A 71,441-nucleotide genomic window follows, 5' to 3' on the forward strand; every position below is an offset into this window, starting at 1 on the left:
AAAAATTAGCCAGGCATGGTATTGCGCACTTGTAATCCTAGCTACTTGGGAGGCTGAAGCAGGAGAATCACTTGAACCCAGGAAGCAGAAGTTGCAGTGAGCTGAGATCCTGCCATTGCACTCTAGCTTGGGCAACAGGAGTGAAACTCCATCTCAACAACAAAAAAAGGAAGTGTAGATTCCTGGGGAGCGCAGGTACCAGAGCTCTTGCATCCGCCCCCAAATCCTCCCCTGAGTATCTCAGAGCCCAGCCTGTCCCCACTTCTTCCCCACCCAGCCTTCTTTCTGCCTCAGAGGGAGCTGGCTTTCCTCCTGGAATACTCTCCTCCCCTCTTGCCACTGAAAGGTGGTCTGATTTTATTTTTCAAGACATCAAGGAGGTTTACATATGAGCTCCCTGAAAATGCCCCACCCTCAGCATCCGCTGGATATTACGTACCTCTCACGTTTTCTCTTTTTTTTTTTTTTTTATTCCTAAAATGTCAAGTTGCTCTTCTTTTAGAAGTATCGCATGGAGATGAAGGGGATTGGAGTGTAATTTTATCCTGTTTAAAGGTAACCGGGAGCGGGAGTGAATGGGAGTAAACAGATCCACGTGGAATCCGTGGCTTATCTCCCTTCCCTTTCCTGGCTCTGCCCACCTGTTCTTCCTTCCCATTCCCCTCAAAGGCAGTCCTGGGAGCCCCTAAGTAGGGGGAGGATTAATCAGCTAGGGCCCTTGCCGGTGCCTGCCTTCCAGAAATCCTGTGGGCTGGTGAATCTAGCACGGCAGGGGAAGTGGTCCAACCCTGTGAGCCCTCAGTTTGCAGGACGGACAGAGAGAAGAATTCACACCTCTCCTGCCAGACCCAGGACTAGAAGGGCCTGAGGGATCATCTCGTACCACCTGTACACTGTCTAGGCAGAACACTGAGGCCAAAAAGGAGAGGGACTTTCCTGGGGTCACTCAGCCAGTTGGTAGCAGAGTAAACTCTGGTCTTCTCCCCTGGACAACACTACTTCCATTCTCACACTTTGAGGGCTCATGGGAGGGCTCCAGGAATCTGAGGTCTAAAAAGAGCCCTCTGTGGTCAATATTGTATTTCTTCAATTCTGGGACATATATTTTAAATGTTCTAAAAGAAGACACATCCTTCAGTGGACAGACATTTCATTTTCGATGTCTTTTTTTGTTTTCTTCCCTCTAAAAGCTGTTAGTAAATTGATGGTGTATCTTCTGATAGATGTCATCTTAGAGTAAAGCGAACAGGTTAACACTGAAAAATACTACTAGTATTAATCACTATTATTTTAGTTGATTTCTGTCTTTCTAGCACCGTGTTAAATACCCAATGTGCTTTTACTCAGCTAACCCCCCCATAACCCTATGAGGTGCGTACGAGCATAACCCCATCTCACAACTGAGGAAACTGAGTCACGGAGAGGTCCAGTTACTTGCCTGTTGTCACACAGTAAGTGGTGGAGTTGTGATTGTACTTAAACTTGCTGTGTGGCCTTAGAATAAGTCACCTTTCCCACTACGTGTGTAGGGCCATTATGCCCATGAGAAACTGTTGCTATTTAAGGACGGTGTTTTCATTCTCTGCACCTAGGCCTTCCCCTGCTGCCTCCTTAGCCACTGACACTGGGCAGAGTGTCCAAGGACAGGAGCACTAAGTCCCCCTCATGCAAGTAACTCAGTGCCAACTCACTGCCAGAGGCCAGGGCCCCCCTAACAGGGAGCTTGCCCACAACTGGGAATGTCTTCAACACCTATTGACAGCTTTTCCCCTCATCGCTCTGTGCCAAAGTTGAAACAGTAAAAGGCATCGATTTCCCAGGACTGAGCTGGGAGGCCAAGGTCAAAGCAGGGAAGAGGTGGGTTCCGGGGTACCACGCAAGACGTCCGGTTTTACATGAAATTATGGTTCTCACTTTCCCGGTGGCATCTCTTCTGTGCCACCACGACAGACGGCTTGCTGAGAAACGACAGATTTGTATTTCATGAGGACACTTTAGTCAAAAGATCGATGATGCTTCTTGGAACCTCTCTGCTCATCCATGGGGGCGGGTGAGCCTGGTGAGAAGCCTGCAAAGACCCAGCTAAAATTAGGCAGTTGCCGACAGACACCCAGTTCACGATCACAGAGCATCGATTACAAAAGTGATGCTGGGCTGACAGGCTTTAATCGGCCTCCGTGTTCTGTCTTTGTAGAGAGTGACCTTTGTAATGAAGTGGCTCCCTCTCTGGGGAAATGGAGCTATTTGGGGGCAGGCTCGGGATTTGCCCGTGTGGGCTGGGGAAAGCCTGCTCTGTCACTCACTAGCTGCGTGGCCTTTGGCATATTATGCAGTTTCCAAGTTCCTGTGAGCAACTTGGAGCAATGACAGCTACAGAGTTCTTTCCGAGATATTTATATACGTGATTTATCTATATGCATATATATACAAGTTTAAATGATATAAAGCCTTTAGGTATCTGGCATATAGTAAGTAATCAATATGTTTCTGAGTTATTCTTATTCATAAGCCACAGAACCCCAGAGTGAAAGGGAACACAATGCCAGCTCTTCTTTTCACAGAGAAGAAAACGGAAGCCCAGAGAGGTTAAGTGACTTGACATGGTTGCTCAGCAAATTCTTGGCTGACTTGTGCCTAGAACTGAACTGTCCTGAAGCCCAGCCAAGTTCTTGTCCTGCCACAGGCCTTTTTTTTTCTTTCTTTTCTTTTTTTTAAAGACAGTCTTGCTTTGCTGCTCAAGCTGCAGTGCAGAGGCACAATCTCAGCCCACTGCAACCTTCACCTCCTGGGTTCAAGCCGTTCTCCTGCCTCAGCCTCTGGAGTAGCTGGGATTAGACATGCCCGCCACCATGCCCAGCTAATTTTTGTATTTTTAGTGGAGACGGGGTTTCACCATGTTGGCTAGGTGGTCCGCCCGCCTCAGCCTTCCAAAGTTCTGGGAATACAGGTGTGAGCCACTGCGCCTGGCCATGCCACATGGCATCTTTAGATGTGGACCCTGGCCTAGCACCCCAGACCCTCCTGGCCCTCTCAGCTCTGGGGCAGGCTGAGCTGTGGGCGGGCAGAGAGACCTGTTGGGTTGTTTCTGCTGGGGCGCTTTATCAAGCAGTCCCTGTGCATGAGGCCCACTTGTCCCCCACTTGCCAGACCTGCTGGTGAGCAAGGATGGAAAGCTTTCAGGAAGTCATCTCGGAGACCAAAGGCCCCCTGCTCTAGGCAAGCCCAGGTGGGCAGAGCCCTTGCAAGCTGGCTCTGGGGGTAACTTCTGCCTTCCTCCTCTTCTTTCTTTCCCCCGACTTCTTCCTTCCTCTAATCCCTCTCCGCCTCATCCTACCCCATCCCTTTCTCTACCCTCTATGACAGTTGCTTCCTCCTTGATTTTGTTTCTTTTCCTTCCCTCCCCCGTTTTCTGCAACCATCTCTGCCCCTGGCCCCCTCCTCTCTACTCCCCCTTGCTCTCTCTGCTGTCCCCTCCTGCCCACTCCCCTGCCTCTATAATCCCTTCTTCCACCCCTGCCTTTGCCCTCCCTTCTCCTCTCCGCCCTCCTTCTTACTGTACTGTCTTCCTCCCTTCTTCTCCCATCGCCTCTGCTTGTCCTATTTCTTTCTTTCTTTCTTTCTTTCTTTCTTTCTTTATTTATTTATTTATTTATTTTGAGACGGAGCCTCACTCTGTTGCCCAGGCTAGAGTGCAGTGGCACGATCTCGGTTCACTGCAACCTCCACCTCCAGGATTCAAGCAATTCTCTTGCCTCAGCCTCTCGAATAGCTGGGATTACAGGTGCGTGCCACCATGCCCAGCTAATTTTTATATTTTTTAGTAGAGACAGTTTTACCCTATTGGCTAGGCTAGTCTCAAACTCCTGACCTCAAGTGATCTGCCTGCCTCAGCCTCCCAAAATGCTGGTATTACAGGCATGAGCTACCACGCCAGGCCCCTGCTTGTCCTTTTATGCCTCTCTTCTTTTTCCCTCCCTACCCTCTCACCCTGCATCTTCTCCTTCACTAATTTCTTCCTCTTCTCTCTTCCCTGTTTCTCCTCTTTCTCTTCTCCTCCTCTTCCTTCCACCACTTCCCAGTCTTCCCTCTTCTCCTCTTTCCCCTTTCTTTCCTCTCCATGGATGTTCTCTCACCACTGTGGGGAGGGTTCACATCCCCACATGAGCGCTTAACACTGGGCCTGCAAAGTGCTAGGGCATTGGTCTGCCAGCCTGGTGGGGCCATGAGATGCACGTGGTAGTGGAGACAGCATCTTCACTAAATGGTGTATCCATGCACCCACTGGGTCCTGCGGGTTAGGAAGAGCCAGACAAGCTCCCTCTCCAGCCCTGGGTTTCTCCAGCAGAGGCACAGGGAGTCTGAGAGTCACAGGCTATGTGATGAAGAAGAGACGTCTGAGTATCCAGAAGAGATGGGAGTTCATGGTGAGATGTGGAACACAAACTGGGGAGTGGTCTTGGCAAAAGCAGGTGCAGGGCAGAAGTGAAAAACCACACAGTAGGGTTATTGGGACACATATCATAGACAGGAAAATTGGGCATAGAGAGGTCAAGTGTCCTGCCCAAGTGTCCAGAGTAATTCACTAGAGCCAGAATGAACTTGATCTTCTGGTCAGCATCTTTCCCACCGCAGCTGGCTCTATGGGTGACAAATATCAAGATGCAGATAGGGTCGGGAGAGCAGGGCCATCTGCTCACCATAGGTGCTCAGTGTGCATTAGTAAGTGAAGGCATGAATGAGTGGGAGCTTAGGGCTCTGACGTCCCAGAAATAGATGTGCAGGATGGGTCAAGATTCTGTTCTCAGCAGGAATGCGGCATGGGGAGCAGGTAGGCAGCCAACCGCCAGCACCAGAGGAGGCCAAGCAGGGACACAGGCTCCCAGGAAGCAGGATCCTCAGCCACCATCACTTAGCCTCAGCCAGCAGAGTTCACAGAGACAACAGCACAGGGAGAGCAGGTGTCAGCCTTGTGAGGATACAGCTGCTCACAAGCACGCTCATACACTGCTCAGTCACTGCTGTTTTCAGTTGTCTTGCTGTGTAGTAGCTGAGAAGCACGTTCTGAGGACAGAGCTTGTGTTCTAATCTTTCTGCTGTACCCTAACCATCCTCCATGTGGTCTATGCCATTCTCCTCTTCACCTTCATATGTGCCAACCTTGTCGCCTGACACGATGGCCACAGCCCTGTCCAGTGTGTTTGTTACATTATTGAAAAATCTCTTCCTACTGATTGAGGAATTCCCAGCTTAGAAGACAGAGCCTGAAAAAGAGGTTCTTTCCCGGTCTCCTTCACAGCTTGAGTGAAGTCATATGATGAGGCTCCTGCAATCAGGTCTCCCCATCTCCCAGTCTAGACTTCAGGCCAGAAGCCCAACGGCAAGCATTCTCCTTGCTGAGCCTATTCTGGTGATGGTGGCAAGGGTGGCAGCAGAGGCTGGAGGCTCCATGGGAAAAGAGACAGCAGGGGTTCAGCTGTCGCCTGCAATGTCAGGTGGTGATAGTGGAGGTGGTGCAAGCTGTAGGTTCCAGGGCTTGGTGGAGGAGGCTGAGATGCTGTCATCCATCGGTTGATGTGCGGCACTTTTCCTGATGTCACAGCCCCTAAGCCTGGCTTTCTAACTGTCCCAGTGATTCTTGAAATAACCACTTGTTGGCTTAATAACATCTTCTTTTGCTTTCATCATCCACAATCATTTTCTGTTGCTTGCAATAACCACCCTAACTGACATGCCACTACTCTGTTCAAAGACTCCCTACCCTAAGGACCAAGTTAAAATGATGCCTCCTCCTGGGAGTCTTCTCTGATTCCCACAGCTAGAGGTGATGGCCCACTTCACTCGGTTTGCCTGTGGTTCCATCTGTGGCACTGGAGCTCCTGAGGGCAGGAGCACAGCAGCACAGCAGAGTCGTCTCCTACAGCCCGGGCAGGATCACAGTTAAGAGCATGGACTCGGGGGCCACTTCCTGGGTTCAAGCCCCAGATTTGCTGCTAATTAGCTGTGTGACCTTAGGCAAGTTACTAAACCTTTCTGTATAAGAGGTTGCTCATCTATAAAATAGGGGTGACAGCAGCACCTACCTTGCAGGATTGCTGGGAGGATTATTACATGTGTTCATATAATAATGTCCTGTCCCAAACCCACATTGTGTGACTTAATCCTCTGCAGGATGGCCCTCTAGGGTGTCTGTCATTCCGGCTGGTGGCCCACAGAATATCCAGTGTTACCCACTCTTCCACCAGGCCTGAGTCCACTGACCGTAATCCACACTGTGCTCCTCACCAGCCCGAGTCCTCTCTTTCTCTCCGAGGCTGCTCCCATGCCCTTATTTATTGCTGTCCCCATATAGCTGCCTTACCCTTTTCTATCACCTGCACCATCGATGGCCTCTTAGCTGATCTCTTTGCTGCCAGAGCCTCTGTCCCTGTTCACCTGTACCCAAGTTCCTTCCTCACACATGGCAGCCTGAGTACATCCTCCTGCGGAAATGGAATGGACTGATGAGTCCCTGTGACCCACAGGTTAAATGCAAACCCTACAACCGGCATTTAAGGCCTCTCCTGCCCTGATTCCTGTGGCTCCTGGCCGCCTGAACAGCTTCCTCCTCCCCGCGGCCACACAGCCATCCTGAATGCCTCCAGCTCCATGACCACGCGGCTCTCTCTCCTCAGCACCTGGGCCTCTGCAGGACCCCTCAGGCCTCAGCGTCCTCTCCGTTCTCTGCCCGGTGAGTTGCACTTATCCTTTAGGACTCAGCTTAGAGGTGACCTTGAGAGCTGACCTTGACCCCTGCCCCACACCCCCATCAGGGTAGGAGTGTCCCCTCTCCTCAACAACAACCTTTACCTGTGATGGTTCGTGGGTCCCCCCATGTGTGAGCCCCTGAGAGCAGTGCTGGACTGTCCTCTGGATCCCCTCAGGGCCTCTCCACCAGGGGTCTGCAGAGTAAGATTCAGCCCCCAACTATGCATGCGATGCAGAGTCTCAAAAGCATTGCAAACCCAACACGTGCAAGTCCAAGATCATAAACTCTCTGCACCCCCCACACCCAGCTCTTCTCCAGTCTCCTCACCCCGTGAATAACACCTCCATCTGTCTGTGCAGTGGCCCCAGCCAGGAGCCTAGGTGCTATCCTGGGCACCTCCTCTCCTCCCTCACTGAACCTGGCAGCCAGGCCTCTGAGCCCATCCTCTCCTCTCCATCTTTGCAGTAGGATCCTTTGTTACAGACACTCCTAGGACCCCACTCTCCCCTTCAGAGCTGATTGTGAGTGATTCACACTCAGTCCTTTGATCCAGACTCTAAGATGTTTGAGGACAAAGCATCCAGCTTTTCTTCACCACCAAATTCTCACTCTCCTGAGCAGGGTCTGGCACTCAGCAGGTACTCACTAAACATCTGCTTACTGAATGTGCAAATAAGAGCTGCTGTTCAGTGAGCACCTACTACATGCCAGACATTGTGCTGAACACTTAATTGCATCAACTGGTTTGTTCCTCCCAAATCCGAACATAATCTTCATTACATAGATTAGAAAACTGATCAGATCACTTGAACTGAGGCTCAGATCACTTGGGAGGTGGAGGCTGCAGTGAGCCGAGATCACAGCACTGCACTCCAGCCTGGGAGATAGAGCAAAACCCCGTCTGGAAAAAAAAAAGAAAAAAGAAAAGAAAAGAAAAGAAAGGAAATGAAAATAAAAGAAAAGAAAGAAAACTGAGGCTCAGCACGATAAGTGTCTTACCCAGACTCCCACAGCCAGTCAGTGGCACAGCCAGGTCTCAGAACCCAAGAGCCTCTGACATTTAACTGCGTCACTTCAATGCTGCCCAAATACAAACCCACCACAGAGCATAATGGTCTGCATCATGCTTGTCCTTCCCCATCAGGCTGAAGCCTCTGAGGGTAGGCACCCTGATTTGTAAGCCCATATGCCCCAGTTCCCGGCCTCAGGACTTCCTATCCATCCTTGATTAATAAGGGAGGGGAGAAGGGGAACGTGCCTGGAGTCCCAGCTCATCAGTGCTTGGCTGGTCCGGGATCCCGATGGTGTCTAGGCTATTGCTGCAGGAAGGGCCCTGGGAGATGTCAGGAAGACGGAGAGCTTCCCTCTGCCCTCAGCTTTTTTTGATGAGCCAGTGTTGTCACAGGGTAAGCTGGACTCTGGGGGGCATCTACACCAGCAAAGCTAGCCAGCTAGGGGTCTTCAGACCCTGATGCTCAGTGGCACCAGCATTCTCACCACTAGACGCCCCTAAAGACCCAGCAACAGGCAGAAGAGCCACACCGGCTGCACCATCCTCGGACCCTCCAAAACCAATCTATTTGCTCTTTAATGAGGAGCCCAGGGAATGTACACACGGGACTCAGGCTGGGACCCAAATCACACTGGTTATGAATTTCTAATCCCCTTCCAAGGCTCCAGTGTCTTCAACAAACACAGCGCCACAGATCAGAGCCTCCTGCATCCCCCACAGGCTCCTTTCTAAATCAATAGATGAGAAATCAGGGGAGCCAATCAGGGTGGGCCAGAGAGCAGGGCGGGCCTGCAGGAGGTGGATGGAGGGTGGATGGTCTCGGGGATGAGGCCGCTCACTGTGGCACTCAGGTCAATAAGTGCTCTTTGCTGGGCAAATTTTACCACCATGAGCACCATGTGGCCATGGGTGACTCAGATATGGGGAAGAAGCATCTTCCCCAGCTGTTAAGAGGCCCACTGGGTGGGCACCCATTGCCAGGGCTGGCCAAGCCCCAGGAATGGATCCTGACAGGTCTGGGTTTGAGTTTGGCTCTGCCATCCCCAGATGGAGCGGACTCGGGTGGGTCTCATCACCTCTCAGAGCCTCAGTTGCCACACCTGGATTGGTGTGCGTGGGGTAGGAGGGAGTAGGGCAGGAGCTGGGACTTGCATGTCTGGGTCTTTGCTTTAACAGCAGGGGGAGTCTCTGAAGGGCTTTAAATAGCGGGAGGACAGGAGGAGTTTGCATCTCAAACAGATCGCCCAGGACCTTTATATCAGCCCCACTGTGGGTTGTAGGGACAAAAGAGTAAAATGCTGCTGAAAAGCTTAGACCAGTGATGGCTCCAGGCAGCTTCCAGGAAATGGCAGCAAATGTTTTCTGGGTGGAGGTGGGTGGAGTAAGAAGTGGGCCAGAGACTCCGGACAGATGCCCCGCAGCCCTGCCCATCAGAGCAATGGCCTCACCCATCATAGCAGCAGCCCCTCCCATCATAGCAGTGGTCCCGCCCATCATAGCAGCAGCCCCACCCACATAGCTACAGCCCCTCCCATCATAGCAGTGGTCCCGCCCATCATGGCAGCAGTCCTGTCCATCATAGCAGCAGCCCCACCCACATAGCTGCAGCCCCTCCCATCATAGCAGCAGCCCTGCCCATCATAGCAGTAGTGCCTCTTGAGTGCAGGCACTGAGCTAGGCATATCACATTTATCTCTGTACTGTCTCCCCACAGCCCCCCTTTGAGGTGGGTGTTGGCTGTTATTACCACCCCATTTTATAGGAAAAGAAACAGATCAAGAAAAGAGCAGAAACTTACCCGGAGTGAACTGTCCGTTAACGAAACAGTTCATGAGAGCCAAGCCATCATCAGGGACTGGGGACACAGAAGTGAATCAGACACAACCCCTAACCTAAAGCAGCTCCCAGTCTCATGGGGGGAGAAGGGTTCTAATATAAATTATTCTTTGATATCTACCATGAAATGAGCAAGAAGGAAAGTGTGTAGAAGGTGCAGACACAATGCAGAGGAGGAAAGGATGAAGTCTCTGTAGGTGGGGATGACCAAGGGAGGCTTCTGGGAGGAGGAGGCAGTGTCAGGAAGGAGGTCACATCCCCTGCCTGCTCTTCCAGGGTTCTTTCTGCTGAGAGTATTGGTAAAAGTACTGGTGCTTTTTCCTGAGTGAAGGGATAGGGTTTGTCCATCTGGGCTGAAGAGGGTAGCAATCGCCCCATCCTTGTCCCTATCCTTGGCCAGCTCTGCTTTTGTCACCACTCTAGGCATTGCTGCATGGGTGTTGCAGTGCTGTAGGGACATTATTCATTCATTCACTCAGTTATTCATTCCATGTGTGGGTGTTGACAGGCACCATGCTCAGCACAGGGATGGGGCAGTGAGGAAAGTCAGTTCCTGCATTCATGTTGCCTACAGCTAAGCAAAGGAAACAAGCCTTACAGAGCTGCACTACCATTTGTGCAGTTTCAATACAACATGTAATACTCAGGAGAATTCTGGGAAGCCATAAGACACCTCCCTCCATAGATGTGGGAAGATGAGATAGACAAAAAATCAGGAAGAGCTCCCTGAGGGATGACATGATGGGAAGAAGACCTGCAGGATGAGTAGGTTCTGACTAACACAGGGCTGAGAAGGAACATCTGGAGCCAAGAGGCGGCATGTGCAAAGGTTCTGGGGAAGCAGATCAGGGAAAAGAGAGAGATGGAAACCAGCCAAAGGGGCTGGAGCCCAGAGTCAGGGGAAGCCTGGTGAGGGTGGGAAGGGCCAGGGCTTGCAACCACAGCCAAGCTGGCTGCGTTTATCCCCAGAGCAATCAGGAATGATAAGGTTTTCAGCAGAATTCGGTGTGGTCAAATCTGCCCTTCAAATAGATCATGTAAGAAGTGGGTATCCCAAATCTGTCACCTGCCCTCCATACCAGGGAACACAGCAGGAAACAAGGCTAACTGAGCCCCAGTGAATGCACATTTTGGGGTGTCTGTAGGGCTGACAAACAATATCCAAATAAAAGATAGGGACTGTGTCAGGTGGTAAGTGGCATGAAGGAAAATGAAACAAGGTAAGAGGGACAGAGAGTGATTCGGGGCTGCTAGGTTAGATGTAGGTTTGGGAAAAGATCCCACCGGTAAGGCGGCATTTGAGCAGAAACCTGGAGGAGTAAGGAATGAGCCAGGTCATTTAGAGTTGGTTCAATGAACTCGGAAACATTTAGAGAAGAGAAGACTGAAGACAGAGACCAGGGGACCCAGAGGGAACTTCAAGGAACAGCCATTAGTGGGTCCCGGGCCTGGCCAGCTCAGCAGCCTCACAGGAGGAACGGAATCACTATCTAAGAGCCTTCAGGTAACAACAAGCCGGTAACAACAATCCAGTAACAACACTGGCTTGCCTCATGTGGAGACTCAGAGGGAAAGCCGTGCTGGTGAGGCAGGGCAGGCAAGCTCTAAAGTGGGGCTTAGCCCGCTGGGTTCTTGGCTTTGCCCAGGAAAGAATTCAAGGGCAAACCAGAGGTAGAGGGAAACAGCTTTGTTGAGGAGGCAGTGTCACAGCTCCGTGACTGCTCCGGCAGGGCAGAGCTACCCCGTAGGCAGAGAGTAGCAGCTCTGGGCAGTTTTGCAGTCACACTGATACCCGCTTTTAATGACAGGCAGATTAAGGGGAGGTTTATGCAGGGAAGGGGTAGTAACTTTTGGGTCATTCTGTCATTAACATGGAAAGGGGCAGTAACTCACAGGTGTTACCATGGCAATGGTAAACTGACACGGCACATGGTTGGGCATGTCTGATTGAAAGCTGCTTCGCCCTGGCTCTGCTTTAGCTAGTCCTCAATTTGGTTTGGTGTCTGAGCCCTGCCTCTGGAGTTGAGTCCTGTCTCCTGCCTCATTCCCCTCTCAGAGATTAGATCCTCCTCCTTAATCTTAAGGGGGCTGCAGAAAGGTGGAAGTCCGTTTTCTGTACCTGTTTCCCACTGAGTTTATGGGCATAGGCCCTGCCTAGCACTGGAGGAGTAAAAATCGCTGGATACCTGATCTAAGGGGTCTAGAGGCAGGATGCTTTCGTTCTCTGGGTTGGTAGGTGAGATGAGTTGGAAGCCCGGTGCCAGCTTTGCCTTTACCTGAAACTGTTGTAATCTAGACGACTCAAACTTTAGGAAAAGGTTAAACAATCAAGGGCCAAAGAGTAGCAGCAAGATGACATCTGTCAAATGTCCTTGGAGAGATGAAAACCAGGTGAGACTTCAGAAGGCACTTTTGATAGTTGACCAGATATAGCTGGGGTCTGTGCCCTGGTTATATGTATGTAACAAGGTAGCTTGCTCGTAGATCTTTTGAATGTTAATCCCAGCTTGTCTAGAGTTGTTAATATGTGTGCAGCAGGTTTTATTAATAACTTCACACACTCCACCTTGTTCAGTTAATAAACAATCCAATGCTTGTCTGTTATGGAAAACGACGTTTGCCTAAGAGTCTAAGACTCTTGAATTCCCTTTAATGCCTGACCTGTGTTGGTGGCTAAGGGTTTGAACAAGTTCCTTAGGGTTGACTCATGGTAAGTAAAGCCACCCCAGGGTGCTGCTAGTCCCATCACTATCCCTAATCCTGCCAGAATTAATTCTATTACTCACCAATCCTGGTGTCCTTGGGTCTTATGGGGTTAGAAACAGTGACCCCTGGAGGGTCAAGAATGGGCAACGTATATTCACCCCTATTCCAAGTTTTGGATATACAAGGGAAAACTGCCCCTAAAGAAACAAGTGACTCCCTAAGGAGTTGGGAGCAGTTATGGGGTGTGACTTTTTCCTGTTTACGGCCACAAACAAAAATGAGCCCAGCTGGGGCACAGATAGAGGCTACAGGGTGTGATATTTCATCCTTTGCTGCCAAGTTGGGTCTACAGAGATATTCTCTCCCCTCACCGCACTCTGGTTCCAATGAAGGTGGTCAGACAATCTTTGTTTTCCAGAAGGGGGCAGCACTCGCACCTTCCCAGGCTAGGCAGTTACCTTTCCCTTGTATGTTCTGATCCGTGATATGGCACTGTATATGCTCTCCTTGCTTACACGTGGAATCCCAGTTACCTCACTGTGACCTTGGGAACTTGGCAACTAGACTTGGATCAGACAGGGAAGCATCCGCTTTACTGTCATTAACACAACAGTGGGTGCAAAAGACAGAATCAGAAGTGCACTGAAGATGGAGAGAACCAACTTCCCAGGCCCAGATAATAGCGGTGGGGGAGTTCTGGGGGAAGCCGTTAAGAGGGGGTAGAGTTCCACTTAGCTAGTAGGGATTGGAGTATTTCAGGAGCACTGTGGTTAGTTAGGAGGTCTGGGGGAATAGTGGTGAGGTTTTCCAGATAAGCCAGAAGATAGAAATCTCTGTCCTGGGGATGTTGATGACAAATCCAGCAACCACGAACATGATTCCTCAATGCTATAGTTGTTGAAATATTTACTACAGAGTTATATTTCCACCCGCACTGGATCAGGGTCATTGGGAGAGCAAACAGGATTGACAGTGACAACATGGTTTCTGGTCAGGACTTAGAGTGGCCTCTACACTCAACAAGGACAAAAGAGGCGCTTCCTGAGAGGTTGGCTAAAGTGACAGAAATGAAGTATTACAATCAGGAAGAAAAGAAAAATTAAAGCTCCTATTCCGACCCACAGCATCATGTTGCCACCTCTGGCTGAGTCTTGATTCTTTTTTTTTTTTTTTTTAAATACTTTAAGTTCTAGGGTACATGTGCAGAATGTGCAAGTTTGTTACATAGGTATACATGTGCCGTGGTGATTTGCTACACCCATTAACCCGTCACCTACATTAGGTATTTCTCCTAATGCTATCCCTCCCCTACCCCCCAACCCCCTGACAGGCCCCAGTGTGTGATGTTCCCCTCCCTGTGTCCATATATTCTCATTGTTCAACTCCTACTTATGAGTGAGAACATGTGGTGTTTGGTTTTCTGTTCCTATGTTAATTTGCTGAGAATGATGGTTTCCAGCTTCATCCATGTTCCTGCAAAGGACATGAATTCATCCTTTTTTATGGCTGCATAGTATTCCATGGCATATATGTGCCACTTTTTTTTTTACCCAGTCTATCATTGAGGGGCATTTGGGTTGGTTCCAAGTCTTTGCTATTGTGAACAGTGCCGCAATAAACATATGTGTGCATATGTCTTTATAGTAGAATGATTTATAATTCTTTGGGTATATACTCAGTAATGGAATTGTTGGGTCAAATGGTATTTCTAGTTCTAGATCCTTGAGGAATCACCACGCTTCTTTTAAACAGGCAGCAGAGGTCCTCCAAAGGTTCACAGATGTAGGTTGTGGTGTCCTCCTTTTGTGCCTGTGACTCATAAGAAACAGGTTTAATCCTGCACAAGTGTACCCAAATAGTTATTCCCTGAAGTTGAACAGCAGTGGGGGTACTCAATAACACCCGATATGGGCCTTTTCATTCTGGTTGTAATTTGTCTTCAGGGGATCCTTCTTTCCAAGTTTTTAGCAAGGCCAAATCTCCTGATGGAATAGGGGGGCTAACCATTTCCCTTGTGGGATGCCCTTTTTAATTTCTTCCAGTGGCCTTCTTGCTTACAGATGGCACACTGATTTTGGCCTAGAGGCTGGTGAGTGGAATACTCTCAACGGAGCACCCCAGATGCCAGTCTCAGCACATTTCCTTGAGGTGGGTAACCTGAGGCAGCTGGGGGCCTAATTTAGCAGCTAACAATTGCTTTTTGGCCAATTCTTTTGGTTTTTGCCTCGTGTTCTGCCCTGTCCCTATTACTGTAAATCCCAAAAGCAATGTCTAAGCCAGAAGATAGAACTCTCTATCTTGGGGATGTTGATGACAAATCCAGCAACCACGAAGATGATTCCTCGATGCTATAATTGTTGAAATATTTACTACAGAGTTATATTTCCACCCACACTGGATCAGTGTAAGTGGGAGAGCAAACAGGATTGACAGTGACAGCATGGGGTCTGCTCAGGCCTTAGAGTGGCCTCCACACCTAACAAGGACAAAAGAGGCGCTTCCCGAGAGGCCCCATTGTTACTTTTTGTAACTTTCTCCTAATGTCAGGGGCAGACTGCGTAATAAAATGCGCACCAAGGAGAACTTTTCCTTCTGGGAGGTCGGGGTCTGTATTAGATTACTTCCTGAGTGCCTCAACTAAACAACGCTGAATTAGAATGGGATTTTCATCTTCCTCCTGAGTTATTTTTCTTACTTTAACTGGCTTAGTCACATACTGTTTCATGCTGTCTATTAAACAAGTTAGCATATGAGTTCTGCATTCAAGATCTTGAGATCCTCTCTGGTCATTCGACTGAGGGTCTAGAACTGCATCTCCTCCCACATGATAAACAGCATGGACTGGCTTACATGTAGCCATCCCATCTGCATGTTCCCTAGCAGTACCTAGAATTTGTGTTTTGCCTCTCTAGTACGAGTGTATAATAATATCTGCATGTCATGCCAAAGGAAATCAAAAGACAAAGTCAACTTAACAAACTCCTCTACAAACTTCCTTGGATCCCCTGAAAATGGACCAAATTTCTCCTTGCATAAAGTCAAATCAGATATGGAAAAAGACACATACACTTTTATTGTTCCTCCATGCCTGTCACCTACCTCCCTGGACACAGGTTTGATTTGGGGGGCTGACAAGGGGCCTGACTCCTGGTGGTACTGGTTGGGCTTACTTCCTCAGGCAGTGGGGGATGTGGGCCAGGGCTTATTGGATAAGGAGGAGGGGTGCCTGATGACCTTGGGGTGAACTCCTGCACTGGAGAAATGGTAGGGCCCACCTCAGAACAAGGGCTCTAAGAAGACTCCAGAGGAGGGGACACAGGCCTCCTAAGGAGAGCAGCTAGAAGGGGGTCATCCAGGATATCCGGTGTGGCTTCTGGGTGCCTGGGAGTATCACAAGCTAGACTCCACCGCTAACCCTTAAGTTAGGATCCTGGGAGAGGGCCACAAAAGCCTGCACGTAGGGAACTTCTTGCCATTTTCTTTCCTTTTTACAAAACAAGTCTAATTGTATAATATCATTATAATGTAAAGAATCATGTTTGCCAATTTGTATGGAACTCAAACATTATTGAAATAGTAAATGAGTTTTTTTTTTTTTCCTTTTTCAACTTGTCTAATAATTTGAACTTACTCCAATGATCTAAAAGTCACCCCCATGGTGAGTCTTTCGGGATGCTTGCTGTTGTCTTCATTTTTGTAAGGATCGCTACAGGGGATTTCAGTTAGCCTAAGCTTAGCTAACTAAGCTAACTAAGTGCCTAGGCACTTTTCCCTTTTAATTTCCCATTTTCTACAAAATATAGAGAGCAGGATGTTACCAAAGCAGATTACGAGCTACAAATGGGCAGTTGGAGTTGAGCCTAAATTTCACAGAGAGTGAGGTTTGGACAGAGAGGTGGGCCAAACAAGTGCTGACTGGGGAAGGGAGGATGAGAAGGGGTAAAGAGCATTGCCCAAAGGAAGACCTCAGAGGCCCTGACCTGTTGGAGTACCTACCCATAGTGGAAACATCGAAAAAAATAGTTGGGTGGCCACTTGTCTCCTGCCATGGGGGGCTGTCCATAAGGCCGGGGGCCTGGGAGGTCCCAATTATTTTGGCCAAGAAGGGCTTGTGAAAAGCAGTTGTAAGACAGCACACAGGAAGGAACTAACAACTGGCTACTATGAAAATATAGATTGCTACAAAAATAATTGTAGTTTTTGCCATTGAAAGTAATGGCAAAACCTGCAAGTACTTTTGCACCAACCTAATAATATTTCTAACCTTAGGGCAGAAAAAGGAAAGACCCTAAGGGGAGAGCTCTAAGCCACAATCCTAGAGGGACTGTCAATGCTAAAGACCCCAGGGCATCCAGGGGTAGCCAAAAGACCAAGGCTGAAAACTTGGAACACTTGAGCTTCAGCCAACAAGGGTCCCCTCACCAAGGCTGAAAATCCTGGGGTACCCAGGAGGCAGCTAGCAGTGAACAGAAGACCAAGTTGGGGGTCACAGAACAACATGACTCTGGTGTCCCAGCATCAACACAACAGGGGACTTCTCACAACCAAGTGTCCTGCCTTAAACAACTGCCCACACACAACTAACAGAAAGTTAAAAGCAAACATAATATTGCACACGTTTTAGGACTGAAAATGAAATAACTGATGGAACAATACAATGGAGTCAGGAGAGAAAAGGGCTGGAGGAAAGGGGTGACAGGGTGTGCTTTGGGGCTCTCAAACAATGAGGGACTTCTAACCAGTCACCTAGCCAAAGGCTTTTATTTTATTCCCTAGTTCTTCACACATCCACCAGAGCAGGAATGTTGCCAACTGATCTTCCATATGTGACCTGGGTGAAAATCTCTCCAGGATCCCTCAGCATGGGTGGGCTCAGCTGCCACTGATGGAAAGGGCCTGCACAGGGTTGGTAACCCACCAGCCGGTGGGGCAGAGCAGCAGGTGTCAAGCAAGGCATTCGCACTATGGCCGCTTACCCATCGGCTCGGCTCTGCTGCCTACCAGGGAAAATGATGGCTATGAAAAGAGCTTTGGTTAGTGCTAGAGCTCAGGTGCTAGAGCTCTGTTTCGCCACCTCTTGGCTCATCATCCTGCTGGCTGCTGCCTTGCCAACCGCCTTGCCATCTCTCATGCCATCTTTCTTTGCCCCACACTGGGCACCAAGCTGATGCAGGGCAGGTGAGCCCCAACATGCGGCTTAGCCTGCAAGTGTTCTTGGCTTTGCCCAGGGAAGAATTCAAGGGCAAGCCAGAGATAGAAGAAAACAGCTTTCTTGAAGAGGCAGTGTCACAACTCCAATGACTACTCCTGCAGAGCAGAGCTACCCTGTAGGCGAAGAGTAGCAGCTCAGGGCAGTTTTATGCCCACTCTTAATTGTGTGCAGATTAAGGGATGGTTTATGCAGAAATTTCTAGGAAAGGGGTAGTAAATTTTGGGTCATTGTATCATTGCCATGGAAACAGGCAGTAACGCCCGGGTGTTGCCATGGCAACGGTAAAGTGACATGGCACACTGATGGGCATGTCTGATGGAAAGCTGCTTCCATCATGGCCTTGTTTTAGCTAGTCATCAGTTTGGTCCGGTGTCCAAGTCCCACCTCTGGAATCTAGTTCCGCCTCCTACCTCACTGGGACAGCTGGTGGAGAGGACCTTCTATGTTGGAAGCAGACTGTTTGCTCCCTGGGCTCCAAGCAGGGGGACGGTGTAGAGTAGGAGCCCACTTCTGCTTCCAGGGAGGTATGCGTTTGAATCCTGGCCCTGGGGCTTACTAACTGTGTGACCTTCAGTAAGTTACTTAATTTCTCTGTGCCTTGCTTATGAGCTGTGGACCTGAACAGGGTTCTTAGAAGCTCCCAGCTGCTCCATCTGGGTCCTCTCTTGCTGTCGCTCCATTGGGTCCACTACTCTGACCCTTGGTTCAGCTGCCAACCCCAGTGGCCTCAGCCACCAGCTCCTGGCTGTTCTGACACCCTACTCAGCAGATAAAGCCTTTGATCTATAGTGTCCCAGTCTAGGGTCCTGGTCCCTGCCTCTGCTGATCTTTCCAGTCAAGCATGGTGGGTTGCAGTGTCCATTTCACCTCTGGACCTATAAACCAGGTCATGGTACAGATGAGGTGGACTGAGGTTATGTGCAGACCCTCAACCAGCTGCAACTTCCCTCTGCCCCACTAAAGAATGTGAGGGAGAAAGTGAGGGGTGCTGAGTGTCTGTTCTGCCCTGGAAGAACCCTTCCCCAGACTTTCCCAGAAGCTGAAAGGGTTGGGGAGCAGCAGATGCCCAACGGAGAAAACACTTCTGACTCTATGTCCTCAAAGAGTTGATCTTTCTTATTTTTGAAGTCAAGGTTCAGAGGGCTAAGTTTAATCCAGAGGTTTTACATTTGGTTCTTAGACAAAGAGTGAGGTCAGCAAGGGTTAATGGGGACTGTGTTCCATCTCCTGAAAGTATTCAGCAGGTGCCCAGAGCAAGCCTTTGACAGTGAAGCCCGTAGGTGCTCCAGGTCTCCATGCAGACGGATAGATGTGAAATCTCCGATGCAACTCCTGCCCTGCTCTGGTTTCTTCTCCACACCCCACAGGCTGCTCTGAATCTGCCACAGCCTCCCTAAAGTCAAGCATTCAGACAAAAGATGGCCCAGAAGCCAAAGCCACATGGGACACAGGCACCTCTTCAATGGGGTCTTGGCTCTGTCTACATTTGGAGGAGAATCCAAGGAGACCTGTTTGACTGTGGAAACCAAGCTTCCCTACTCGAATCTCTTAAAATAATCCTGGGCTCTTACTGGAGATGTGGAACTTTCAGCCTGGCCTACAAGGCCCTTCCCTTCCCAGTTACAGCCTCTGCCCCAGGCTTACTTCACTCCACTGCTCACCTGTCATCCTATCCACCCACAGGTGCCTCCTGATCGTGCTGACCTCCTACCCCAGGGCCTTTGCACACACAGTTCCCTATACCTGGAATGCTCTCCCCTCTCCCTTTTCACCAGGAAAACTCCTGTTTATCTTTCAGTAGTCAACTTAAATATCACCTTTTTGGTGAAGCTTTCTCCAACCTCCCTACCACCTCTAATCTGTAGCACTAAGATGCAGTTTCACATATACTTGTATGAATTTTTTGTGGAAGAATGCCTCTCTTCCATTGTAGTCTAGCCTTTGGGAGGAAAGGAGCACATCTGTTTTTACTCACTGTTGTACCCCCAGCACTTGGCACAGTGTCAGCACAAAGTAGATACCCAGTAAAAATGGATGACTTCATGAATGCATCATGAGTTTCAACAGTGGTCACTGGAAATGGATAAGGCTGCTTTGGGGGAATGTGTCACCCTTGTTAACATGCTTTCTGGTAGTCTCACCAGCTCAGGGAATCCCAGAGCTGCAATGTGCTTTAGAGGGTACTTTGGGAAATCCAAATTAAGGCAAGAAAAGAACCACACATGAGTGTCAAGATCAAGAAAGCACAGAGGAGTCTCCAAGGGGGCGGGAAGATGGAGATGTCAGAATGGACACATCTCCTTCTCCCTCCCACTGCCAGCCCACCCCAGTCCACAGAAGCATTCCTCCAATGCACATTCGGCACTGCGCAGAGTCCACCGGACATTCTTCCACACTTCTTTTGCTAATAGAACCTTTGGTTCAAGTGTTTATATGTCTGCCCAGAACAATTACTGATACTACAATTTCCCAGCATCCCCTGCAACAAGATGTGGTCATGTGGCCGTAAACCAAAAAGTATCTGAGACAGTTCCCAATCAATTTAGGCTTTTATTTTGCCAAAGTTAAGGGTGCCTGCCCAAAAGGCAAGTCTGTACCTTTGTCCAATGATGATTTTGAGGGCTTCAATATTTAAAGGGGGAAAGGGTGAATATTGCGGAAAGAGGAAAATTTTTTAAAAGATGTTGGTAAGCCGGGCACGGTGGCTCATGCCTGTAATCCCAGCACTTTGGGAGGCCAAGGCAGGTGGGTCACTTAAGGTCAGGAATTTGAGACCAGCCTGGCCAACATGATGAAACTCCATCTCTACTAAAAATGCAAAAATTAGCCAGGTGCGGTTGCGGGCACCTGTAATCTTAGCTACTTGGGAGGTTGAGGCAGGCGAATCACTTGAACCCAGGAGGTGGAGGCTGCAATGAGCTGAGACCATGCCACTGCACTCCAGCCTGGGCAACAGAGCAAGCCCCCATCTCAAAAAACTAAAATAAAAAACAAATAAAAGTTGTTGGTAGATAAGACATAAATGTTGCATTCTTTCGAGTCTTTGATTAACTGAATACACAATTTACATTGGGAGGTGGGTAGAGGAATAGTCACTTATGCCTTTGTCTGCTCAGTGAATCTGCATTTTTCCATCAGAGGGAGCAATCAGATATGCATTTGTCTCAGGTGAGCAGAGGAATGACTTAGAGTTCTGTTCTTTGTCCCGCACCTGTGAAGACGAGCTAGCAATTTACATTGTCAGGATGAAATGCAACAGAATAAAATGGGAGACAGGTTTGCACCTGCACAGTTCCCAGCTTGATTTTTCCCTTTGGCTTAGTGATTTTTGGGTCCTGAGATTTGTTTTCCTTTCACATGGCCCAGTTCTGCCAATTATGCTGGAGCAGAAGTTGCGCGTGTGTGTGTGTGTGTATGTATACACGTGTGTGTCTTTGTGTACATGGATGCACACATGTGCAACCTCTGGATTGTGCCTTTAAAGTAAAAGACTATGCCTTCCACAGCTTGGGTTTTCCACTCACTGGCCGAGTGACCCTCTATCAGTTCCTTCACCTCTCTGAGCCTCAGTGCCCTTGTTCATAAAAGCGGGAAGACAGTAAGACTCTCTCTCTTGTGAATTCAACATTTCAGGCAACCTCTGAGCAGCCCAGAATAGACAGAGCCAGACTCTCACCTCCCACATTCTAGATATCAGCCCTTCATTAATTCAGCCTAAGGGTTTATTGGTGCATAATACTGTTGATGTGTGCTAAATTTACATCTGCCAGAACCTTTTAGGCTCAATCTCAGCTTAAACATCACTCTTTTGAGAGGCCTTTCATAATGTAACTTAATCCTTCTGTTATGCTTGGACAGCTCCTTGGACAGCCCCTCTGGGGACAACTTTATATTTGCCATCATTGCTTCTTCAGAGTCATGACTTTCTTTCTGCCTTCATGAAGGCAGAACTCTTGTTTTCTTATGCTTAGTCTCTCCAGATATTTGCCCACAGAGCTAGACTTATAATAGGCACTCAAGAGAAGCTTGCGAATGAATGAACAAATGGAAGAGGTGCCCGGCCACACCTTCCCCACTGTGGACATAAATAATGGGCTTCATGGATTGACGCTCAGAAACTTCCTCTCACACATGTATTCTTCCACTGTCCTGCATGCGTTTATTAAACTCCTGCTATGCACCAGCCCCTCTGTTAGAAACAGTGGGGGAGGATGGGGTGTGGTCCCTCATACAGGATGCACACTGGCAGCTGAGGACATGGCCTGCAACACTGCCATCCAGTTAACCAGCCACAGCCACAGTGAGTCCACGAAGGGTCAGATGACGCTTGTGGGGACTGGAGACCATGGATTGGCATTTGACAAAGGTGTGTGGAGTCCCCCCTGCCTGAGCTGGAACTCCAGTGAGGCTACTTCCTGTCTGTGACCACTGCTCTGTGCCCCACTCTCTGGACTGCAAAATGGGCTATCATAAGGAGTGAGTGTGGAGAGGGGTGAAGTGCCTGGCACTGGACCTGGGATGAGGGAGCGCCATCCCCTTTCATTTTCGTTGGTGTCACAAGGACACAGCACCCACATGTCCTCTGCCAACCAGGAGTCCTCACTGGGCAGATGGGAAACTGTCACCCCTCAGGGGACTAGGGTTTCCTTTGTAGACACCCCTCCCAGAAACATCCCAAAGACTTCCCCATCTCAGGGGTTCCCAGCTGCCTCACGTTAGGGCAGGCCCAGTCCACAGAGCAGGGGAAGGGGGAGGGAAGGGACATCTACGAGGCCACTGACGGGGAGGACAGTGGAGGCTATGGGGACCCCACCCACACACCCTCTGAGAGAAGCCTCTGGGCAGCGGGGACCAAGCGGCCGAGTCCTCCTCACCACAGGGCACGCCCTGGCCCTTCTCTCTAGTGGAGTCATCAAATAAATCCAACATTTAGAAAGCGGCCTGCAGAGGACACGAAATTCAACAATAATAAAAGAGAAAAATGGACCGGCTCGCTCCAGACAACCACTGCCAGATAGGTAATTACACCACTCCTGTCCTGAGCTGGGAGGCTGGTGGCACAACACATGCCCAGGTAATTCATCAGCGTAGATTTATGGACTCCTCGAGAGCTGCCTGCACGTGGTCTCTGTCTGCGTTACTCTCGGCACACCTCTATTTAGATCTTGTCAAGATCACTGCTCTTCATGGCATCCCCGAGCGGGGAGGCGGGCACCACACTGGTGGCACAGCTGAGTATTGATTTGCTGGCAATGCCCAGAGAAAAACAGTCCATTCAAATGAACCGGTTCTTTCTGACTGACCAAAACAGCCCCAGGACTTTGCTGTCCCTTGTAACTTGCTGAGCTGCTGGGTCCATGCCTGGTTGGTGGGGGACCAAGGTTCTGGAAAAGCACCACCTGCCTCATTGGTCTTCTCTGGGCATAAACTAGGCTTGAATTCACACACTTCCCCCAACTTCTTTTTATCATAGCTTCAGAGACCATTTTGTCAACACATAACCTAAAAAATTGTTCATAAGATGCCCCTTTAGTGGAATATGCACAATGATGGTGGGAAGGGAGGCAGAGGAGCTGTGTCTCCATCCCCAGACACCCCTGTCCCTGCAGTTGCAACTCTCTGGACACCCCCATTAGGAGTCTGTGAGAGCAGAGTTGCCTTTTTAATCTGAGCTTCTGGGTGGATTTAGAAAATCAGGAGGGTCTTGCTAAATTGCCCCTGGCCACAGCTTTTGAGCAGCTCATCTTTAAAAGGCTCCTCTGTGAGAGTTGGCAGTGCCAGCTCCCTTCGAACACAGACCTTGTCTTCACTTTTGTTCCCCCACTGTGCCAAGCCCAGTGCCAGTGCTTGGTGGGAACTTGGAGCAATGCTAGTTGAACTGCACAGACCTTGAAACAGAAATTGAACACGCCCTCAAAGTTTGCATCTGAGCATGGAAGAAAACTGTAAATCAAAATCCTTTTCTGTGGTCTCTGGAGAGCACAGCATTGAAAGAAAGCCTTTGGCAAATCCTTTGGTAAAGTGTAAAATTTCTTTCTACTGTCAATAGCCCTTAATCCAAAGCTGGGTCCACCTCTCTCTCTCTCTCTCTCTGTCTGTGTGTGTTGGGGGGGGTGGGGGTATGACGGGGGTGTGTGTGAGTGAGTGTGTGTTATGTTATGAGTCAATCTCACTATTCAGTGTTGTATTTCAAAACTTACCTGATCGCTAAAATTTATTGTAACCTCAAAATCAACATTTGCAGCACTTTTACTGTCATTTCCAACAGGTGAAAAACAGTGAAAAATCTGAGTCATCAGATGTACGTGTTCCCAGGTAAGGACAAACAAAGTGACACTCTGCCTTCTTGCCTCAGCTCTCATGCTATAAACAAACACCATTCCCAGGTATAGTTAGTGCCATGCACGTTGCATTTCTGTGCTTTTTGCTGGTGATGTCGCTGTTTAAAACGGTCCCAAATAGTGCTGATGTGCTGTCTAGTGTTCCAGAGCACAAGAAGGCTATGATGTGCCTCACTGAGAAAATACTTGAGTTGAAGAAGCATTGTTCAGGCCTCACTTAAGATGCTGTTGTTGGTGAGTTCAAGGTTAATAAATCAACAATACTGAGACAGGATAGTTCCCTGATCCTTTCACAGGCCGGAACTGGAGTACAGTGGCTCTGGGTCCAGCCAGCTACTTTGGTGCCAGCAGGGACAAACTTCACTCGCTCCAACCCACTGGGCTCAACCCCTCAGGGGAAGGAGTACACAAGGCGAGAGGGTGCTGAGGGCGGGGCCAGCACTTTCGGGCTCCAGCCCCACAGCAGCATCTAGGGGTGTGTTAAAGTTACTACCCTTTTAGCTTTGCCATCCACAGATGGCTTAAATGTTAAACAGCTCAGTGAAGAGTCAGTGTGACAGCCTTTTTGGGCTCCTGAACCCACGGCATCCGGCATCCAGGAGAAATCAGGTTACATGAACAGTTTGAAGGGTGATGGAGGTGAAGAATTTTGTTAAGAGGTAGAAGTGGCTCTCAGCAGAAGGGGAGCTGGAAAAGGTATGGTGCGGGAAGGAGGTGATCTTTCCCTGAGCTCACCGTCTCTGGCCGGGCTCCTCTCTGAAGTCGTGCCTCCTGAAGTTAAGCAGTATCTATTCACAGTCTCCAAAGCTCCGTTGCTTCTTTTCTGCTCGATGTTCAGCTGCTTGTCTCTCTGCCAGCTGAGGTCTGGGGTTCATATGGGCACAGGATAGGGTGCTGGTGCAGGCCAAAAAGGTAACATTTGGGCAGGAAAACAGGGATAACTGTCCTCATTTAGGATCTCAGTTTCCATGCTTGAGGGTGGGGCCTTTGCCAAGGAACCGCCCTCTTCCACCCAGTATTTCACCACCTCCTGTCCATACCAATACTGTATAATATTAAGTAAGCAGTGTTTCAACAGAAATAACCATATAACAAGATTATGCATTGTTCCGTTTACTTTTGTGAGAAACTGCCAGAGGGACTCTATTTTACAGACAGAGTAACTGTATCATTTTACAGACAGAGTGACTATATCATTTTACAAACTTTTCCAGACCGTATCACTTTAAATGCAATGAATGAAGTAATCCATTTCTTCACATCCTCACTAACATTTCCTATTGTCACTATTTTTTTTATTTTAGCTATTCTGATAGATGTGGAGTAATATCTCACTGTGGTTTTAGTTTATATTTTCTTAATGGCTGATGACGTTGAACTTCTTTTCATGTGCTTATTTTTCATCTGGAGTGCATCAGCTCTGATATTCTCTTCAGTGAAATGTCTCTTCATGTTGTGAAAATAAACAAAGATCAACAAATGAGAAAAGAAAAGGCTATTTATTCTGAGCTTGCTAGGGCAACGGAGTCAGCCACCATCACTTGCATTTTGGCAGAGACTCAAAGGCAGGCAGGGGAGTGGAGAGGCTTATAGTGGAAAATGGGAAGGCTTCAGGTTTACCCTGATTGGAGGCTCCTGGCATGGGAAAGCTGTAGACAGGCAAACTAGGAACAAGGAATCCTATGTGATTGGTTAGGAGAGCACATTTGAGTCACTCTGGTAGGTTCTATGATCATGGAGGCAGGAACAAAAATTAGGGAAGCTGTCAGTTTCTAATCAAGTCCTGGCCCTTTTGGGCCAAATGTTGCAGAAGTGGTTGTTTAGCTTCCTGGATTGTCACTAGAGATAGCAATTTGGCTTCCTGCAAGTCTGACTTATGGGCGGCTGGCTTCCTGAGTTGTTTGTTGCAGGCTTCCTGGGCAGGTTGCTGCAGGTTGTGAGCCAAAGTTCTATTTTTACATATGGTCTGGCCATTGTCCATTTGTATACTCAGTCTCTCAATGTCCTTCACCCATTCTAAAATTAGATTTATTTGGATTGATTTTTTTTTTGCACTCTTGAGTTTTGAGAATTCTATTTACAGGTTAGATAAAAGCCCTTTGTCAGATGAGTGCTTTGCAAATACTTTCTCCCAGCCAGAGGTTTGTCTTTTAATCCTTTCCACTAATCTTTTGCAGAGTAAAAGTTTTTAAATTGATGATGTCCAATTTATCAAATTTTCCTTTTATGGATTGTTCTTTTGATGTCAAATTCAAGAAATTTTCACCTGGTCCTAGGTCCAGAGGATTTTCTTCTATTTTTTTTTTTCCTAAAACTTTTATAGTTTTATGTTTCACATTTAAGTCTGTGATCCATTTTGAGTTAATGGATCCATTTGAGGTTTAGGTTGAGGTTTATTTACCTATTTGGCTTACTGATGTCCAATTTCTCCAGCACCATTTGATTAAAAAACTTTCTTCCGTCTTTTGAGACAGAGCCTCACTCTGTCGCCCAGGCTGGAGTGCCGTGTGCAATCATGCCTGACTTGGAGTAGCTGAGACCACAGATGCATGCCACCACACCCAGAAAACAGAAAACTATCTTTCTTATTGAATTATTTTTGTACTTTTGTCAGAAATAAGTTGGTATATATGCATGGATCTATATCTGGGTTCTCTATTTTGTTTCACTAATATTTGTGTATATGTTCACCGACACCATGCTGTCTTGATTACTCTAGGTATACAGTAAGCCTAATGTCAAGTATAGTGATTTGCCCACTTTATTCTTTTTTAACATTGTTGTAGTTAGCAGCTTTACCATGATGAGTCTTCCAATCTAAGCATTGTATGTCTTTCCATTTATTTAGGTCTTCCTTGATTTATTTCATCAGTACTTTGTAATTTTCAACATACAGGATTATATACATGCTTTGTTACATTTATAGCTGAGAATTTAATTTTCTTTTGAGCAATTGTAAATGACTTTGTGTTTTTAATTTTGGTTTCCATGTCTTTGTTATGAATATATAGAACCGTGATTGAATTTTCTGTGTTGATCTTGTCTTGTATACTGTGACCTTGCTTAACTCCACTTATTACTTATAGAGGTTTTTTGTTTCATTTTGTTTTATAGATTCCTTGGGGTTCTTAATGTAGATAATCATGTCTTCCACAAATAAGGACAGTTTTATTTCTTCCTTTTCAGTCTGTATGCCTTTTGTTTCTTTTTCTTGCTTTATTGAGCTATTTTTATCATTATTATTATTATTATTATTATTATTATTTTGAGACAGAGTCTCACTCTGTCACCTAGGTTGGAGTGCAGTGGCATGATCTTGGCTCACTGCAACCTTCACCTACTGGGTTCAAGCAATTCTCCTGCCTCAGCCTCCCAAGTAGCTGGGATTATAGGCACGCGCCACCACACCCAGCTAATTTTTGTATTTTTAGTAGATGGGGTTTCACCATGTTGACCAGGCTGGTCTTGAACTCCTGACCTCAAGTGATCCACCCACCTTGGCCTCCCAAAGTGCAGGGATTACAGGCATGAGCCATCACACCTGAACTATTGCACTGTCTAGAATTTCCAGTACCATGTCAGGTAAGAGTGGTGAGAGCACACATCCTTGACTTGTTCCTGATTGTAATGGGAACACATGAAGTTTTTCACCATCAATACAATGTTAGTTATGATGTAAGGAATTTGTTGTTGTTGTTATGGTTGTTGATTTTGGTTTTTTTTTTGGTAGATGTTCTTATTACCTTAAGGAAATTCCCTCCCATTCCTAGTGTGCTGAGAATTTTTGCCATGCTGACCTTGGCAAATGTTTTCACTCCATCGGTTGATATGATTATATAATTTTTCTTCTTTAACATGTTAATATGGTAGATTATATTGTTTGACTTTTGTTGAATATTGAACCAGCCTTGCACACCAGTAATATATCCTACATGGTCAAAGTTTATCATTATTTTTTATACATTGCTGGATTTGACTTGCGCATACTGTATTGAGGATTTTTGCGTCTAAGTTCAAGAGAGATATTGTTCTGCAGCTTTCTTTTTGTGGGGTCTTTATGTGTTTTGGTATCAGGGTAATATTAGCTCATAAAATGAGTTTGAATGTGCTCTCTCCTCTTCTGTTTTCCGCAAGAGATTGTGTGAAATTGGTGTTAATTCTTTAAACATTTGGTAGAATTCTCAAATCAAACTATATAGTACTGGAGATTTCTTTTGGAGAGGGCTTTTACATTATGAATTCATTTTTGTAATGATCAGTTATAGAACTAGTTACACTTTTTCCGTCCATTTACTTTCAATCTACCGATATCATTTGGGATGTTTTCAACCATTATTCCTTTAAATATTCTTTTATTCTCTTTTTTTCGTCTCTCCTCTACTTCATCTTGGTTGAGTTTTAGTAGTTTGTGGTTTTTGCAGAATTGGTTGATTTCTTCTAAATTGTCCAGTTTATAGCTGTGAAATTGTTCCTGTTATTACCTTACTCTAATTTTAGTGACTGCAAAGTGATGTAATCTCTCTGTTTTATTCTTGAAATTGGTTATTTGTGTCCTCTCTGTTTATCTTTGTCAGTTTTTCTAGTGGTTTGTTTTATGTTTTTCAAAGTACTTGCTTTTTGTTTCATTAATTTCCTCCACTTTTTTATGTTTTTATATTCATCAATATCAGCTCTTTGTTTTATTCTTCCATCTCTCAGTATATTTTTCCCTTTTCTTTTTAGTTTTTTTTTTTGATGTTTAAGAAGTTTCTCTTTCCTACTGTGAGCATTTAGTGCTATAAATTTCCCTTTCAACACTATTCTAGCTGCATCCCACATATTTCGATATATTGTATGTTCATTTTTATTTAATTCTAATTATTTTTTCTGTAGGACACTCTCTTTGACTCATATGTTATTAGGATGTATATTGTTTGATTCCCAAGTGTTTGGAGCTTTTCCTGTTGTCTTTCTGTTATTGATTTCTAGTTTGATTCAATTAAGGTCAGAAAACACACAGAAATCACAGGAGTTGAGTTTGAGTTTATGGCCCAGGATATGGTCCATATTGGTGACTATCTCATGAGTGCCTGAAAAAAATATATATTCTGCTATTGTTGGGTATAATGTTCTGTATGTGTCAGTTAGATCCTGTTGGTTGATGGTATTGTTGAGCTCTTTTATATTTTTGTTTATTTTATTTATAGTAGTTATGTCATTGCTGAGAGTGGGGTGTTGATCTCTCCATCTCAACTGTAGATTTGTCTATTTTTTTCTTTCAGTTCTGTCAACTTTTACTTCATGTGTTTAAGCCTCTACTGTTTGGGGCCCTCAGTGGATTATGCTTTGTCATTGTAAAATGTCCCTCTTTGTCTCCAATGATTTTATTTGCTCTGCAGTCCCCTTTGCCTGATATTAATATAGCCATCCCTGCCTTTTTTTTAAATGAGTTTTTGTCTTATATATCTTTTTCCATTCTTTTGCTGTCAACCTATCTATATCATTTGGGATGTTTTCAACCTTTACGCCACAGGTCCCTGAGAGTTTATTTATTTTATTCATCTCTTTCTTCTTTGTTGTTCGGATTGGTAAATTCTATTGATCTGTCCTCCAATTCACTGTTTCACTGCTTTGTCATCTTCACTCTACTAATAAGCCCATCCAACAAATCTTTACTTAGTTACTATATTATTTTTCAATTCTGTAATTTCCATTGTTCTTTTTAAACACATTCTATTCCTTGCTATGATTTTCTATTTCCTCACTTGCTTCATGAGAGCTCATAATTTCTTGTTGAATCTTCCATATAATGGCTGCTCCAAAAGCCCATCACCAAATTCCGACATCCGATTTATCTCAGTGTCGGCAACCACTGACTTTCTTCTCGTTCATGTTGTGAATTTCCTAGGTCTGGGCATAACAAATAATGTTTATTATATCCTGAACATTTTGAATGTTATATTATGAAACTCAAGATCCCACTTGATCTTCTTTTCTAGCAAGCAGTCCCTTATTGAGGTGCAGTGTCAGGGCTAGGCGGCGACATCTGATCAGCCTCCTGTTGTGCTCCAGCACCACCTTGGCAAAAGTGGAGTGCTAGCCAGGTGCAGTGGCTCACGCCTGTAATTCCAGAACTTTGGGAGGCCAAAGCAAGCAGATCACTTGAGGAGTTTAAGACCAGCCTGGCCAACATAGCAAAACCCTGTCTCTATTAAAAAAATTATACAACAATTAGCTGGGCATGGTGGCGCATGCCTTGATGTGTGCCTGTAGTCCCAGCTACTTGGGAGGCTGAGGCTGGAGAATTGCTTGAACCAGGGAGATGGAGGTTGCAGTGAGCCTAGATTCTGCCACTACACTCCAACCTGGGTGACAGAGTGAGACTCCATTTAAAAAAAAAATGTGGAATGCCTACTAGCACTGCTTGTTCTAGATGGGTAGCAGGGGAGCTCAGCTCCCCTGCTGGCACACCTGATGCCTTGTTAGTGAAAGAGGGGCGCCAATTTGCACTGACTTGTCTCCAAGTGTGGATGTAAGCTCAAGTCCTTGCTGGTCTCTGCTGACACCAGAGGAGAGGAGATAGGAAAGTTAGGGCCAGTTTTTCCTCTAATTACCTCACTACACCTTTTTGATGCCAGGTGTAGGCTGGGATCCCTGCTGAGCCTCACAGACAATGGGGCAAGGAGAGTGGGGTGGCAAATAATCCTGCCTCCCAGCACCACCCCATTCTGCCTCATTGATGTCAACTCAAGGCTGCAGCGTGAGTGTTCCCAAGAACCAGGCAAAACCTTCCTTGTCTTTTATGACCCAGACCTGGAAGTCACATAATGTCCCTCCTACTGGGTCCTATTGACACCAGGGAGGTGGAGAGAGGGAAGCAGCATGCCAACCAGTTTTGCTTCCCATCACCTTGCTCCATGTCATTGATTCCAGGTGAGGGTGGAGGCTCAGCTCTTCACTGAGCCCCACTGATACCGGGGTGGGTGGGGGAGACCAGAGTACTTACAAGCTCTGCATCATGCTCCCTCACTCAATCTCATTGCTGCCCAGTGTGTGGAGGTCCAGCTCCCAGCTGTTCCCTGCTGAGACCAGGGTGGAAGGGGGCATGTGCAGGGCTGATTAGCCTTGCCTCACACTACCTGGGTCAAACATATTGATGCTGGATGGGTGGAGGTGATGTTCAGCTCACCACCGGATGCTGCAGACACCACCAGTGGGGACATTTGAGCACCACTGCCTCCTTCCAGGTTAGAGGGTAGTGGAAAATCATCTCCCTGCTTTCCCTGTTGATATCATGGGAGTGTGTGTGGTTTTCCCTTTGGTGTGGCTAGAATAAGGCAGGCATTGCCAAAAAAGAAATTCTGAAAAAAATATTCACGCCTACAAATTATTTGACACTCATCCATCAGAGAGATAGGGCCTCTGTCACCTGCCTGAAATCTGGAGTGATCTCAGTGACTGGTTATTTAACAGACTATAGCACAAGTGACACTATGTAACTTCCAGGGCTAGGTCATAAAAGACAGTGAGGCTTTTCATGGTCCTGGGAATACTCATGCTGGAGCCTTGAGCTGCCATATAAATACTCTGACCACCGTGAGACCACCATGGTGAGGAAGCCCAAACTCCTCTCACTCAGAGAAACCACACGAAGAAGCTTTGAGACTACAGTGTGGAAAAGAGAGCTACCTGGTCAGCCCACAGAGGCTCCCATCCTAAAACTATTCTGGCTGTAGCCAGAGTCCAACTGCAACCTCATGAGGGATGCTGAGCCACAACCACCCAGCCGTGACCTAGTCAAAGTCAGGCAGAAAGAGTGAAGAATAATAAAATAATGGTTACTGCTTTAACTCTGTACTTTTTGGAATGATTGGTTTCTCTGCAACCTACAAGACCAGAATTTAGTACAAGGAGTGGGGTGCTATTGTAACAAAAAGACAAAGCATTAGACATTGTCTTCTGGATCAGGCAACAGGCAGAAATCTAAAGGGCCCAGAGCAGGTCATCAGTGATGACTTAAACCAAAGTAAGGAAAGCGGTTTTTGAAGCAGGATAAGGGAAGCTTTTGTTATTAATGATGAAATAATTGGCAACAGTGTGGCCTTATATAACATGGAACATAGGAAAATATTCTAATGAACAAGTTGATCTAGCTCAGGAGATTTCCAGGAAGAATTATGAAATAAACACATGGCTTCTTTCACTGCCTATGACAAAATGCAAGAGGAGAGAGATAAGCTAAAGATTGAATGATGATGTAAATGAGCTAAACTTGTTGAGTTAGAAAATGAAATAGTCTCTCACTCATATTCAAATGGCAAATGATTCTCTGATAAGATCCTCAGGCCAAGGACAAAAGCCAAGAGGACTGAATTCTTTCCTAAGACCTCAGGACATCTAAGGTGGTGCCTCGAAGAACTTCTAAAACAAAAAGAAAACTTTCTAAGGATAGGGAGGTGGACCTTGCAGATCTTTTCTGTTAATGGGGCTTCTAAGAGCCTAGAATATTTGTCTGTGACAGTCTCAAAATAGAGAAGGGCTTATCTGAAAGAGATTTCTGAGTATAGCTTTCACCTAATGGAGTCAATTCTAGATTAATTCATAAGAAACTCTCAAAGTTTTTAAAGTAACCGTGGCTTATCATTGGAACCCTGAACTATTATGAGCAGAAAGTAAGTTTTAAAAAAATACTTAGTGGCAAATATGGGCTAGTGTTATCGGCCAGGTCCAGGTTCATTCTGGCTGTGTGCAGTAAATCAATCACTGTGACATGGGTTTTGAGAAAGACAAAAGATTTATTCACAAGGCTGCAGAGTGAGGAGATGGAAGAACAGCTCTCAAATCCACCTCCCCGAAGATAAGACTTAGAGATATTTATGGGTTAGGGAAGTAGGGTAGCCTAAGGCTTGGGAAAAGGTGATTGGCATTGGGGAAAAAATGAAGCAACAGGTTCGTTCTGTGTATGCATACTCGGGGTTCATGGCGTTTCACAAGACATATGTACAGAAAATAGCAGCATTAGTATGATCTGAGGGTAGAGTATTGGGCCTTCCGACATCAAAAGGCCACCTCTTGGGCACATTGCAGGCCCAGTTGAAGGGTTGGTGGTTTCAGCCAGTTTGAACTGGTTGGAACCTGAAAAACAACTGAAGCGACCATGACCATGGTGACTGATGAGTGTGATCTATAAAGTAGTAAGTGCAGGTGAAGTTTCAGTGTTCAGCGGCAAGGCCTTCAGCTACCGCAGCTCTCTGCTTCATGAAAAAAAAGTGGCGGGGGGGCGGTAAGCTAGTAATCAAAAGCAAGTGGGGCGGGCGGACCTGATCAAATTGACCCCTCAGTTTCACCAGTTCCCATGGAAGGAAGATGCAGCCGGCACAGCCATCAGAAATAAATTCCAGGAAGTAGGACCTTATCAGGGAACTGCCCGCATGCACTCAGTTTGATTTCTGAATTGGTGTAGACAAGTGGCTCCCATTTTGCCTCTTTCATACGAGAATGTCTGTAGGAGCTGTCATATGCCAATCCCTCAATTGCATGTTGGATATAAGAGGGCTCAGGTAGCTTGACTCTTCAGCTCACATGACTTGGCACTGATTGTCCCAGAGGAACTGCGTCTGAGGATTCCCAGTCTGACCTGGACCTGATGTATTACACATGATGTGATCCTAGATCTTAAGCCTGAAGCCATAATCGATGAGACTTGCAAGACTGTCTATATTTTGTATGTGAGAAGAAAAAATAATTTGTGGCCAGAGGATGGATGACAGTGATTCAAAAGCAGGCCCACACATTCTCTGATGCATCTCTCATGAAGAGGTGGGGGTCTCTGTCCCCTCTCTTGTACTTGGGATGATCTTAGTGACTGGATGATCAATAGATTCTATCAGAAGTAACACTGTAGGACTTCCAGGACTGAACTACAACAAAATAAGAAAAGTTCTTCTCGTCCTCAGGAATAGTCAAGCTGGAGCTCCAAGCTTCTGTGTAAGATTCTGAGGGCTCTGAGGCCACTATTCTGTGAGGAAGCCCAGAGTAGCCCACATGGAGGAGCTACACGGAGAAGCCCTGTGACTGCCTGACCAGCTCCCAAATGCCCCTGATATTCCAGCTCCAACCACCATCTGACTGCATCCTCACAAGGGCCCTCGACCCAGATTCACCCAGCGAAGCCTCTCCTGAATTGCTGACACACAGAAACCATGAGAAAAAAATAAAACCATTTTTGTTGTTTTAAGCCCACTAATTTGGGACTGGCTTGGTAGGCAGCAGTAGATAACCAGAGCCTTTGTCCACAGCCTTGTCCCATCTGTGTCTCAGAAGACAGAAAATGGTAACCTTCATTCTTCCATTCACTCAACAAATACTGAAGCATTGTGCTTGGTGTTTGGGATACATCAGTGAACAAAGCACACAAAATTCCCTGTGCACGTTGAACTTACAATGAACAATGAGTCAGTGACACAGTATGTAAGAAAATGGCAAGTGGAAGAAAAATCAAACCAGGAAAGGGGAAAGGGAGTGGCCGGGGGGATCTTGGAATAAGGCCTCTGAAGTAACACTGGTGAGGAAAACTTCTTTGAGAAGAATTTTTGAGCAAAGACTAAAGACTACAGAGCAAGCCCCAAGGATGTCTGGGGAGGGGGGCCCCAGGCAGAGGAGCAGTGAGTGCGAAGGCCCTTGGGCAGGACAGGCCTGGGATGTGCAGAGAGAAGCATGAGACCAGTGTGGCTGGAGCGAAGAAAGCAGGGAGAGAGTAGCAGGAATGAGGTTGGCAAGTGGCATGGGACGAGGGGGACTCAGCTGGTCCATTGTAAGGTTGCTGGATTCTTCCCTGATTGGGATGGGATGATTGACATGTTCTGAGCAGATGATGGACAAGACCTGACAAGTTCACTGGGATCACACAGCTACTCTGGCTACACTGTGAGAAGCTGGCTCTTACGGGAAATGGAGGCAGCAGGAAGAGCAGTTAGGAGGCTGCTGCAATCATTCAGGAGAGAGAGGATGGGGACTGGGAGGGCAGCCAGGGAGGCAGCTGAGGAGGTGATGGGAAGTGGTCAGTTGTGGAAATGTTTTGAAAAAGAGATAACAGGCTTGCTGATAGATGTGACATGGTGTGAGAGAAAGAGAGGATTCAAGCACACCTCCACGTTTCTGGTCTGGGAGGATGATGGAGTTGCCTGAACTGAGATGAGGGAGATGGTTGGAGAAGTAAGTTGGGAAGTGAGAGGACTGGAGAATGGGATTTCAGTTGGGATGTATGAAACTTGAGATGCTTGTTGGACATCCAGGTGAAAATGTTCAGTAGGCAGTTGGAGGTACAAGCCTGCACTTTAGGAAAAGGTCCAAGCTGAGATGTCAGTTTAGGATCCATCAGCATATGAGCAGCTTGTCAAAGCCATGAGTCTGGTGAGGCCCCCAGGGAAGTGAGGGAGGATAAGAAGAGGATCATGGACGGAGCCTGCGTATAGCACAAAGTTTACAAGTTGTGGAGCCAAGGAGGAACCCGCAAAGGAAACCAAGAAGGGACTGCTAGGGAGGTAGGAGGAAAACTAAGAGTGGGGGTGGGGGTTCTAGGAGCAGAGGGGAGAGGGAGTTTCAAGAAGAGGGGAGGGATGGGTTGAGTCAGATGACAACTGAAACTGATCACTGAATGTGATGGTGTAGAGGTCGCTCTTCACTTTCACAAGAGCAGTTTCGGATGGAGAGATGAGGATGAAATCCTGATATGAGTGTTTTAATAGAAAATGGAAGGCAAGAAGTAGGAGACAGTGATTATAGACAGTGCTTTCAAGGGATTTGACTGTAAAGATAAGCAAAGCAAAGCAAAGTGTTTGTAGCAGAGGGTTTTATTTATTATCGTATTGTATGTTTTATTATTTGTGGTTGTAGAAATAAATAGCGGCATGTTTGTACACTGATGATAGTTATCCAGTGGAGAGGAAAACTTTGATAGTACAAGAGGGAAGGGAGGGTTGCTAGGGTGATGTTCTTGAGCAGACAAGAAATGATGGGATCTTACACACAAATGGCCTCAGATAAAGATGAATGAGACTTAGACCTAAGATAGATTTTCCCAAGGGTATCCTAACAAGGTGCACATCCTTCCAGATATTTATCTGTGCACAGACCAAAATGAATAGAAATTTTGGGCATCATGCTGTTCATATTTTTCAGCAGCGTTTTCTCTATTCAAAAATGTCATGGAGATTCTCTCATGTTAGTGCATAGAGAACACAGTCAATCTTTTTAATGTCTGTTTAGTATTCAATAGTATGGATGCTTCATTATTTATTTAACAAATCTCCTGTTGGACATTTAGATAGTCTCCGATATGTTCTTTTTGTTTTTTGCTTTTTACTATTACAAATAATGCTGTAGAGAACCTCCTTGTATAAATGCATATCCTTAAGCTTTTCAGAATCACCAACGTTTAGAATAAAATTGCTAGGTTAAAAGATAGGTGCATTTTGAATTGTGATTGATGCTGCTCAAGTGTCCTCCAGAAAGACTACTTCAAAACCTCCCCACTAGCAATGTAGGAATGTGACACTTTCAATAGCAGGTTTGTTTAAAGTGAAATTCAACTTGAAAGTGGTGTCAGCAATATAAGTGATAAACCACTGCCCCTCCTCTCCAGGCTGCAGGAATGTGCTGACCTGGTCTGGTCAGAGAAGCCAGAAAGGTAGAGAATTAAAACAGAAAGAAGAGAGAGGCAGACAAAGAGGGCAACAGCACAGATTTTGGAAACCCTTTGGGTGCTCTGGGGCTAGCCTGGCTCAGCCAGTACTTCACTGTGGGGCCCCTGCCATGCACTCAGCCTCTCACTGCCTGCTCAGGACAGCCAGTAAACCTGTGTGTGGATCCAATGAGGTAGCAAGCATGAAAATGAGATGTCAAGTATCAGGACAGAGACTGTGGCAGCTGACATTAACCTTCCTCTGCTTTTCTACTAGCAGAACCCCTATTTCGTTGGGAACAGTTTCCTCTGCTTAAAAACATTACATTTCCCGCCTGGCTATGGTAGTTATGTGACACAGCTCTGGCCAATGAAATGGGAAAACACTACATTTTCCCACTTCCTACTTTAGGCAGTCATATGACACATCTCCAACCAATGAGAGGGGAGTGGAGGTTGCTGCAGGGCATTCTGGGAAAGCTCCCCAGAAGAGATGGAGCCTACTGGACTTGGCTGTGGCAAGGGACTCCAGGCCCAGTGGGGAGGGGCAGCCACCATGCTGTGACTGCAATGCATCCACACATGCTGAGGCCACCAAGGGGAAATAGGGGAGGAGGCTAGCCCTCCTCCAAGATGGCATCTTGGAGCTGCTGGACCTTCACAAGTGGCCACTACCAGATGCCCCTTTAGGTGAGAAAAACAAACCCCTAATTTAATTAGGTCTCTGTTGGTCAGGTTTGCATCGTTCTGGGCTGAGTGCCATTCCTGGGTCTTCCACTGAAGCACCATGAGACTTTTCTGCAACCAGGCAATCTCTCTGGGTTTCTCTTTGTTCATGTGTTAAATGAGGGGATCAAACTGAGAGTTTTTATATACTTTTTAAAAAAAAAATTTAGGAGAATGTAGATTTACGGGAAATTTACAAGAAAGATACAGAGAAGTCCCTTGTATTCCTCATCCAGCCCTCATTAATGTTAACCTCTTAGTTAACTAAGGCTTATTTGTTAAAACTAAGAAGCCAACATTGGCAGATAACTATTAACCAAACCCCTGACTTTATTATATTTTTACTACTTTTTCCCCTTATATCTCTTTTCTGTTCCCAACTCCCAACAGGATACAGCATTACATTTAGTCGTCATGTGTCCTTACCTCTCCCTTAACTGTGACTGTCTTGCCTTGCTTTTCACGACCTTGGCAGTCTTGAGGATTACTTATAAGGTATTTTGCAGAAATCTTAATTTGGGGTTGCCTGATGTTTTCTTCATGATTAGACTGGTGTTCTGGGTTTGAGGAAAGAATCCAACAGAGATGAAGTGCCTTTCTCGTTACATCATATCAGGTGCACATGCTATCCATGACTTATCATTGGTGATGTCAAACTCCATCACTTGGTTAAGGTTTGCAGAATTTCTCCACTCTCAGGTGCCCCACCCCTTCCCTTCCCACACTCTATTCTTTGCAAGCAAATCATTAAGTGAGGCCCACACACAAAAAGTTAGAGAATTAACCTCCACCCCATAAAGGGGGCAGCATAAATTATTTGAAAACCTTCTATAAAGAAGATTTGTCTTTTTTCTCCCATTTATGTATGTATTTATTTATTTATTTATGTCAGTATGGATTCATGGATATTTATTTTATACTTTATATTTTAATCCAGTACTGCATTATTTATTTTGTTCCTGAAATTGTTCCATCTTTGGGAGCTCTCTTGGGTTCCTCTGACCCTTTGCCATGCCCCCATCATTTCGTTTTTTGAGCGCTTCTTTACTTTCTGGCACTGTTACAAGATGCTCCAGGCTCATCTTTTATCTTCTCTTTCCCGGACAGAGTCAGACATTTCCCTAAGACTCTATGATTCATTTTATTGGAGAATAATATTAGAAACCAAGATCTGGGTGCTAGACCAAGGAATTTTGAAGGTACTTCCAGCTCTAAACCTTTAGGTTTCTAGACGTAGGATAAGAATAACTAAAAGTGATTAGCTTTTGTGGAGAATAAAATGAGATCTGCTATGAATACTAATCAGGTGTTTTTCCCTCCTCTCTTTGGTTTCTGATAATGTGTTTGTTTTTCTTTCCCCCTCCCTCCCCACCCCTACTCAGCAGAAGACATCTGTGGGCTTTTGCCACCCACTGCCTTGTACCCTTTTGCTGGTAAAGTAATATCCAGAATTTTCTTTGTGAAACCCCCAACCTTTATTCTCATCCCATATGACTCCAGTGGGGTTAACCCCACCAGCTCCAGTATTGGGCCCTGATTGAATTAAACTAATGAATACATTCCATGTTTTGGCCTTTGTAATTGGTGCAGGGATGGGCCTGTGGCCTTTAGGACCAATGGGAGTTGGGCTCAGGACTTTTAATTTGTTATTGAGTATTAAAGAAAAATTCTTCTGACACTTGTTTAAAATGACAAGGAAGACTTTATTCAAGGCTGTTGCACTAGGGGAGAGAGACTAAACTCAACTCCAAATACAGCAAAGGCAGCTGGGGATTTATAGCCAAGGAACAGAGTGAGGGAATGGGTGAGAAATTACTAAGAGGAACTCGATTAGATATCAAGGGTAGGGGGATTTTTGCTAAAGACAAGCCAAAATGGAGACCTAGTGGAGAAGAGGGCTCAGAGGAGATTGACTAAAATCTAATCTAGTCAATGACAGAGTCTTTGTCAGGGGGCAGGGAGGCTCTCTCTTCTCTGTTGGACTCAAGTTGGGCTAGAAATCATCTGAAAACCAGGAAGAAGATGCCCAAAACTGCTTTGCATAGAGGAGTGGTGCCAAAATATAGAGAAGGAAGAAGCGTCTCCTGATGGCATCTTTTGAGTACCTGAGTCAGGCTACACCTGAAGGCCACTCCATTCCTGAGCTATTCAGTAGTACAAATCCATAAGCCCCATGGCAATAAAAATGCCTGATGGCTGCCCTGTTCCTCTTTCCCTCCAGGAATGTAAATCAGGTTCATCTCCCACTGCCCCATGTCCCCTTTTTCTTCCTCCTACAAGGAAGATCAAGCAATCGAGTCATCTACATAGACAAGGGCACGTTAGCCCCAGACTCAGATGACCCAAGCAGCCTTGTTACGGACCACACAGTAACCTGGGGAGCTGCTGAGCCAGCGCTGTGATTGATGACTTGCCTTCCTCTGTCAGGATGCTGGTTTTAGCAGAGGGGTGAGGAAAGCATCACACAGAATCATAGAGTTAAGGTCTGAGCTGAGACGAGTCTTAAAGATCCTGTAGTTAAATCTTCTCATTCTCAGATATGCAGACCCAACTGCAGAGAGGGTGAGTGACTTGCCCCAGGTCACACAGTAATTTAGCAACAGAGGCTGGTCAAGAACCCACATCTCCTGACTCTGATTCTAGTTGCTTTTTCTATTCTGCATGTTCTTCCCCAAAGATGAGATGTTTCCTCCCCACCCCTTTCTCCTTGTGTCCTCCATGATTCTTGCAAGAGTTGACCCTAAGCAGAGATTTCACATCCTGCTATGAAATGTCCATGGCACACCAAATACTCCCAGGCACCCATCCATCCCAACCTCCACTTCCTTCTCCAATGCATCTTTCCTCACCCACACCCTGACCTCCACCCATCCCTCTGCCACTGCCCCATTGCAGCCCTCATGGGGTGCCACACTGATAGTGGCAGGAGGCAGTCAAATGCCTAGGCGGATAGGGGCAGGTCCCTGGTGAAACCCCACCTCCAAGCCAAAGACAATTTAAAACCTGAAAGCCAACCTGCAAGTCAAATTCACAGACTGGATTTAGAACCTGTCTTCCATTTGGTATGCTTTCCTCTTATTGATCCCCACCCTTCATCTATTTTACATATACCTATACTTTCCTAATTGGTTTTTTACACTGTCATGCCCACCTTTGAGTGGTGCCTTTGTTTTAACCTTTTTTGCATACTCGCAAAGCAATCAGCATGTACTCCCCTATTCTGAGCCCATAAGAGCCCCAGACTCAGCCACACGGGGAAAGAAGCCACCTAACTTCCGGTGGGGGACCACTCCTGCATCCTCTCTCTCCTGAGAGCTATTCTGTCACTCAATAAAATTCTCCGCCCCCTCACCCTTCAACTCTCAGTGTATCCTCATTCTTTTTAGACATGGGACAAGAATCTGGGACCCACTGAATGCGGGTAGGAGCTATAACACAGGCAGGCTAGCGCACACCCAGCCCTGCTGTGGGCTGAGCTGATGCACAAGCCAGGTCTGTACAGGGCAGGCCGAATGGGTGGACCACCTCCTGCAGCAGGTAGTGTGCCCAAGCAAGGCCCAGGTGGGGGTGTCACCAGCCAGAGGTCCCCAGCTGGCAAAGTGACCAAGAAAAATCCTGCATCAACATCACACCCCACCCCAGTTCAATAACCCAACTCAAGTCAACAGCACTGACAGATTTGAGTACCTGCTACCAGGCATCATGCTGACAGCTTCCCATCACCCTGACCCTGTGACCCTCACAAGAGGGTCACCAGTGACCCTATCAGGAAGAGTTTATTGCTTTGTTAGCCAAGCCCTTCCTTCTAGGTCTACACATGCCCACACACCTCTGCTGCTTCTTCTCCAAGAGCCCTGGGGCTATTATTTCTTCTTCTTACCTCTTCAGGTAGAGGAACTGAGGATCTAAAAGGTTAAGTCAACACCTCAAGGTCACCCGCCTGACCCTAAGACACCCTAAGGGCCCCTGTGGAAAGAGCAAAGGGATACCATAGGTCCCCTCCCTCCCACTGCCCTTGTCTGCGGAGATGTGTGACCTCCAGGTACAACCCCAGCTGCAATCCCCTCCGCCTCTATAAATCCTTCCTGGCCATTGTTCACACACACCTGTAATAAGCTCAGAGCTCTACTGAGTAAATGTCACCCAGAGCCCCAGGGTAGTGCCCAGGAGCAATCAAAGACTCTGAATGAAATGCAGCCCTGCTCCCAGATTGTGACTGACTCGCCTGACAATAATTAGTTCATGATGTCTGAAGTGCATCTCATTCTCTTGAGGCTCTGCAGTAATTACAAGGTGGTATGTTATTAAAAATGATTTATGGAGACTAAAAGCTTTGGATGAAGATCTCAGTGGTGAGAATACTGGGCCCACATTGAAGAATTTGCATGAACTCACAGTTTAGATCTAAACCCCAGACCTGTGATGGCCTCCGGCTCTCTGCCCCTGACCACTGCACTCACTGCCCCTCCCCTCCCAGTGTCCATCTGTTCAGCCTGTAGGTCTCATCTCCACAACCACCCTGGGAGGGAGGGGATAATGAAAGCACTATCCCCACTTACAGATGAGGAAAGGGCCCAGAGAGGGGAGGCAACTTGTCCGAAGTCACAGAGCAGGGAAGTGGTGAAGCCAGGATGGGAAGCCCTGTAGGCCTGACTCCTCCTCCAGGACACCCTCCCCTGTTCCCCTCCCAACCTCCCCAGTGAAAGTTGAGGGATGAGACTGGGGGTCTCTCCTCCCCATAAGCAGTGCCCTAGGCAACAGGGGAGCCTCCATCCCTCAGTATCTCCTGCCTGGTGGCCAAGCTCCTTCTAGGTTTACACCACACCCTCCCTTCTCCCCCTCTGAGCCCCAGGGCTGTTACCTCCTTAACCCATTTATGTACCTGCTTTAATTATTATCTTCAAAGAGAGGATCAATCAGGAAATAACTTGTTGCTGATAATTGAAGGCTCCTGCCTCCCTGGATGCAAATGGAGGGGCTGCTGCAGACCCTGCAATAACATGCCTCAGCCTGTATCAGGGCCGAACACCTCCCCACACATGGTGCATCTCCCTGTCCTGCAGGTGCTGGGACCCGGGCAGCATCTCACAGGTGCATCTCCCTATCCTGCAGGTGCTGGGACCTGGGCAGCATCTCACAGGTGCATCTCCCTATCCTGCAGGTGCTGGGACCCGGGCAGCATCTCACAGGTGCATCTCCCCGTCCTGCAGGTCCTGGGACCCGGGCAGCATCTCACAGGTGCATCTCCCTGTCCTGCAGGTCCTGGGACCCGGGCAGCATCTCACAGGTGCATCTCCCTGTCCTGCAGGTGCTGGGACCCGGGCAGCGTCTCACAGGTGCATCTCCCCGTCCTGCAGGTCCTGGGACCCGGGCAGCATCTCACAGGTGCATCTCCCTGTCCTGCAGGTCCTGGGACCCGGGCAGCATCTCACAGGTACATCTCCCCGTCCTGCAGGTGCTGGGACCCGGGCAGCATCTCACAGGTACATCTCCCCGTCCTGCAGGTCCTGGGACCCGGGCAGCATCTCACAGGTGCATCTCCCTATCCTGCAGGTCCTGGGACCCGGGCAGCATCTCACAGGTGCATCTCCCTGTCCTGCAGGTGCTGGGACCTGAGCAGCATCTCACAGGTGCATCTCCCTGTCCTGCAGGTGCTGGGACCTGGGCGGTGTCTCACAGTGGGAGGTGCATAAGCTCGGGGGACAGCCAACTTTGCTCTGCATCCCACTCTGCCACTTACTAGATCTCAGGCTTAAGTTAGGTTACCCAACCTTTCTGAATCCCAGTTTCCCCACCTATAAATAAGAAATAATACTGTTAGAACTCATGTTTCCCCTCAAAATACCAGAGAACTAAGTTCAATTATTTGGAAGCCAGGCAAGGATACTGTGAAAGGAAAATAGAATCTCGGAACCCCGGCCGGGCGCGGTGGCTCAAGCCTGTAATCCCAGCACTTTGGGAGGCCAAGACGGGCGGATCATGAGGTCAGGAGATCGAGACCATCCTGGCTAACATGGTGAAACCCCGTCTCTACTAAAAAACACAAAAAACTAGCCAGGCGTGGTGGTGCGCGCCTGTAGTCCCAGCTACTTGGGAGGCTGAGGCAGGAGAATGGCTTGAACCCGAAAGGCGGAGCTTGCAGTGAGCTGAGATCCGGCCACTGCACTCCAGCCTGGGTGACAGAGCGAGACTCTGTCTCAAGGGAAAAAAAAAGAATCTCGGAACCCCAAACTCAGTATGTCAAAGGGAAAATTTAAACTTGGAAGCTGGGTCATGCAAAAACTGCTGTTCCCTGTGTTCCTAAACAGATAGCTACAAGATAAAAGTCCACGTGTCTCCCCGGGTGGCCTTCCTCTCCCTGATGATGTTAACAGCTTATTTTCATGGGTGTGGGCCAAGAGGAGACTAGGAACCATGCCACCACCCACCCCAAGACAAACACATATTTGATTTCTTTCTCCATTCTATGTTTGTTTTATAGAAAGTGCAGATTTTCTGAGCAGGAGACAAATACGTAATGGACTATTCCTCTACCCTGCCCTTTTCACAGGCAACGTGTGGATTCGGTGAGTGCCCATCAGGGCCCCGCGAGAACGTGACCACACTCTCCCTCTTTTTCATTCTTTTCCTTCTTTCCCCTCCTGCTTGCTTTTTCCCCTTAAATATTGAAGCCCTCAAAATCCCCTTTGGAAAAAGTTCAGACTGCAGATCCTACTGTGGCTTGAGTCTCATTTTCCCCAGCACACCCTCAACCTTGGCAAAATACACATGTAAATTGAGACGTGCCTCAATCATTTTCTTTGGTTTACGACATGGCCCTTTTGCTGCTCAGTTGCCAGCGCCCGGCAAGCAGTAAGATGAGCGTAAATGTTCTGCTCACCTGCCTTCTTGCTGCTGTGCCCTCGCCTCGCCGGCCAAGATAGCAAGCAGGGTTCGGATCCCTCCCGGTGGACCCTGATTGTCCAGATTCCCTGTGAGCTGTTGACAAAGGCTCATCCACTACATCTGGTGCTCCAGGACCATGAAACACTCGGTTCAGCCAGGGGAGCCTGGCAGGGCCCCTTCTATTTCTGTAGCGGCCAGTCTGACTCAGGTGACCCCAGGAGGGGCCGAAGCCGATTGGAAAAGTCACCCCATTGGGGTGGAGACTGGAGAGGGTCAGGGGAGTAAGGCAGGTGAGCTCAGCAAACCTGGAAGCTGGGTTGTATCACACATAATTCAATGTGGGGAGCATCCCTGGAGGATTCCTGCTTTTTCCTACAGTTTTCTGGTACCAGAAAATGTCTTCCTCACAGAGCACCAGCTGCCTCTGCAGGCAAAGGGGGTGAGTCGCAGCAGTTGCAGGGAGCAGGGGATCTCAATGGCCAGTGGGAACCAGGTTGGACCCACCTGCCCAGCCCCTTAGTTACCCCTGGGGCTGAGGACCACCTAAGGACGGGACAGTGTTGGATGATTCCTCTCCTGTGAGATGCAGGGTGGGCCTGGATTGCCCTGAAGTCTCCCCTAGCTCCAGGATGCCACAATTCCCCTCCCTTCCCGAGCCAGGCCCTTTCCCTTCAAGAGCCTGTGGGGACAGCAGACAAGGGGTTCCGTGCCTCAGGTCCAGTGCCACACAGCAGACACAGGGCAGGGCAGGTGCCCCAGCCAAGGCCTCCTGACACCCAGTCCTGGGCTTGGGATCCTCTGTACCCGTGGGAAGCCAGAGCCTATACTCACCTCTGTCTTCACGTGGAGAAAATAAATTTGAAATAGGAGGCACCCAGAAGCCATCATACAGCTGTGGAAACTGGGTCTCAGAGAGGCCAAGTTATTTCCCCAAGATCCTTCAGGTAGGAGGTGGAAGAGCTGCTATTGCAAGCCAGGTCTCAGTGGTTGCAGAAGCCAAGCTCTTGGGTGACAGAGCTTGGACCCTGGCCATGGCTTGCTCTCCTTTGGGTTCAGGAAACCCTGTCAGGGCCCAGCCTGCTCTGTTCCCTCATGTCCAGACTGTGAGAGTGACTGTTATTTCCAAAGCCTCTGCATTTTCTTTCTTTTTTTTTTTTTTTTTGAGACGGAGTTTCACTCTGTCACCCAGGCTAGAGTGCAGTGGTGCGATCTTGGCTCATTGCAACCTCCACCTCCCAGGCTCACACCATTCTCCTGCCTCAGCCTCCCAAGTAGCTGGGACCACAGGCACCCGCCACCACGCCCAGCTACTTTTTTGTGTGTGTGTGTATTTTTAGTAGAGACGGGGTTTCACCGTGTTAGCCCGGATGGTCTCGATCTCCTGACCTCGTGATCTGCCCACCTCGGCCTCCCAAAGTGCTGGGATTACAAGCATGAGCCACCGCACCCGGCCAGCCTCTGCATTTTCTTGGAACCCAACCCCAGGCCTCCACAGCTGAGCAAGCCCTGGGCCTTTAGTTTATGACAGCCCTTAAGATTGTGGCTGACCTGGGCCCGTGACACACCTATGATCTGCTTAGTGCCTGCTGGGATGTGGTATTGGGATTCTGGTCATGCCTATTAAATCTTACTAGCAGGCTTCTCATGCTGCTTCAAAGCCAGCCGCTCCTCAGAGCTGCCCCAGAGAGGCAGGAATAGCCAGGCCAAGCTTCCCAGAGCTCTGCCCGGGATGCCTTATCAAAGCACATAAAACGCCCAATTTCACCAACAGCAGCAGCCGAGCCTGGAAAGCTGAGCAGAGAGCAGGGGGCCAATGGGCAGGACAGTGCAGAAGCCCAGCCCAGCCCACTCCCCAGCCAGGGGGCTGCCAGATCTACGTGCGGGGCCTGGCAGCAGTGTGAGGACACTCTTGTCTCCAATGGGGCTGCATTGTTTCAGCACTTAGAGAGCTGAGTTTGCTGGTTCTAAGGCCCAAGTTATGCCTGGGCGATCATCAGGGGCTGCAGTGGGCCCTCCATTTGCATCCAGGGAGACAGGAGCCTTCCACCATCAGCAGCAGGTCTTTTGTGTTTATCTCCAGATTGAGTCTCTCCTTGAAGATAATAATTAAAGCAGGCACATTAAGGAAGTAACAGCCCTGGGGCTCAGAGGGGGAGAAGGTGGGGTCTGCTGTCGACCTAGGAAGGGCTTGGCCACCAGGCAGGAGGTGCTGAGGGATGGGGGCTCCCCCACTACCCATGGTTATGCTCCGTGCATAACCATGTTCCAAGAGATTGCAGCAATGCTGTGGGTGCCCCAACCTTGTCTCCTGAGCTCTGGCGCTTCATAAATCTGCAGCCCTGGCTCAGAGCTTGGCACAGGCTGGCCCTTGGCAAACACTTGGCAAGTGAGCGTCTAGAGGAACAGAGCCCCTTCCTCAGACCCCTTGTGCGAGGAATGGGTGGGCAGGGACTTCCTCTCAGTTCTCTCATTTCTGGTGAAGTATCTCTACTCTGACACATTTTGGTGGGGGGATTTGGGATCCCTGCGCCCCCTTTTGTCCCTTGTCTCCTCTGGAGCTCATTCATCAGCAGATGGGGCCCAGGAGGGAGGAGGCAGAAGGTGAGCCCCCTCCCTACCTCCCTTCCCAGGCAAAGCCATCACTCCCCAGGAGGAAGGAGAATGACTCAGACAGAACCGAGGTAGGGACGGAGCAGGAAATGTCACATCGCACAGCAGAAGACATAATCCAGCTCATAAACATTTCCCTGGTGAACCCAGGTGCTGTAGAAAGAACCAAGCTCAGTCACACGGCACCCCTTACCTCGCCCTCCTGGTCCGCAGGAAAGCTCCCAGCCCTCCATTTCCCATGTAGCGCCTGTTTCAAGCACATTGCTTTTTTCCGCTTGATGAAGTGCAATTCATTTAAGGCTGTCTGTTGCTTATTTCACATCTCCAAAGCATATTTTTCATGGGAAGGTCAATTCCGAGGGAACACTCAAGAGTCTTGGAAATTAAATCTATTCACAAGTGGAAAGTGGCCAATTGCTAAAGGAGAGGCCTTTGACTAAGATCCCTTGGACTAAATATTGTGAAAACTGGCCATTCTGAGAGGGCTGGGGTGGAATTTACACAGGAGCTTTATGCATCTTGCTATTTTATTTTTTCCCAGTGGCTGAAGTTAAGCGTCATTTCCAAGCCCAGAGAGAATGATCAAAGGAGCCTCATCAGCAGGCAACTCAGACTCATGCAGGGGACTAAGAAGCCCCTTCCAGTCCACCCCCACCAGAAAGGGACCTCTGTTCCTCAAACCTCATAAATAGTCGGGAAACAGCCTCTGGCTCCCGCAGCCCCCATGGTTTGGGCTCTGGGCATCTTCACATGTACAGGGCAGTGAAGAGCGAGAGAACCAGAAATGCCTGAAGACCACGATTCCAAACCAGCAGAGACCATTTACAGAGATCTGGAGACGGCTTGGGGGTGGGGAGGAAGACCAAGGGCAAGGAAGGATATTCCTTTAATTCTAGAACATCTGAAAAATTGGGGTAATTTCCAAAGTTTCTGAGTGCTGGAGAGGGGCAAGGGTTCAATGCCTTACAGCACAGATTCAGTTACTTGCAGTTATCCGCAGTCCCAAAATATTAAATGGAAAATTCCAGCAATAAACAATGTATACGTTTTAAATTGCATACCACTGTCAGTAGCATGATGTCATCCTGTGCTGTGCAGTTCTGTCCTGCCCGGGAGGTGAACCCTCCCTTAGGCATATCCACGCTGTATAGGCTACTCACCCCATGGTCACTTGGTGGTTGGCTAGGTTATCAGATCAACTGTCACTGTATCGATACTGCAATGCTTGTGTTCAAGTCACTCTTATTTCACTTAATAATGGCCACCAGGCATAAGAGTAGTGACTCTGGCCATTCAGATATGACAAAAAGATGCTGTAAAGTGCTTCCTTTAAGTGAAAAGGTGAAAGTTCTTGACTTACGGATGAAAAACAAGTGTGTATAGGGTTCAGTATTATCTGGGGCTTCAGGCATCCACTGGGGATCTTAAAACCTATCCTCCACAGATAAGGGGGCTACTATATTTGAAGACAACTCTCCCAGCTCATCTCTATGGGGTTTTGCCTTCTCCAGTTTCGACAGCCCCATTGTTTTTAGCATTATTCATCACACATCCTTCATGAAGCTGGCTTCTCTAACCAAGCTTGAGTTTTTTGTCTCTTTTTACATTGTCTCACAAAGCTGGATGCAGTTCTCCAAGGAAGAACTTACGGGGGAGAATGGTGCTCAACACATAATTGCAGAAATAATTGTAGTGAAATTAAACACAACATTGCACCATTCAATACATGAAGCACTCCAACCTGCAATGAAGTTGCAGCCTCCGTATCAGCCAAAATGCTCAGCGCCCACTTTATGAAGGAGCAGGTGCTCACAGTGAAGGGAAGCTATGCCCAGAAATGAGCATCTGGGCTCACCCCGTGAGGTGGGAGCACCAGCTCCAAATAGCAGGAGTCCCCGCAGGGCTGTGCTGGGCCCCTCTGGCTGGTGCTAACACATGGTGGCGGGGCCTGCCTCTCCGTACTCAAGGCCGGGAATAGGTCATGGGTTTTCATGCCACCCCACATCAGGGAGGGAAAAGGGCCAACAGTAGACATTTTCCAGATGCTTATGCTTTTCAGGGAAAACAAATACTGTCCAGCAGGGCCTGCTGACATGAGAGGTACCATGGCCAGTGGGGAAATCGTGGCCCTTGGGGTCCAACAGACCAGGGAGTGAATCCCAGCTCTTATGAACTTGGTGACCTTGGCTGATTACTCAGCAGCTCTGAACCTCAGTTTCCTTACCTGACACATAGGCCTAATAATAACCACCCCGTTGTCTTTTTAAATGGAATGAGCTCATCCACACGATCGCCCATCTGCCTGCCTGGCATATGTGCATTCCCTTAGATCAGTGCTGAGGAAGATACAGAGGGTAGGCTGGGATTTCGAATGGCTGTAAATATGAATTTCTACTTTTTTCCCCCTCTTACCTCTCAACCTTGGACCAGGCCTCTAGCTGGCCTGGCCCTTTGTATTACATGCCACCCTTCCTCCCAGCAATAGGCTGCTGGACCATGGTTAGAGAATAGGGAGGGGACTCTGCACCCTCTCTGCGCCCATCCTGCTGGCTCAGTGACCACAATCCACTCAGAGCAAGAACAGCCCAGCTTCCTTGTGTCTATAGGCAGGAGTGGCAGACCCAGCTGTGGAATCAGGGAGACCATTTGGGCAACTTTGCCAATAATCTAGGCAGGAAATGATGGTGGAAGTGTCAGGAAACCTCCCCTCTGCAGGGTGGAGCTGTGGGTTAGAAAAAGTGAATTTTTTTCAAAAGTCTCCAGGACAGTGCCTGGCAGGACTCTCTTTACTTCTGTCCCGGGGGAGACTGGCTGGCCCATCACACCTAGAAGGCACCTCTTCCACGCTCACTCTGTGCCAATCCTAGTGGCTCTGCCTCTGTCTCCAGACCCTTCTCACTCTTCTGTGTCCCCGCTTTGGGGACTGGACTCTCTCCAGTGCCCTGGGGTCCTCTCCTTGACTTGGCTATGAACTTGCTGATGTGGAAGACCATGTCATAATCATCTCTGCATAGAAACCAGGTAGTTGCAGAGTCTCAGGGAATGTGTATGGACTGTGGGACTTGAGGCTGGACCTTGGGAAGGGCCGCTGTGTTCCTCCACGTTCCACCAGCCTGGCTCTTCACCAAGGACCAAACCCGGGAGATGGATCAGGAAGGCAGTGCAGAGTGGGAGGGACCGGCATGTCCTGGGAGCCTGCTGTGTGTGGAGAACTATGCCTTCGTCGGCTCCTTTGATCCTCACAGCAAGCCTGTGGGGTGGAGAGACTCGGCCCCATTTCGTTGATGAGAAAACGGAGACGTAGGGCAGTGATTCTACTCTACGATGGCTGGGACTCCCTGAGCCGTATGTAAGTCAGGGTCCCCCTGGCTCCTCAGCCTTGCAGGGTCTACACCCTGGCTCTTGTGTGGTGGTGGAGAGAGCCTCTCCCCACACAGCCCCCAGGAAGACACTCCAGAGACCTGGAGGAGGGTTTGGGAGGGAGTGGAAGACAGAGCACCAGGAAGCAGGCGGTGGGGGAAACCTGGACCAGGGTAGGCCAGCCTGGGCCTGTCTTTCTCACACCCACAAGCTGGGTGGCCTTGGGCAAGTCACTTAACTCCTCTGAGCCTCAGTTTCCTCATCTACAACCCCGGGCCTTAAACCCCTGTCTGCCTGGTCTCTGCGAGGGTAACTGAGCTTGATGCTTGTGGAAGTGCCCAGCGCAGAGCTTGGCCTGCTGGAGAGGAGCTGGAACTGAGCCTCCTGCACTAGGTGGAGAAGGCCTGGAACCAGAACCCGGGATTGTGATGCCCAACTCAGCCTTCCTGCCCTCCCTCCTATTTCAGAGGCTGCACTCAACTTCCTCCCAAACCCCTTGGACCCAACAGTGAGGCACACAGGGCTCCTCCTTTTGGCCACACGCCCTTCACAGGCATTCGAAGATGCCAGAATTAATCAGGGCACAGCTCACAGCGTTGACCATGACCACAGCTCCAGCAACAGCCCCTTTTCCATCTCCCTCCCTCCTCTGATGATCCCATATCCTGCGGTAGCTGAGCCGATCTGTGGGAGCCCCGGATGCTGGGTGGGGCCCCTCTGAGGACTGCCGCGCATTCCCTACAATGACATTCATTAGTCTGTCTGACATCAGTCCTGTTCTCAGGTTAATATGTTTAACTTAATGAGGCATTTATTTCCTGTTAGAAAACTCCTGAAGAAGCATGTTTGCTCCTGATGAGCTCAGCTGATGAATAAATTAATACCAGGCTTGAGAAACTGACCGAGAAAACGAATCCAACTGGCTTCTTTTTCTTCTTTAGTTATGGACTGTGCTTAAATTAATTTGTGTAAAACTGCTCATTTCTTAGGGGAAGAAACAGGATCCTCATTTGGCTCTACGACGCCTCCTCCACCTGCTTCCCCTGCCACCCTCAGCCCCAGCTCCAAGGATATGAAAAGACCAAGTGCCAGTGGATGACTGGGGGGAGAAAAGAGAGCCTGAAACTGATTGCAGGAGAGGCCAGAGTGTGAATGCGAAGCTCCTGCAGGGCAATGGAGGCCTCAAGGACATGTTGACATAGCTGGGAGTCTCGCTGGTCCATCTCTGTCATTTAACAGCTCTGTAGGGTTCCCTGCTATAGCCCCAGTGCCCACTCATAGGTATTTGTTGAACAAGTGAAAAAGATACTCAACAAATGATGACTCTCACTGTTATTCAGGGAATCACATGATGTTAAGAGGGAGGAGATGCCCAGTGTTCCAGACACATCTGGTGGGTGAGCCAGTGTTCAGTGACTCTTGGCCCAAGAGCCAAGCATGACCCAAAGATGAAATTTTCTTTGACGACTATCATCAGTGGATCCTCCCACATCACTCTCCCTTTGGGACCCTTAGAACCACTGCCAGCCATGAGTGATGTCAACCTTTCCTCCCAGCAATAGGCTGCTGGACCATGACAATTCTGTGCCTGTTCCCCCAACCCTCCAAATTAGAGAATAGGGAGGAGCTCTGCACCCTCTCTGTGCCCATCGTGCTGGCTCAGTGACCACAATCCACTCTGAGAACAAGAACAATCCAGTTTCCCTGTGTCCACAGGCAGGAGTGGGTATGATTTACAGGCAGACCCAGCTGTGGAGTCAGGGAGACCAGTTGGGCAACTTTGCCAATAATCTAGATGGGAAATGATGGTGGGAGCAGCAGGAAACCTCCCCTCTGCAGGGTGGAGCTATGGGTTAGAAATAGTGAATTTTTTTCAAAATCTCCAGGACAGCGCCTGGCAGACAAGACAGTCGGCCCTCAGGAGATGGCTACTTATTCATAGTACATGGTTGGTGCTGAGGCTTCTGAAATGGAATCTCTCAGCTGTCTGGGCTCGTGTCTCTTGGCCCAGTAGCTGCATCTAATCTCTCCAAGGAGAGGAAAAGGACAAACTCAAGTTGCAAAGAAAATGTGCTGATGATGCATTGCAGGGGGCAGTCCTTTGAGCAAGAGGTAAGTCCCTTGTGCAGAGGCAAGTCCCTTGCGCAGGAGGCGCTATCTTTGCAGCAGTGGAGAAAGACAGAGGACAGGATTAGATCGTGATAAAACACTAACCTTTCACACATTCAACATGTGCTTACATGACTCTTCTCCAGAATATTTTGAAGGGAGAGTGACCTTTAAAGGTGATGTCCTCTTTCTCATTTTAAAAGAAGTAAGCGTAGGAGGAGTCAAAGTACATATGTGGAGACTCAAATTCTCCCACATCAAACCCTTTTCTCCTGTAATAGATTCTCTCGATGGGACTTTAACTGGGTGTAATTACATCGATAGCATGCTATGTTCACATGGGCGAGAGATCACACACATTTCTTTTGGAGTGAAACTGACAGCCACTTTGGCTCAGCAAATGTGGCTTTTAAGTGTGTGTGTGTTGTGGGGTAGGAGTGAAGGGGAGTTCTGAAAAGAGAAGACAGCATCAGGGCAAATTATCTTCCAGCTTTTCAAAGGCAGCAGCTCCGTGCTTGCCGGCTCTGTTCTCCGTCAATGCATCTGTCAGAGAATTCACAGGCAAGGTCAGACATTACCCCAGTAAGGAAAGAGGAGGAGACACCCGAGCAGGGGCCTGGCCTGGGCTCTTGCACAGCTGGCTGGGTGATCGCCCTACTTCAGGCCTCAGTTTCCCCAGTGTGTAAAATAAGGCCATTGAGCCCATTGCTGTTGAAGGCTCCTTCTGATTTGAATATTACAGTAAGTCAAAGTGCAGCCTGGATGAAGGATGATAAAGGAGCAGCGGGTGGAGAGGAGGGAGCCACCATCAGATGAGCTCGTCGCTGTGTCAAGTCTTGTCTTTACTACTTCAGGCCAGGACCAGCCTCTGCGTTCTTTGGCTGGAGGCTTTCTCTGGTCACCAAATTCCACTCTGATGTCCTGGTGACAGGCCTTAACTGCCTGGGAGTTAATGCCCCTCCCCTCGGAAGAGTACTGAACCCATGGCTAAGGGCAGTTGCTATGTTCATACCCCAGAACCCCAGAACAGCGGTTCCAGTGGGGTGACTGTGGTGCTCGTGCCTGGCACTGGCTCCTGGGTTCTCCTATCTGATTAACCTCCAGTCACCCACAGTGGGGACCACATTCATAACACAGCCTTTATTAGATGGCTTCCTTTCCCTGTCTCACCTCCCCATGCCCCTCAGGTGTTCCCTCTACCTCCCAACTGAATTGCAGGGCTCAAACCCTTCAAGTTCTGTCACCAGGGGACACCAAAGTGAAGACAGTAACTGTATTTGTCACCAAAATGAAGACAGTACCTGAGAAATACAGAAGGGCACAGGAGGGATGCTGGGGTGGCACCTGGCCCGTGTTCCGCCCATGGGAGCAGTAATTAGTTCAGTAATAGGAGTCCTTTGAGCTGGGTACTTCTGATGTGTGTACAGACAGTCCCTCACTTACAATGGTTTGACTTATGACTTTTCGACTTTACAATGCAGCAGAAGCAAGATGCATTCAGTAGAAAGCAGTATGATACTATAACTGGGCAGCTTAACTTCAAACCGTATTTTAAAGCTTTTTTTCCCTTTCCCTTGAGTTTCAAGATACAATCTTAAAGCAAACTGCAGAGGCCTCTTTCCTTAGCCTTAAAAGAGACTCCAGGTCCCTTCCTTCCTCAGCATATATACTCCCTTCTTAGTTATCTCACTATATACTAGTACCTAATTACATGCCTTCTTCGAAGTTCTAATCTTGAGACGGACAGACCAAGACCAGAGACCCAGCTACAAAATTCTGGAGATTACTTCAAGGCAGCCAGTCAACAACCCAGCCGTTGTTGAGAAGATGCCAGCCTGTGCTCCAAGTAGACTGGAGCCCTTAATAGCCGCCGCAATAAGACACACAGACATTATACTCAGCACAATTCTTACATGCCTTCCATATCAACTTTTCCCTTTTTATGCCCTTGCTTTCCCCCAAGAAATCAAAATGGTTACCTTGGATGGGAATCCAGCCACTTCCCCATTACTAGTTTTGGTTAAGAAATTCACTTTCTTTCTGCCATACCTTGCTCTTGTTAATTAGACTCTGCAAGCAGTGACTGAACCTGCATCCAGTTACAGTACTCTCTAGATGCCAGGCAGTGGCAGTGAGCTGCAGCACAGTCAACCATGCAATCATCAGGGTAAACAACGGATACCCTCCAGTGGACTGAGTTGCCAGATGATTCTGCCCAACTGCAGGCTAATGTAAGTGTTCTGAGCACTTTTAAGGTCAGCTAGGCTAAGCTGTGATGTTCAGTAGGTTAGGTGTATTAAATACATTTTCAACTTACGATATTTTCAACTAATGATGGGTTTATAGAGGCATAAAGTTGAGGAACATCTCTCCCTTTCTCTGTGTATGTTTCACATTACACCTTAATAACAAGTGTGTTATAAAAAGAAGGTAGGGGCCAGGCATGGTGGCTCGCACCTGTAATCTCAGCACTTAGGGAGGCCGAGGCAAGCAGATCACCTGAGGTCAGGAGTTCAAAACCAGCCTGGACAACATGACGAAAACCCGTCTCTACTAAAAATATAAAAATTAGCCCAGCATGGTGGCACACGCCTGTAATCCTAGCTACTCGGGAGGCCTAAGCAGGAGAATCGCTTGAACCCAGGAGGCAGAGGTTGCAATGAGCCGAGATCATGCCACTGCACTCCAGCACCTGGGCAACAACAAAACTCCATCTCAACAACAACAACAACAACAACAACAACAAGAAGGAAGGCCCCAGAAGGAAGGCCCTTTTTAGCTGAAATCCACAGAATATGCTGGGGTGGGAGTGGTAAGAGTGGCAGGAATCACACTGGACACTCAATGCACAGAGCACATTAACAAAGACATTATTTTTGTCAACTGATGCATGAGTTAATTATTAATTGGAAATGCATTAATCATTGAGTAAACCAATAAACTGAGGAATCATGAGTAAATACCTGAATGAGGTGATGAATGAATGAGCAGGCTCGGGAGGGAGCAAATGAATGAATCAGTGAAATAAGGATGACAGAAGGAATGGTTGATGACTGAGGAGCTGAGTGCACAATGGACAAAGGAAGGAAGAATGAATGAAAGAAAGGACAAACAATGGAAGTATGAATGAATGAACCAAGGAGTCAAACAAGAAATATAGTAACACATGAATGAGCATGTGAAGAAATAAATGAAACAATAAACAAAACAAGAATTTGAAGAGGCTAATAATGAATGAATGGATATAAAAAGATAAGAAATGAAAAGATAAGAAACAGCAAATAAATAGTTGTACAAATACATAAACGGATAAATGATTGAATGTGTTCCAGCTGGACATGAGGGGAAAGTAATTTACAGAGCAGAAAACTCTTAACTCCAAGGAAAGCATCTCTGCTCAGATGTCTGGGGCCATGGTCTTGGCAAATCAGTACATTCCTCTAAGAGAAGGTTCCTAAAGTGACTTCAGTTTGGATTTAATAAAAACATTATTAACCAAATATCAGTACTGGTATAGAGTGGGCCACTCGCTAGGATAAACCCTAGGTACAGTGGAAAGAGAGAAACAGAACTGCCTGTATTGCTTTCACATTTAGGTCACAGATTATTAACTAGTATATAGCAAACATAATTTACATAATGATTTTAATAATCAATATTTAAATAACAGGTTTTTACTATCTCCCTAAAAATCAACCTCCAAGCAGAGTAGTTAATGTCAGCCTGGGAAGTTTTGCTCTGTGGCCTGGGAATCAGGGATAAGGGTTAAGCTGTCACCGTGATCATCTTATGAGACCCTGAGACCAGGTGATGCTGTAGACAGAGCTTGGATATAGGGACTCAAAAAACCTAGGCCCAAACCATCAGACCAGTCACTCCTGCATCTGGGCCTCAGTTAGTCTCCTGTAAAATAAGGATGGTTGCCCAAATTCCAAAACTCACTGAGGAATTAGGGGACTCTCACACGAGACCTGGATCTGGGTCAGAGTTTGTCACACACACCACACTCCTCATCCTGAGGAAATGGATTGAGTCTCACTCCTCAGTGCATCTCAGCAGCAGCACGGGGCCTGGCACATAGTAGGTGCTCAGTAAGCACTGGCCCAGGGAATGAATGAATGATCTTAATGTACGATGTGTGTTTTAGGAGCTGCTCCGAGTCCCTTTCAAAACAACTGTGGCTTGATGAACAGGTGCTTCTCACCACATGTCCTCGTGTCACTTGTCACACTCCCAGCTGTCCCTTGTTCCCTTGATTCCCCCGGTGTCCACCCATCTTGACCCCTCCTGCTGCTGTGTGCTGCCTCTAACACCAGGTGGGCCTGGGAAGCATGGAAACAAGCAGGGGGCTTGGGAAGAAAGTGAAAATCGGAGGCTTTGAATGGGGCCATGGGGTCTGCGCTGAGTGAAAGCCCAGGAAGAGACAACACGTCTTGGGGTCTCCACACCGACCCTGACGCCACCGGCATTGATAAGAGGTCAGCCTGTGGATCTCACCCTGCAGGGCTGATGGGTGGAGACTCGCCTGGAGGGACTGGGGAGGATCCAGGTCAGTTGACAAGGACTCAGTGCTGCCCTGCTGTCCCTCGTGTGGACTGAACGCTGTGATTTGGGTCTACATCTGTGATTCTGGGATTTCTTCCTGCTCCGAGAAGTCTGTTTTCCTAAATGATGTAGCCCATTCAACTGTCTTCTTGCTCTAAGGCAGTGGAACTGCACCTGCCTGTGTCCCACCTCCAGAGGATGAACAGTCCCTCGTCCCTCACCTGTGTCTGGCCCTTCTGATACTTCACTTCTCTGCCCTGTGCCCACTTCTTCCAGCTTGGGTGACAGTCACGCCTCCCCAGTCAGGCCTGATGGGATTGGCCCAGGCAGGGGTGCGAGAGAGGGAGGAGTCCAGTCTAAGAGGGAGGCAGGAGCCCACCGCAAGGGGCCTGGATTTCAATGGCGAGGAGCATGGACTTCATCCCACGAGCAGCGAGGACAGGCGGAGAGAGCATGACAGTCAGCTCTGTGCGGCTAAACATAGCAGATTCCATGTCCAGGGTCCAGGAACCTGGAAGTGGCCCTGGTGGGCCCAGGGAATAATGTGATCATGAGTTACCTTAGGGTCTATCACCTGTAGCACTCCCAGTGGTTCCAGGGCAAACATGTCTCCCCACCTTAGCTGATGGCGTTGGGCACAGAGATGCAGTGACTGCCCCAGCCAGTCATCTGCACAGGCTCTGTCCAGCAGGGCCATTCCGACTTGGATTCCCCGACACCCACTGCTCTCCCATATCAAGTCTAGCCTCAGGGGCCGCCCCAGTATGTCCCTCTGGAACTGGATCAAGGGAACTCTGCTCATTTTCATAGATAGCCAAGGACACCTCAGGCCACCTCTGGGTGGGGGAGCCACAGGTGACCCAGCTCTTCTGTTTGCCACATTCTTCAAATTGTCCGTGATCATCACAAATTTCCCCTAAAGATAGAGGATGAAGCTATTTTTTTTTTAAAGAGAGAAAGACAGCAATGGGCAAAGGTGGCTCCTATAAAATCAGATCAAATTTCCTTCTACACAATCAAACACAGGCGTTTAAAATGCTCTTTCCCACAAAGCACTGGCCCCTGTTAGAGGAGATTAACTGGTAAGGAAGGGACTAGAGGTTTCTGGGAATTTAAGGAACAAAAGAATTGAGGGCTTCAGAGCCAGACAGACTTGAATTTGAGTCTCAGCCCAGCCACGTCATTGGACAGGTTTCACTCACCTCCCAAACCTCCCTTCCCTCATTTAGAAAGTGGGGATAACAGCTCTCACAGGTATACATGGAGGAGTGTGGGTGAAACAGCGCTGTCCCTGGGATGCTGCAAACATCCAAAACACAGCTGATGCTGTTACAGACTAACTGAAAAATAAAGACACGGCAGAGTTGTCTTGGGACAGACACTTCTTGCCTTTTTGTCCCTTTGGAAATTTCCTGATGGACTGCTTGAGCCACCTAGATAATCTCTTATTCTGATAAAATAAAGCTTGACTGCAGAAAGCCTCGCCATCGAAGAAGGAAGAAAAAGACACGCACACTGTGATGAGCATAAAATCCACTCCTTACACAAGACCCTGGGATCAGAGGGGCGAAGGGCAGCTGCCCGCCTGTGTCGGTGGTTTCTGCACCGAGGACTGGATGAGCAGCGTCTCACTGTGTCCCCACAACAGCCGCAAAGGGGCATCATCCTCTCACTGTTCAGATGAGGATACTGAGGTCCAGAGCAGTGATGTCACTTCAGTCCCATGTACTGCGTGGGACCCAGCAGTGAATGAGACAAAGTCCTCGCTCTCATGGAGCTGGTGTTGTGCCGGGGGACATGGATCATAAAAGATGAATATGTAAAATGTGTCTGACAATGGTAAGTACTATGGAGTCAAAGCTGAAAGTCTGGGACCTCGTTTGTCCCGATGGAAAGCTTGCTTGTGTCCTGGCACTGCGAGGCTTCTCAGAGCTGCCTTCATCTGGGGAGGCTCCAGGCATGAAGAACATTATGTGGGAATAATGGATGCTTGAAGTATGCTTCATTCATTCACTCATTCGTTCATTTGTTACCCAGGCCTAGCCCCGGATATAAATCAGTGAAACCAGACAAGCCCCCTCCCACAGCTCACACTCCTGCTGGGACCTGAAGCCTACAAGTCAGCACAGATCAGCAAGGACACGCCAGCGCGTGGCTTCCCTAAGCCTCGGGCTCCTTGCCTGTGCAACAGAGGTGAGAGCAGCGAACGCCAGCATGGTTCATGATAATAGCAGTAGCCACCACTCATTGACTGGGCAGCCTGTGCTGGGAACACTGCCGAGGGCTCACACAGCTCATCTCTGCCCAGCCTCCTGACTGCCCTGTACACCACAAGGAACAGATGAGGAAACTGAGGCCCAGGGAGGTGACCTCAACTGGTCAAGGTCACAGGGTCAGCAGGTGGCTGCAGGGTCAGAAGACTCCAGCTGTGTCCAAGCTCAGCCATTCCCCAGCTGCGTGACCTCGGCAAGCCTCTCACCTCAGGGCCTCAGTTTCCTCATCAGCAAAGTGAAGATGACAGTGGTCCATTCCGCCACAGGGCTTTGGGAGGGTTAAGGGAGGTGGCATGTGGTTAAGGGAGGTGCACTTAGGGCTGTGCCTGGTGCAGACTCACGTAGTAATAGTGCTAGCAACCTGCCCTCATGCGGTGCCTACTGAGTTTGATCCTCATGATAACTCTTAAATGGAAAGTGCTATTATAACCCTTTAACAAAATGTGCTGTTCTCTCCAGTTTACTGATGAGGAAACAGACCCACAGGGTTAAAGTCATTCACTAAAGTAACAAGAGCAGAATTTTTTCAACTTTTTTTTGATTTCTATTGATCCTGGGTTTGTTGTTTTTGATTCTTTTTCTTTCTTTTACTTTTTATTTTTTTGCTTTTTGCTTTGCTTTCTTTTTCACTTATCTTCTCCTGTTTATTATATTGGTCAAATATTCTCTATTACCATTTTGGTTTTGAACATCTACATTTTGTTTTGCTCCACTTAATAGCTATCTTAAAAATTAAATGGCATATTTGAATTAAAACAGTCTAATGCTAATAAATCTCTTTTCCCTCTCCCTAACAACACCAGGACCTTGAGTCTGATCTCCTCCTTCCAAATTTTGTTTGTTTGTTTGTTTAGTTTTAGAAACAGGGTCTCTCTATGTTTTTCAGGCTGGCCTTGAACTCCTGGGCTCAAGCAATCCTCCTTCCTCAGCCTCCCAAGTAGCTGGGACTATGGGTGTGTGCCACCATACCCAGCTTTCACTCCCATTTTAATGTTGGTTTTATATAGTGTTATGATTCCATCTTCTTTTTGTACCTCTCCCACTTAGTTCTTACTCTTATTGTTGCTGGTTTTGCTTGTTTCATCTAGCCACTGAATACTTCCATTTTCTCTAAGCACATTAACCTTTCTGCACACTGTTGCTGTTTTCCTCTTAGTCCTTCCTTTTAGGTTCAATGTCCCTCTTCTTGAAGTGATCTTTTATTAGTTCCCTTAACAAGATCTCCTGAGCAGTAAACTCTCAGTTTGTATCTGAAAATATATTTTTTCTCTCTCGTCAACTTTTAGTTGATGGTATAGCTGGAAGTAGAATTCTACTTCGCTAGTTATTCTTCTTGGTATTGAAAGCATTCCATTGTTTTCTGGTCTCTATTGTTGCCACTGTGTAGTCTGCCGTCATCTCATTGTGTGTCTTTCCTTAGTTGTGATCCATCCTTCTTCTGGTTGCCTTTTTTCCCCTACTTAATGTAAACCTTTTTTTAAAAATGCATAGCCAAATCTTCCTCATGCTCCAATCCAGTCACTAGTCCTTCAACAAGGATAACCACTCCTAATATCATCGGTTAGATTTGCTTGTTTTAGAAGTTTTTATAAATATAGTGTATTTTATCATTTACATTTGTGTTTTATAAATAAATGTAGTATATTCCCATTTGTGTCTGAGTTATTTTTCTTCTCAACATTGTATTTGTAGTTGCAGTTTATCAATTCCCACTGATAGGTGTAGATACAGGTATTGGTAGATCCAAGTCTAGATATACATATAGTTTGGTTTAGCCTTCTTAGGATTCATAGGACTTATTGAATTCAAAATTCCTCTTCTAGAAATTCTGAAAAATTCCTGTTCCTTATTGATTTGAGTGTTTGCTTTTTTCATTCCTTCTTTTCTTATACTCTAGAGCCCCTATTTCATGTAGGGTGGATCATCTTATACTAACCTAATTTCCTTAATTTTGCTTTCATATTTTTCTCCAATCTATTTTTCTGACCTGTACTCTGGAAAGTTTCCTTTTGTCTACATTCATGTTCACAGTTTTCTCTTCAGCTTTGTCAACTGAAGAATCACTAGGTTTATAAATTGGAAAGGAGAGCTTTATTTCTTACAAAGGGTTGGAGCCTACAGGCTGGCCATCCCACAGACTGAGAGGCAGAGCCTCTGACAGAAGCCAAAAGCTAAAACTTTGAGGGTGGGAAGGATAAAACAGGAATGTTTGTGGAATGGGTTGGCCAAGTATACATATTTAATAAGCTATAGGAAAAGTCATGAATATTTATGAAAGGAGAAACGTGTGCACACACAACTGAACTATATGCCTCTTTGTGGTTCACATGTTCAAAAAAATAACAGTGCTAGCATGATCCAAGGGTGGAGTTTTTGGCCCTGTGGTGTCAAACAACGAAGCAGAAGACACAAAAACCCTCACTGCATGTCATCTATAGCCTGGCCAGAACCACTTCATGGTCAGTGGCCTCTTATCAGGAAGGAATGCTGGTCAGTTGCTGTGTCAAAAGCACAAAAGGGAGGAGAAACATCAGGTGATTGGTTGAAATCATCAGTGGCATAAGTCTTTTGAAAGGGCTGACTGCTGCTTAACCCTTAGGGAAGACAGACTAATGGCAATTAGCAAGGGAAGGGTACAACAAGGTATGCCCAGCCTCCTGTCCTGTTATGGCCAGGAACTCAGTTTTCAAGGTTTCTCTGGGGTTCCCTTGGTGAAGAGGAGGTCTGTTTAGTCTGTTGGGGTGCTTAGGATGTTATTTTTTTTTCTCAGCTTTGCCTAATATGCTACTTTGATCATGTATTCATTCACTGAGTTTTTATTACAAAGATCATACATTTGGTCCTCAATATTCCTGCTCTTTTAAAATAATATCTGGTTTTATTCTTAGAATTTTGATTATTTCTTGTATGTCTTTATTTTAAATGTACTTATTTCAGAGTTTTACTTGGTATTTGGGAGGGGGTGTAAATTCTGGAGGCTCTTAGGAAGACCTAGAGGATGAAAATGGGGGCAAAAATGTCCCAAAAGATGTAGTTGGTTACAGGTGAGCACAGGTTGGACAAGTGGAGTTTTTTTGTATCAGCAGCCAGGAGAAAATGGGCATGTCTGTCCTCAGAGGACTCTGATCATCAGGACCCAGGAAGCAACTCCTCACCCAACACTCAGTATCACATTCCCTCATAATAGATGCTGGAAATCTGGACAGAGTCCCAAAGAGGATACAGAGATGATCAAAGGGGCAGAGCCAACTTGTTCACAGGTTGGAGGAAAAAAGTATTAGCATTAATAGTAATAACCAATAAACATTGTAGATAACACTTATGAAGGGCTTGCTATGTGTCAGTCACTATTATAAGTGTTTGATATATATCCATTTATTTCATCCTCAAACAGCCTCACAAGGAGAATACTATTACTATCTTCATTTTACAGATGAGGAAATTGAAGCCAGAACAGATGAGTTCATTAGAGAAAAGGAGTTGGGGGATGAGGTGGAGGTGGCGTGATGTGGGAATCAGATGGTCAGAGTTCACATCTCTCTCCAGGTAGGCCCTCATCAGCTGTGTATGTGGCCTTCAACCAGTAACTCCATGTCTCTAAGCCTCAGTTTCCTCCTCTGTGAAGTGGGAGGATAGAATACACTCCCCAAAGACCCTTGGGCATGATACAGGCTGCAGAGATGGAGTGTTCATTCTTTCCCTGAAGCTGGAGTCAGCACTAAGCTCCCGCCAGCCAGCTCCAGGCACCTTCTGAGCTAGAGAAGCCCAGAGGAGGAGGATCGGCCCTAAGTGAGAAAGGGATGGCTGAGTCGGCTTCTGGAAATTGCCCTGGATTTTGTGGGGCATGGAAACCCCAGGGACCTGAAATCCTAGTGTTCTGGGGTCATGCCCGATTTCTGGCAGGGAGCAGTAGACACTCAGTGCCAACCAGAACCTCTGTCAGCAGAGGAGCTGAACTCTTGTAGAGGAGACCCAATTCCCCAATGCAAGGATCTCTTTGATTACTTTTTCATGAAAAACACATTTTCTTCCAAGCTAAAATTATATTGTCAGCAGTTAATTATCACTTGTTAAACAAGCGTGTGCCCGAATTGTGGGTTTAATTTCCATAAAGGTTTGCAAAAACCTCCTTTCGGTTATTTATGAGGGCTCTCTGAGAAAAAGACATTCAGTATTAGAAATGGAGCTTTTTAATGCAGATTTTATTTTTTAATGAACAGGGTTGGGTTATTTATTTATTTATTTATTTATTTTTGGCATGTAATTAGAGCTCCTTGTAAATAACAGGAAAACATTCAGTCTAGTTTAAGCAAACAAAAATGAGAAGGGAGGGTACTGGCTCTAGGGGTGTCCTAAGGGACTTACGGGACCTGGGTTTGACTGAGCATGGAACAGGGATGGAGGCAACCCTGCCTCTCTACCCGCTCATGGATTTCATCTTAGATTATCTGCACTCGTTTCATGCTTCCTTCTGCAGCCAGATTTTCTCAGCTTCTCCTCCCACCTTGCAGACATGGCCCTCTCTACTTTCTTGAAATCACACTTCCTTGTGTTAAAAGCCAGCCAAAATGATGGACCAGTCCTGGGTTTATGTCTTGGTTTGGGCACTGACTCACTGGTACCATGGGCAACTCCTTAGCCTCACTTATCTGTCTCTGTCACCAGGGCCAACTCCTGCCTTGTGTGTTAAAGGTCATCTTAGGAGTAAATGCTTAGCACAGCTCAAATCACATGGTGGGTTCTGCAAGGAAGTGTAGCTGTGGCTATTGCTGCCGCAGGTTGGTTATTATGATAATAGCAGCAGTAGTAACAATAATAATACTGCCCCCTGATCAGATGGGGAGCGCCTTACTGGAGAGACAGGTGAATAGAAGATGTCACTGTCTATTAGACCCTCACTGGATGGCCAAGAGACACAGAGCAAGTGCTGTGTAATCTTAATCCAGAGCCATGAGCCCTGACTTCTTTATAAGAAAGAAATCATTGTAGGACAAGCTGAGATAATGGTGGCTGGCATATAATAATTGTTCAAGAAATACTAGTTTGCTTTCCTGAATGTTGTGGCAACTATGATAGGGTTTGGTAACTGTCCAGTGAATAGAGAAATGATGGAAAATACATACATGATATTTTGGGTAAATGGAAATGTTATTTAATATAAAGTAATCAGCTCAGCAGCTGGAACATACACTGTTGTCAATAAGCATTACTATTGTGACTATTAACTTTCTAAGGTTCAGTGTGAAGGATGGGTTTGGGGAGGAGAGGGGAGACTGGGGAATATGGGGCTGGAGAGAAGGAGCAAGGACAGCTGGGTGGCAGTGGGGTGGGCCCTATGTCTGGCCACTCCTCCCTCTGTCCCCAGCTGTAACCGACATTAATGGAACTCTAGCTTTTAATCCTTTTTTGCATTTGAAAAATGGTTTATTTGGTCCCTGCAAATGGAGGTACACTATTAGCTCTGCTGTGCTTTTCCCCTACCTTAACGTGGAGGATCTTTACAAAAATTATGCTGCAAAAAATCTTGTCTCCTCGTTAAGCAAATAATAATAATAATAATAATAACCGTACCAAAAAAAAAGGCATCATGTGAGGGTGAGGGGGAATCAGGAAGAGGAAAAGAGGCCTAAGTGCACGCTGGTGACTACAAGGAGAAGATGGGAACGAGTCATGTAGCCAAATTATTTTTAGCTAAGAGTTGGTTCCATTCACTTCATAATAGACCATCCTTGCCGTCCCCTGTGATATGAGGGATTTTTCCTATTATTATTTTCCTATCTGCCACAAGGCCCTAGGCCCCCAAAAACCCTGTCCATGAAAATGGGGCCAATGCCAACAGAAGCTCAAAGATTGTTTAATGTGAAATTGGGCATGTTCAGAGGAACCTCCCACTTGGCCCTGAGCAGAGATGCAGGTCTTGGACATGTAAGGCCCAGGACCAAATTTGTCCCAAATACCCTGGGGCTGGGGGGAGAGGAGGTCAGAATGACTCCCTCTTTTAGCCAGCAGAACTTCTGTGAGGGATGCTCCTGCTGGCTCCAGTTGTGATGTGCAAATGAAATGCCAGTTCCCCCATCAAATTAGCAAGATTCCTGGCACTGGCAATGGTGTGGGGAGGAGGCATGGCTCCCCAGCCTCACCTTGCCCTCCCTGGAACACTCTGGAGCAGCCACACACCTCTACAAGGGCAAGGCCAGGTGGGAATTCCAAGCCCACCCCCCTTACCTGGGTGCAGCTGGGCATCACAGTGAGCCAGCCGAGCCAGGCCAGGCCAGGTCTGTGCACTCAGGTGAAACACAGGGGTATCCCTAGAACCTGCTTCCTTGGGCTGCCTTGAGAAATAATGAGACAGCCCCCTGTTTAGGACAACATCTTCCCCGTAGGACATCACCAGGGCTGAAGTCGTTGTTTTCTCAGCAAATACTCACTGGGCGCCTACTGGGCATTCGCTGTCCCAGGCAGCAGGGGAAAGCCCAGAACAAAATAAGGCTTCTGTGTGGGGAGCTCAGATCTAGAAGAAGACAGATGCAAAGCATCAGATGGGGACTGCAGGGTGCATAAGGGCGCTAGAGGAAAAGGAAGCAGGGGAGGGAGCAGGGAGTGCTGGAGATCACACTTGGAAATGGGGGTCAGGAAGGGCAGGTGAGGGCAGGTGACATTGAGGGAGGGAAGGTGACATTGAGACAAGGATGAGGGGGGTGGAGGTGGCAGGGAACAGGACAGACATGGGAGAAGTTCCAGCTGATGCAAGGGCAGGGCTAGAGTCTGTAGCTGGGAGCTGTAAGGGCCCCAGGTCCAGGAACGAGCTGGAGGGGTTGGAGGGGAGTAGAAGAGGAGATGAGGTAGGCCAATAGGGGAGGGGGCTGGAGACTCTGGGGGCCCGGGGACGCTGTCATCTTGGATGTGCCCAATGAGGCAGGACCGTGGGACTTTAGAAGCAAACCAGAGACAGCTCAGCCCTGAGTGTCACAGGGTCACACTGGCTGCTGTGTGGAGAGTGGGTGGAGCCAGGGGCCTGCCAGGAGGCTACTGCACCAATCCAAACATGAGGCCTGTGGGATCAGGGTGGGACCCTGGAAAGGATGAGAAGATTTGGAATCTGGGTTTATGTTAAGTTTGAACCAATGGGACTTAAGGGTTATTCACTCTATAAATATGAGGCATTATTAGTTTTTAAAACATCATACCATTTTATTGAATATCTCCTTACAGGAGAAATATTCAAGAATGGAATCCACAGCAACATTATTCTGGAGAGTTTTTAAAAAGGAAATTATCCAGATTTTTAAAATGGGAGTTTACTTAAATAAATTACAGAACATCAATCAAATGGACAATTTCCAAGAGTATATAATGAGATGGAAACTGGTCACATTGGAGTGTCGGGTAAGAAATCCCCAAATCTGCATCTGCTCCATGAAGAGGACACAGTTAGGGTCATAGATGTCCATCTCTGCTCCTGGGCCCTCAGGAGAATGACGACTCCCCATGGCCTTCCCGTTAGGTGCTCTGAGACTGGCACTGGTGAATGAAATGTGCATAGTGGTAGTGAGTGTCCCTTCTAGATGGAACATTTGAGATCCAGAGCCCGTGCTCATGTCCTTTCTGCCCTACTAAAGTGACCGTGGAAGCACGCACAGAGATATTGACATCCTCAGACAGTGGAGCCTCCCTCAGCAACAGTTCCCGGGTGCCGGTGCTGAGCCAAACCCTCCCTGCTGGCCACAGTGGACATGCAATAAGGGTGAGAAATCACCTTTGTTGTTTTAGGGTAAGGTGGAGTTGCCAAATCTCATCCTAGCTTGTCCTGACAGTCTGTCTTGCAAGCTCCAAAATTTCATCTGCTGCCGTGACAATTTTGAGCCTCACAGGACCCCAAAGGCCTAATTGTGAGTTCCCAGGCTCCCACCAGGTATGCTCTCACCCAACAGGCAAGTCCCCGCACCCAGCTAGTCCCTCTATCAGCCAGGCCAGCTGTACTCCACCTGATCCCCACCTAATGGACTTCAGCTCCCTGCCAACGTGGAGTTATTCAAACCAATTACATCCTTCTGCAGGCACCTCACCCTCTTGTTACTACAAAACCTTTCTCCCATGGCCCCTGCTGGTCCTCTCTGCTCTTGAGTGCAGGTTTCCTGTGGCCATACATGAAATGCAGCATCCTCCTCCCTCGGGCTGTGTGTGTGCCTAATAAACTCATCAATTGCATCTGTCCAGCGTCAGGTGTTGTGTATTTAGCCGTTTCATACTGTTTAAGTCGGAGGATTCCCCCACCCCCGGCCCACCAATAGGATAAACAGGAAGCGAGCAGAACACAGTCCTAGCGATGGGAAATCATTTATGAAAAGATTGACCTGAATATGAATAGAAAAAGAATGAAGAACAGCACCAATACTTTAACAGTTACTGTCTTTGGGAAGTGGGATGCCAGTGATTTATACACCATTTTTATATATCCTGTGCTTTCCAAGTGTTTTACAGTAAGTGTAAATTATTATTTTAAAAGAAAACTCAATGTTATTAACAAGAACACCTGGGCCCTGGCCAAGGCCATCCTTGTCCCAGGGTACATTTTTCTCTCCCTCATCCGACTCCTGGTCCACTTAGCATCGGTCCCACCCAATTAGCCCTTTATTATAGATCGTTTTGTTCTCTAATTGTTCGCTTTGCATAATTTAGCACGGCCATATACTTGTTCTCAAACATTTGATTTAGTGTCCCTTGGCCTCAGTTTCTTCATCTCTCAGTGCAGTAGTGGCAGAAAGGGAGATTATTAGAGGCCCCTTTGTGTGACATTCTCGTGGAACCTAAAATAAAGCGAACACTGGTTTAGCACTTACTGTGTGCCAGGCGCTCTGCTAAGCACTTTTCATGCATCCGTTCACTTATTTCAACAGCCCTGGGAAGGAGACTCTATTATTGCCTGCTCCCTCCCCCATTTTAAAGATAAAGATACTTAAGTTCAGAGAGGTTTAGAAACCTGTCCAAGGTCACACAGCTCAGAAGTGGTGGAGCTGGATTTCAAACCTGCGCAATCTGCTCCTGGGTCTGTGCTCTTCCTGCTCTGGTGAACGTCAAGTCTTTCCTATGCCCAGACCCTGCATCAGGTGCTTGATGCACAAAAATGAGGCAAGGTGTTTGCCTGCAGGCAGAATAATAGTGAGGACTCATTGTGTGCCAGACCTTTAACTCATATTAGGTCGCGGGGTCCCTGCAGCACCCTATGCAGAGAGATTGCCACAGTCACTTACCATGGTACAGAGGAGGAGCCAAGGCCCTTCATTCTGCCCAGACTCTCACCTCCAAGAGGGTCCCGGAAGTGTCATTTGAACCCAGAAATCTGCCTCCAGTTGCTTCATTTCGTCCAGTGCTTACAACACTTGATGTCGTCAGTATTACTGTGCCCATTTCACAGAGGGGAGAAATGATGAGGCTCAGAGAGGTTAGGCAACTTTCCTGAGGTTTCACGGCCAATAAGAAGGAGAGTCCTGGCTGGAAATCACACTCACCCAAAGCCTATGGCCTAAGCAATGGACCACACTGCCTCTCAGCACCGGTGGCAGGGCTTGGAAGCCTTGAACGAGAACCAGGCCTCCCCCATCAGGGTGTAGAATCAAAACGCAACAACACCCTCCAAGAGGGACTCCCAGGGATTTACATCCAGATGCTGTCCTCAGAGCAAAGAGGAAAGAGAACATGAGGGCTCAGAGCAGGAACGGGAGACTGGAGCCTGGAACCCAAACCACCTCCCTGCAGTGTCCAGGTGGCACACAGCAGCACTGCTCCAGAGGGTCAGTGCCTTCTGCCCGCATGAGTCTGGAACTGTCACTTTGTAACTTTATAACTAAGCCAGTGCTGTGTGCTGGGTAGAACCCATCAGACATGTCTGGGGTGACAGGCGGCCTCCACAGCTTGAGAGGCTGTGACTCACTGTGGATCCTAAATCCAGCTGGAGTTTATGGTTCAACATAATTGTTCTAATTGCCATTGTCATGGCTGATAACATTATGTGACAGCCATAAACTCAGCTTTAGAGAGGGCCCCGGAGACGGGAGCAGCTGAAGATGATGTGGACGTGATCTCAAAGGGAAGCGGGAGGGCTCAGGCTGGAAGACCGATCCTGCATTCTGGGGACAGGTATCTTTTTTATCTTTTGTTTGTTTGTTTGTTTTAGACAGATCTCACTCTGTCACCCTGGCTATAGTGTCATGATCATAGCTTACTGCAGCCTCAACCTCCCAGACTCAAGCAATCCTCCCACCTCAGCCTTCTGAGACTATGGGACCACAGGTGCAAACCACCATGCCCAGCTAATTTTTTTTTATGATTATTGTCAGGTATCCTTTTGTAGATTCACTGACAGCTACACTCGCAGAAGATGAGAGTCAGAACATCTTAAGTAAAGTGGTATAATGATATGTTAACATCATTGGAGGTTATCTGTGCAAAGCTTAAGATAATTGCCAAAATCATGGCGTAAGGGTTACAGAGCAGTAGGATAGTCTCATGTAAGAATGAGACACCACCTGATTCTTAAAGCCTAAATGTCGCAGGACCCTGGAACAGCACAACAGCATCTTGGACACAGAGATGGGGGTGGTGTGAGATGGGGCCATGGGGAGAGGCCTGGATTTCAATCTTAGTTCCGTTGCTCATTAGCTCTGGGACCACTTGGTATCCCATCTCAAGAGTGGGAGAACTGTGTCTTCCTTAATGGGTGCAGGGGAGTACCTGATGGCCTGATAGGGACCATGCATGGCAGGGTGCCGTGTGCCTCATTGTAAGTGATGGCTGCATATGCAGGGACAGACTGAGATATGATGTCAGGGCTAAAAGGACTCCTCTGAAACCTCCAGTCCTCTGTCTGGCCCTTGGAATCACCATTAAAGCAACCCTGATGGCAGGCCCCATGCCAGCAGGACTGGGCAGTTTGGTCTCTGCTACATCCTTAGCACCTAGAACCAGGCTTGGCTCAGAATCAATGCACAATTAAAACTGCTGAAGGGATGAACAAATGAATGAAGAGTGAGTGAAGCTTAAGAGGCAGCAGCACCAGTAACTGTGGCCTTGGGTGAAAAGATGGGAGTTGAAACCTTCACCCTGGGATCACTGCACCTCCTTCTTCCCGGTGGTGATATCCAGGAGCAGCTGTTGCCCTCCAGGGTCTTCAGGGTCTCTCCCAGGTCCCACCCCACAAGGTCTGACGATGAGGCTGTCTCTCTGGGGAGCTGGGAGGGTCAAGAAGGCTAAGAAGGGTGGCAATGGGTCAGGTCTGTGTGGGGCTGGCAGCAGCGACAGTGGAGGCCTCCCCAGCAGGGCTGGGCTGCAGGTTTCTGGTCCCACATGGTACCCAAGCTCACATTATGGTGCTGGCAAGAAGCCTCGAGCAGTTATTAAACTGGTGCGCCTGTAGGTGTATAATTGTCAGAAACGGTTTTTGCATATTTTGATAAATTTATAAATGTGGAGTGTAATTATCCCTCATTAGCATACACTTATGTTCAAAATCATTGTATCCTGTTTCACAAAGAACGTGAGTTGCCAATTCACGACCAAGACACAGTGTCACCAGCCTGCCCATTGTGTGTCCCCACCACTGATTACACGGAATGGCATCTCAACAACCCTGAAACCATCTCCCACCAGACATCTTTTTGCGCATGATCATTACATATATCAATTGCTTGAGTCACTATTGTTGGTTTCTGCTACTTGGTACCCAATGCATCCATCAGGATGCAAGCACCTACTATGTGCCCAACTCATGTCTTCATAATCCTCAACAGGATTATGGTCACTGCTATCTGTGCACACTCTCCTATATCAGAGCCTGGACTTCTGCAGGGGAAGGATGTGTCTTGTCAGTCTCTGTCACCCCAGAGCTTCACATTGAACCCCAATTACCAGGAGCTACATAACATGAATACGTGAATGAGCCAAGGAGTCAATTAATGATTAAATGAACATAATGGATGCAGAAGTGCTTTGTAAAATTTAACAGAAGCTTACAGGTTCTTGGAGATGAATCATGGAAGAGGGTTCAGGGTGGGAACCACGGATCAGAAAAAAAAATCAGTGCTCACTGTCCCCCTGCTTCAGCAAGGATGGAGGCACTTCCATCCTCCCAGATGTCCCTCCTGCTCCCATAGATGTCAGGTCTGCAAAATCTCACCTATCCCCTTGAGCCCTTGCTCTTGTTCCTGCTGGCATTAACAGTGAGCATCTCTCTCCCTTCCCCAAACAGACACTGAAAGAAAAGGCTTTGTGCTCTGTCATTTTCTCCCTAAAAATAGTCGTGAGAAACCAAATGGTCATCATTACACCAGCTGCAATTCTTTGCTACATTATTTTCTAAGAGATGGAGGACAGGGCACCAAGAGAGGGGGCAGCAGGGAGAAGAGAGAACAGGCTTTAAAATTT

At 47.5% G+C, this 71,441-nt stretch overlaps 1 protein-coding gene and 1 long non-coding RNA gene across 2 annotated transcripts; both read left to right on the forward strand.

The window, feature by feature from the left end:
• Positions 1-4,810: 4,810 nt before the first annotated feature.
• On the forward strand, positions 4,811-47,785 carry LOC105494592 (uncharacterized). Its single transcript, XM_071069076.1, has 9 exons — positions 4,811-4,828; positions 6,598-6,727; positions 7,211-7,266; positions 8,805-8,876; positions 40,626-40,660; positions 42,259-42,869; positions 43,721-43,805; positions 44,503-44,563; positions 47,276-47,785. The coding sequence occupies exons 1-9, from the start codon at positions 4,811-4,813 to the stop codon at positions 47,420-47,422; spliced, it is 1,215 nt and encodes a 404-aa protein (XP_070925177.1). The 3' UTR covers positions 47,423-47,785.
• A 1,991-nt stretch (positions 47,786-49,776) lies between these two features.
• LOC105494589 (uncharacterized) lies at positions 49,777-58,850 on the forward strand. The gene is made up of 4 exons (XR_011609393.1): positions 49,777-50,083; positions 51,084-52,206; positions 54,271-54,434; positions 58,786-58,850. It is a non-coding gene; the product is annotated as an uncharacterized lncRNA (long non-coding RNA).
• Positions 58,851-71,441: the final 12,591 nt, after the last annotated feature.

Source organism: Macaca nemestrina, chromosome 1 (assembly GCF_043159975.1).
Source record: "Macaca nemestrina isolate mMacNem1 chromosome 1, mMacNem.hap1, whole genome shotgun sequence".
Classification (NCBI taxonomy): Eukaryota; Metazoa; Chordata; class Mammalia; order Primates; family Cercopithecidae; genus Macaca; species Macaca nemestrina.

What these genes read in the sequence shown, in the direction of transcription:
- LOC105494592 (XM_071069076.1), top strand. An exon ending in TCTCCCCTTCAGAGCTGATT is followed by an intron (nt 7,267 to 8,804) that starts GTGAGTGATTCA and finishes TGCCATCCCCAG; the next exon opens with ATGGAGCGGACTCGGGTGGG. An exon ending in CTGGGACCCACTGAATGCGG is followed by an intron (nt 40,661 to 42,258) that starts GTAGGAGCTATA and finishes AGCCTGTATCAG; the next exon opens with GGCCGAACACCTCCCCACAC.